Below are 72,089 nucleotides of genomic sequence, written 5' to 3' on the forward strand. Positions count from 1 at the left end.
CGCATGCGCCGATATGTTTTGGATTCAAGGGTCCCCCTATAGTAATACATACTTAGTTGTATATATAGTAGTCTTTTTGTAACAATTTCCTGAAGAAGGTATGCCAAAATTTGCATATTGAAATTCAGGGGAGATAATCTGATAAGGCTTATAGGCAAACTTTGAAAAAATCGTATCTCTGTTGTTGACCGTCAGATTTTAAAACTGTTTAGCGTTTTGGAAAGGGAATTCAATTGCGCACATTTTGGTGTCTTGATATTGAAAATGTATCGGGGCATTCAAAAGTTATAGGTCGCCGAAGAAAACGTGTCAGAAACTGTGGTACAACGATCCCTAAATGTTAAGAAATGATAGCCTTTCATGAAGGAGTTTAAGTGTCAAGCTGCTATATTTGTTGTATTCATCAATATCTTGGGCCAATATTTACCCTTTTCCTTGAATATTCTCTAACGGCATAATAATTTTATTCTTTATGTACCTCGCGATGAAAATTTTGTCAAAAATTAAGCGCTTCGTAAGTCTACGGTTATACTAAAACTTTTGTCGACAAGAATAAAAAGAGCCAATATTTCTTCTTTTGAATGATATTCTGGTACTAGCCTTATAATTGAGCACTTTTAAATACATCCTGATGGGTTGTTTGACATTAAATGGGAATGAAAACAAGTTTAAATAACAAAATTTGTTGTCGGTATCAACAAAAGGTGCCAATATCTTCCCTTCTTCCTGATTTTTCTGGTCCGGCATCATTATTTGAATCTCAGAATGAATGGTTTGACACACATTGAGAGATTTATAAGTGTACGGTTACTTATATTTATGTCGCGAAACAATTAAAAGCGACACTATTTCATCTTTGTTCTATTATTCTTGTACTGGCCAGGTAATAGAGGCCATTTGATACATTCAAATGGATTGTCAGACATAAAAGTGAAAGAATAAATGTTTTGAAGTGCTATATTTGTTGCATTCAGCAATATAGGGTGCCAATATTGACCATTTTCTTGGTTATTACTTACCGGCATTAACATTTTATCCTTTCGGTACCTGAGGATTGATAGTTTTACACAGGTTTGGAGTCTACGGTTAATAAAACATTTGTCGACAACTATAAGAATGCATAATTTGACAACAATTGAGAGATTTATATGTGTACGGTTACTGATATTTATGTCAATACAAACTAAAAGTGACAATATTTTATATGTTGTATGATATTTATGAGTTTAGGAGGATTTGTATTTGTTGTCTGCATCTATAAATGGTGCCAATATCTATCCTTTTTGATGATACTTGTGTGCCAGCATGAACATTTTATTCTTTTGATGGATAATTTGACACTGTATAAGTCTACGGTTACTTATATTTGTGTCGATAACAATAAAAGGCGACACTATTTCTTTCTTTTTGATGATACTTCTGTGCCGGTATAAACATTTCATTCTTAGGATGGATAATTTGACACTGTATAAGTCTACGGTTACTTATATTTGTGTCGATAACAATAAAAGGCGACAATATTTCTTTCTTTTTGATGATACTTTTGTGCCGGTATAAACATTTCATCATTAGGATGGATAATTTGACACTGTATAAGTCTACGGTTACTTTTATTTGTGTCGATAAAAATAAAAGGCGACAATATTTCTTTCTTTTTATTGATATTCTTGTACCGGCTTGGTAATTGAGTACTTTTTGTACCTCAAAATTGATTGTTAGACATTAGAGTGAAGGATTTTAAGTTTCAAATGCTATATATGTGTTGTACTCATCAATATAGGGTGTCAACATTGACCTTTTTCAAAGTCTGAGTGCGCATGCGCGACATGCCTTGGATACAAGGGTTCCCCCATTAGCATATGTGTACTGAGTGCTTTATATAGTAGGCTTTGTGTAATAATTTCCTCAAACAAGTTGACACAAAATTTGAATTCAGGGAAGATAATCCAATTAGGAATATAGGCAAAGTTTGAAAAATCGTAGCTCCGTTGTTTGCGGTCCGATGTATAAACTGTTTAGTGTTTTGGAAAGGACATTTAACTGCGAAAATTGTGCTGACTTGATAGTGAAAATAAAATGTGTATAGCCGTTAAAGAAGACTTGGGTATTTGTTTACATATCAGACGTAGTAAGGAATACGGGAGGCTATATGGCAAATTTTGAAAAAATCATAGCTCAGTTTTTAACCGTTTGATTTACAAAATGTTTAACGTTTTGGAAAGGACATTCAATTGGGCAAATTGTGCAGTCTAGGTTTGGAAGATCAGTTCAGGCATTCAAAAGTTATAGGTCGATAAAGAACACATGGGTATTTGTTTACATATTAGACGTAGTATGGAACACGGAAGTGTACATGGCAAACTTTGAAAAATCATAGCTCCGTTGTTTACCGTTCGATTTCCAAAATGTTTAACGTTTTATAATGGGCATTCAATTGCACACATTTTGGTGTCTTGATATTGAAAATCTATCGGGGCATTCAAAAGTTATAGATCGCCGAAGAAAACGTGTCAGAAACTGTGGTACAAATATCCAATGTGCTCCACCTAAATGTTAAGAAATGATAGCCTTTCATGAAGGAGTTTAAGTGTCAAGCTGCTATATCTGTTGTATTCATCAATATCTTGGGCCAATATTTACCCTTTTCCTTGAATATTGTCTACCGGCATAATAATTTTATTCTTTATGTACCTCGCGATGAAAATTTTTTCAAAAATTAAGCGCTTCATAAGTCTACGGTTATACTAAAACTTTTGTCGACAAGAATAAAAAGAGCCAATATTTCTTCTTTTGAATGATATTCTGGTACTGGCCTTATAATTGAGCACTTTTAAATACATCCTGATGGGTTGTTTGACATTAAATGGGAATGAAAACAAGTTTAAATAACAAAATTTGTTGTCGGTATCAACAAAAGGTGCCAATATCTTCCCTTCTTCCTGATTTTTCTGGTCCGGCATCATTATTTGAATTTCAGAATGAATGGTTTGACACAAATTGAGAGATTTATAAGTGTACCGTTACTAATATTTATGTCGCGAAACAATTAAAAGCGACACTATTTCATCTTTGTTACAATATTCTTGTACCGGCCTGGTAATAGAGGACATTTGATACATTCAAATGGATTGTCAGACATAAAAGTGAAAGAATAAATGTTTTGAAGTGCTATATTTGTTGCATTCAGCAATATAGGGTGCCAATATTGACCATTTTCTTGGTTATTACTTACCGGCATTAACATTTTATCCTTTCGGTACCTGAGGATTGATAGTTTTACACAGGTTTGGAGTCTACGGTTACTAAAACATTTGTCGACAACTATAAGAATGCATAATTTGACAACAATTGAGAGATTTATAAGTGTACGGTTACTGATATTTATGTCGATACCAACTAAAAGTGACAATACTTCATATGTTGTATAATATTTATGAGTTTAGATGTATTCTCAGACACAAAAGTGAAGAAATGAATGTTTCAGGTTGCTGTATTTGTTGTCTGCATCTATAAATGGTGCCAATATCTATCCTTTTGATGATACTTGTGTGCCAGCATGAACATTTTATTTTTTTGATGGATAATTTGACACTGTATAAGTCTACGGTTACTTTTATTTGTGTCGATAACAATAAAAGGCGACAATATTTCTTTCTTTTTGATGATACTTCTGTGCCGGTATAAACATTTCATTCTTAGGATGGATAATTTGACACTGTATAAGTCTACGGTTACTTTTATTTGTGTCGATAACAATAAAAGGCGACAATATTTCTTTCTTTTTATTGATATTCTTGTACCGGCTTTGTAATTGAGTACTTTTTGTACCTCAAAATTGATTGTTAGACATTAGACTGAAGGATTTTAAGTTTCAAATTGCTATATGTGTTGTACTTATCAATATAGGGTGTCAACATTGACCTTTTTCAAGGTTATTCCATACCGGCATCCTATTTTATTCTTTTTGGTTTATAGTTTTCAGTGTATGGAGACTAAAAACTTTGTCGACAGATATAAAAAGTGCCAATATTTCTTCTTTTATATGATATTTAAGTACTTTTGTGCCTCATGCTGGACTGTTTGAGTTAAATTATATTTATTATTTTTTTTTTTTTTTTTTTTTTTTTTAACTGGTCTGATAAATGCTGGAGTGTTAGAGTTAATTTATAGTTAAAATTTTTATTTATTTATTTATAGGGTTAGGGTTAGGGTTAGGGTTAGGGTTAGGGTTAGGGTTAGGTTAGGGTTAGGGTTAGGGTTAGGGTTAGGGTTAGGGTTAGGGTTAGGGTTGTTGTCACGGTACGAAAATGTAGCCAAATGTAGTCATTTTTATACCGATAACAGTCGGTTAGCGGAATGGGGCTACTTTGGTTAGAAGCACGGTGAAATGGCTACAAATTGGCTACATTTTGCGGTAAACTGACTACAATTTTGGGTAAAATGGCTACACATGGCTACACATGGCTACTCATTTTGAGAAGTGATGCGGTACTAAGGTTGGTATTGGCTACTTGACCTTTTTTTTTCCTTAACTGGGAGTTGGTTTTTTTTTTCATTTTGGATCATTTTGAGTCCATTGAGACGTATGTGTAATGCGGTAAATGGCTACTTAAACCAACATAGAATTTTTGACTGGAATCAAAGTTGTGTTTTTTTCGTGTTTTGAAGTATTTTAACCCCATTCAGACCCCTTTTATGAGACCTTTTTTTTTGTGGTGACACATTTTTAATAGCTCTATACCCATTATCCTTCAAAATACTTTACTCACCTTTGTTGATAAAAATCGATTGTCCTCCAGACTTGATGTAAAAGGTAAATTTTACTTTTTTATCTTTGTCCAAAATACCAAATTTTACCATAAAAAAATACCTTTTATATATAACATCAAAATAACTTTTTTTTTCGATATCTCTGTTATGAGTATAATAATGTGTGTTTATACATGTGTGTTTGTATGTGCATGTATACATGTGTAAGTGTATGTATGTATGAATGCATGTATATATGTATGTATGTATGTATGTATGTTTGTATGTATGTATGTATGTATGTATGTATGTATGTGTAGGTGTTTGTGTAATGTATGTATGTATGTATGTATGTATGTATGCATGTATGTATGCATATATGTATGTATGTATGTATGTATGTATGTATGTATGTATGTTTGTATGTATTTGTATATGTATGTGTATGTGTATGTGTATGTGTTTGTGTTTGTGTGTTGTATGTATGTATGTATGTATGTATGTATGTATGTATGTATGTATGTATGTATGTATGTATGTTTTTGTATATGTATGTGTATGTGTATGTGTATGTGTTTGTGTTCGTGTGTTGTATGTATGTATGTGTATGTATGTATGTATGTATGTATGTATGTATGTATGTTTGTATGTGTATGTATGTAAGTATGTATGTATGTATGTATGTATGTATGTATGTATGTATGTATGTATGTATGTATGTGTGCATGTATGTATGTATGTATTTGTATATGTATGTGTATGTATGTATGTATGTATGTATGTATGTATGTATGTATGTATGTATGTATGTATGTATGTTTGTATGTATGAATGAATGTATGATGTAAGAGTTATTTATTTCGGCTATATCATACGCTGTTTTTTAGAAAAAAATAATACCAATGGAAATTTTTTTTATTTTTAAATGAAATTCTACAATACTGTAAGTCTAATCCGAAAAACATCTCAAATGTTCGTTTGAATCTACCAAATAAATTTTCCACGTGAAAAAAAAGTAGTGGATATTTTTTGCTTACAATCAAAAAATTTAGAAAGCGTAACTCGCTCAGTCTAAAAACAAGTCATATTGCGAAAACCTTTCTACTTTTATCTTTCAAAGTAACTATTTTCCTCACAATAGAAAATATAAACACTAATACAAAAAAATAGCATAACTCGCTCAGTCTAAGAATTCAGATTCAAAAACAAATTTCGAAAAACATTCCAATATCATCCATTTCAGTCTATGATTTAACCCTTTATAATCTAGAAAGTGTAACAAATATTTTCCTCACAATAGAAAATATAAAAACTAATGAAACTAATAGCATAACTCGCTCAGTCTGAAACAAAAAAAAAATCCATTCCAATATCATTCATTTCAGTCTATGATTTTTCCTTTTACTTTCTTCTTTAAAATGTCTTTCTTCGTCTTCTTCGTCTTTCTGCGTGAACCCTGTCGACGATGATTTTCCAATAATCCTTGCCAGCGAATGCATCTTTTAATTTAAGTACTAATAGTCTTCCTTCCTCTGTACTTGTCAATGTCGTCATAATATCATATCTATAGACATTTCCTGACTCTAAATTATTTCTGCATAATCTTAACAAAATCGATGCGTCTTGTTCTGAGAATGTTCTCCTTTTGTGCTGCTTGGATCCTTTCGGTTTCGGATCAGAGATAGGCTTATTCATCGCGTCTTTTGGTTCAATTTTGACTGAACAATCCGGTTTCGGACAAGAGACAAGCTCATTCATCGCGTCTTTTAGTTCATTTTCACCTTCCTCGCCCGAACAAGCCAAATTAGGATCATATATAGGTGATGGTAATGGTGATCTATAGTATTCGTCGGTGTCACTGCCACTTTTCTCCTCACAAGGTGGCAATGGCCAGTGAATAGAGTTGTTAACTTTAAAATGTGTATCGTGCATCACACTTTCAATCAACTGGCCCACGGGCCCCGCCATTTCTCTTTGGTTATGCAGGGCATAATATCTATCAGCCGTTTCCGGGGAATGGCTCATGTGTTTTGCTAATACTTCTCTTGTTCGTGGAGCTGCACTTCTGACAGCCGTGGATGTTGCTTTCCTTATACGTGTGGCATTGATCCTTTTTTCACTTGGCCCTTTTGACCATATTCTTTGCATCGCTTTGTTTATTAATGAGCTGTCCATAGGAACACACGGCCCCTCTTTCGGCCAAGTTATGAAAATTGGGCGACTGCTGTCGTGTTGCAAATTAGGAATTTGATTGACCAACCTTGTGTAGTTTTCCATCATCGTCATAAGTATTTTAGACAGGAAAAGCATGACCGGCCCTGACTCAGCTGTCTTATGATGAGCAACCTGAAGGAAAAAAAATAGATGATAGAAGTTTATATTGTGCATCAATGGTTACTTTCTTGCGGTAATTGGCTACTTTCTTGCGGTAAATGGCTACCAGATTCGCGGTAAATGGCTACTGAGTTGCGGTAAACGGCTACAAGTAGTCTTGTTACCGCTTTCAAGTAGTCATTTTACCGCAAAATGTAACCATTTACCGCAAAAAAGGTAGTCATCTACCGCAAGATGTAGGCATTTACCGCACAAATAGTAGCCGTTTACCGCAGGAAAGTTGCCATTCACCGCAAATATGTAGCCTATTACCGCAAGTATGTAGCCTACTGCCGCAAGTATGTAGTCTACTACCACGGCGGTAAATGGCGACTGAGGTGCAGTAAACGGCTACAAGTAGCCTTGTTACCGCGTTCAAGTAGTCATTTTACCGCAAAATGTAACCATTTACCGCAAAAATTGTAGTCATCTACCGCAAGATGTAGGCATTTACCGCATAAACAGTAGGCGTTTACCGCAAGAAAGTGGCCATTTACCGTAAATATGTAGCCTACTGCCGCAAGTATGTAGCCTACTACCACAAGTATGTAGCCTACTAGGACGGCGGTATATGGATACTCGCTTGCGGTATTTGGCTACTTAGTAACCTTTTACCGCGTTAATGTGGACATTTTACCGTTGCGGAAATGGTGATTTTTTTATCGAAACAGGGTTTAAGTTGACAATTACCGTGCATATGTTATAATTTTCAGAGGTGAATACATCAATTAGTGATTTTTTTTTAGAAATGCATACATATTTTTTGTATAGTTATATTTAGTTTTACTTACAAGGATTACAGCTCCTCCATCCGGAGTTCTCTTTGCTGTTCTAATTGAGTCCTCAGAAATACCCCTGACAGCCATCGGGCGTTGTGCATTAGCTTGCATGATTCTCAGAATTAAGTAGTCTCGTAAGTTATAGAACATGGAGGGATAAACTTCCATTACTGGTCTAGAAGTTAGAGCTTGTTCACAATCTTTTGAAATGTCACTATTCATGAAGTTCTGAAAATCGACTGGTAGAAGCATCGTTTCTGAAAAAGAGGAAAAGCATACAGAACTCATAAATAAACATTCATGCAAATATACTAACGCAAATACATACACACACACAAACAAACACATACATGCATATCTGTTCTTCTGTGTATGTGTGACACAAACACACACATACACACACATACACAGAAACATGTGTACTTGTGCGTATGTGTGACACAAGCACACATGTAAACACACAAACGAACAAAACCATGTGTGTATATGTATGTGTGTATGAGTGTTTGTGTATGGGTAAATGTGTGTGTATGTGTGTGTGTTCTGGTACACGTATGTCAATGAGGACATGTGTAAGTATACACACCAGTAAGTGAGGACTTCACTCACAACTAAGGACGTCCTCAGATGTAAATTGTATGATTATCGCTAAATTGCTTTAATTTTCAATCAAACATAAAATAAAAAGAAAAAATAAGCAAGTCTCACTCGCCGTCTATTATGAGGAAGTGTGAACTATGTGTGTACATCGATATTATTAAACGCCATTTTTGTGGTCGTGCTATAACACAATATCACCAGTGCGCATGCTTCAAAATCGGAACAAGATGGCGGAATCTGGAGGAGCAAGGTACTTGTTTTTTTCAACATTTTATCACGTTTTACTTTTCATTACATTCATGTTTTTTATTTAGGAAGGGCAATGCCTCTAAAATTTAGCATGAGCTGCCGATCGACCATAACTACAGTCCCAGGCAGGGGCGGATGATGGATTCAGCTTTTTTCAAAGGGGCGTAATTCCATGAATTGCCTATAAAATTGGTAGATTTTCACGCCGAGTGGAGTGATGCAAAACAAATTTGGACGATTTTATGATATTTTATGCAAAAAATGATACTGTTTCAGATCAAAAGAGGGGAGGGGAGTATGCCCTCTACCAGAGTTGGTAAATTTACCAGCCTGCCCGAGGATGCACGGCTGGTAACTTTCAAACAGGGCTTGCTATTTTTTCCCAAATTTGTATAGCTATATAAATAGCAGAAATTTTTGTTCAGGATTGGCTTGAAATATGAATGAATTTGCTACCCTTACATAATTTCCCATTCTCAACTCTAGAAGTATGAAAGCGATTTAATGAAAATATGTGGTCAGTCACTGTGGCTCTTTTATTTCAAGAATGCATGGACCTCATTTGATGAGCAGTTTGCAGTTATAGCCTTCTATTTCCATTTTAAGGGTTCATCATAACAAATGGACAAAAATGGCTGTGTTTAGACCTCAAAAACTACTCTGAGTACAGACTAACCTGTGCAGTTGGAAAAGTTTTAAGGTTCATCATAACAAATGGACAAAAATGGCTGTATTTACACCTTAAAAACTACTCTGTGTACAGACTTACCTGTCCAGTTTGGAAAGTTTTAAGGCCTGGCATCCACTAGATATATAAAAGTTAAATGCATTTTTTGTTTCAGAAAGATATAATCACTTTTGGATTTTGATGGGCATTTTTTTTCCTTTCTGCAGAAGGTGTAAAAATAAACAAACACCTGAATTGCTTTGATACTGTCCACTCAGTTAAACCCTTTAACTCACCTATAGTTGTGTAGATACCTATTGTCTGTCTATTGTCCATGTCAATCAAGGACAATCAATACAATACAATACAGTTTTTACCTGAGAGGGAGCATCTCAAAGTTTTATCCCAACTTAGTTCATTTTTACACCTTCTGCAGAAAGGAAAAAAAATGGCCATCAAAATCCAAAAAAGATTTCATCTTTCTGAAACACAAAATGCATTTAACTTTTATATATCTAGTGGATGCCAGGCCTTAAAACTTTCCAAACTGGACAGGTAAGTCTGTGCACAGAGTAGTTTTTGAGGTGTAAATACAGCCATTTTTGTCCATTTGTTATGATGAACCTTAAGGCCTGGCATCCACTAGATATATAAAAGTTAAATGCTTTTTTTGTTTCAGAAAGATAAAATCTTTTTTGGATTTTGATGTGCATTTTTTTTCGTTCCTGCAGAAGGTGTAAAAATAAACTAAGTTGGGATACAACTTTGAGATGCTCCCTCTCAGGTAAAAACTGTATTGTATTGTATTGATTGGCATGGACAATAGACAGACAATAGATATCTACACTACTATAGGTGAGTTAAAGGGTGTAACTGAGTGGACAGTATCAAAAGCAACTCAGGTGTTTGTTTATTTTTACACCTTCTGCAGGAACGAAAAAAAATGCCCATCAAAATCAAAAAAAGATTTTATCTTTCTGAAACACAAAATGCATTTAACTTTTATATATCTAGTGGATGCCAGGCCTTAAAACTTTTCCAACTGCACAGGTGAGTCTGTACTCAGAGTAGTTTTTGAGATGTAAATACAGCTATTTTTGTCCATTTGTTATGATGAACCTTAATAGTAAAAAAGATTTCTCTGATCACGGAGTATGACCAGTGTTTGATCTATGTTTGAGAAAAGTTTTTTTCATTCAAAGTCCACGATGGATGATTACAATGATAAAAAATGTACATGTAGTTGTAAACAGGATCCGATTATGCATGCATTGTTTTATGTTTGTAGAAATTTTCTGTCCAATTCAAGTAACAAAGACCAACCCTTGTTCGATGCAGGGCTCAGAAAAGACCATAAATAACTCTTTCATGCACGTTATAATATACGACTATATTGTCTTACATTGTATACAGTTCTTTTACTAATTTTGTTTTCACTTTGAGAATATTATTTTATAAATATAACGGGAAAAAAAATTCGCTGAACTATTGTACATTATTGTTTAGGGGCCAGCTGAAGCCCGCCTCCAGGTGTGGATTCTCTCACTTGTTGAGACCCATTGGTAGGCTTGCAAGGTTGGGTCACAGGTAAATACACATACCAGAATATAAACCTGGAATGTGTTTCAAAATACAAGTACCTGGGTTTATATTTAAGCTCATCTGGCTCATTTAGTTATGCTCAAAGTGAACTGTACAAGTATCCTTAAAAGATTATTATCAATTGCGGAAAGATTTTTTATCTCTAAATCCTATCATCAAAACAAGTATTCATGCTTTTGATCACACTGTGAAACCTATTTTATTATATGGTAGTGAAGTATGGGGAATGTTTAATTCTCTTTCCTCTAAATGTAAGAAGGAAGATGTATCTCTTGAAAAATTATATTCAGGTTTACCCGGTGAGAAACTTCACATTAAATTTAACAAATTTATACTTGGTGTGCACAAAAAAACAACAAATGTTGCGTTAGATTTCCAATTTATTTTAATATAATTAAAGCGATGCTATTGTATTGGTATCGATTAGAGAATTTAGGAAGTAATTTTCCTCTATTAAAAGAGGCATATGAACAATTTAAAACACTTCACCAACTGAATAAAACATCATGGTATGGTTCAATAAATGTTATATTGAAGTTACTTGGAATTGATTGTACAAATGCAGTGTGTGAAACCTTTTGTTTTTCTTACTCGCCAAATTGACGAGCAGCTTTTCATTTCAACTCACCAAATTGAAATTCCACTTGCCAGCTTGGAGAGTGACTTACTTTTGGGACTCACCGTCTTTTTCATACATAATTATTAAAAGATATTATTCCAAGTCCACTTACTAAATGTATGTACTTATGTACATTAGTTTTATCCATAACTGGTAACTTGACAATTTAAATTACTATTAACATATAGTAGTCTCAGTTATATAAGGGAGCAGTCAACTTATCTTTTGATTAACTTGGGAGAGGGGTATCAAATAGATTTTTACCACAGCTGACAAGTCAAAAGTTATTTTTATGTCATAACCAGATCTAGACTTCCTTACCTCAATGATTATGGATAAATCTTAGTACAAATGCTGGATTTTGAGCAGCCTCTTCTACTATAATTGTCACTTTTTATACGACCGCAAAAAATTTTTGTGGTCGTATATTGGTATGACGTTGGCGTCGTCGTCGTCCGGCGTCGTCGTCCGAATACATATTGGTTTTCGCACTCTAACTTTAGTTTAAGTGAATGGATCTTTTTGAAATTTGACCATAAGGTTAAATACCACAAAAGGAAGGTTGGGATTGATTTTGGGGGTTATGGTACCAACAGTTAAGGAATTAGGGGCCAAAAAGGGGCCAAAAATGAGCATTTTCTAGTTTCCAGACAATAACTGTGGAACGGTGTATGGATCTCTCTGAAATTATACTACAAGTTTCCATACCACAAAGGGATGGTTAGGATTTGCTTTGGGGGGTTATGGCTCAAACCGTTTAGGAATTAGGGGCAAAAAAGGGGGAAAAACAAGGTTGTCCTGGTTAATGGACAAATACTTTAGTACAAAACATAATTTAAAGCAGTGTAAGGGAGATAAATCAAATACATCATTGAAATTATCTCCCTTACACTGCTTTTAAATTATGTATAAAGTAATGGTTAATGAACAATAAAGATAATCTAAAACAGTGTAAGGGAGGTAATCCAAATACAACGTTTTGGTTACTTCCCTTACACTGCTTTTCAATTATGTTTAAAGAAATGCATATTTATAAAGGAAGACCAGTAAAAAATCTGCAAATGTTTTCATCTTTTTTTTTAACAAAAAAATCCACATGAAAGATTTGACACTATATTTTTATTAATTCTATTATAAAATAGATTAAGTTAGCACTATGGTAAATTTAAATGGGTAATTATGGTTGCCAACTCCATTGGAAATTTGAATTGAGATTATGACCATATCTTGAGGGAAAGAATTTTTTTGGGGGAAAAAGGGGGGGGGGATAAAAAGAAATTGTGGGGGGGCAATTTTTTCTCATTTCAGATTTCAGAAATTAAAAAGAATTATTCTTCAAATATTTTTTTTTTTTCAAATTTCAAATATTGAAAAATTTCAAGAAGTAATCTTTAATTGCACAGTATGGCGCATTAGATTTGTAAAATCTTTGATCACATTTATTTATTTGTTATGCCGAATCTAACAGTGTATTAAGATTTTTAATTTTGGGTCCAGTTTTCAAATTGGTCTACATTAATGTCCAAAGGGTCCAAAATTAAACTTTGTTTGATTTTAGCAAAAATTGAATATATGAGGTTCTTTGATATGCTGAATCTTAACATGTATTTAGATTTTTGATTTTTGGCCCAGTTTTCAAGTTGGTCCAAATTGGGGTCCAAAATTAAACTTTGTTTGATTTCAACAAAAATTGAATATGTGGGGTTCTTTGATATGCTGAATCTAACCATATATTTAGATTTTTTATTTGTGGACCCCGTTATCTAATTGGTTCATATTGAGGTCAAAAGGGTCCAAAATTAAACTTTGTTTGATTTCATCGGAAATTGAATTATTGGGGTTCTTTGATATTCCAAATCTAACCGTGTATTTAGGTTTTTTATTTTGGGTCCTGTTTTTTAAATTGGTCTACATTGAGGTCCAAAGGGTCCAAAATTAAACTTAGTTTGATTTTAACAAAAATTGAATTCTTGGGGTTCTTTGATTTGCTGAATCTAAACATGTGTTTAGATTTTTGATTATGGGCCCAGTTTTCAAGTTGGTCCAAGATAGGGTCCAGTATTTAAACTTTGTTTGATTTCAACAAAAATTGAATATATGGGGTTCTTTGATATGCTGAATCTAAACATGTATTTAGATTTTTGATTATGGGCCCAGTTTTCAAGTTGGTCCAAATTGGGGTCCAAAATTAAACTTTGTTTGATTTCAACAAAAATTGAATATATGAGGTTCTTTGATATGCTGAATCTAACCATGTATTTAGATTTTTTATTTGTAGGCCCCGCTATCAAATTGGTTCATATTGAGGTCAAAAGGGTCCAAAATTAAACTTTGTTTGATTTCATCGGAAATTGAATTATTGGGGTTCTTTGATATGCCAAATCTAACCGTGTTTTTAGATTTTTAATTTGGGTCCCGTTTTTTAAATTGGTCTTCATTGAGGTCCAAAGGGTCCAAAATTAAACTTAGTTTGATTTTAGCAAAAATTGAATTCTTGGGGTTCTTTGATATGCTGAATCTAAACATGTGTTTAGAGTTTTGATTATGGGCCCAGTTTTCAAGTTGGTCCAAGTTGGGGTCCAAAATTAAACTTTTTTTGATTTCAACAAAAATTGAATATATGGGGTTCTTTGATATGCTGAATCTAACCATGAATTTAGATTTTTTATTTGTGGGCCCCGCTATCAAATTGGTTCATATTGAGGTCAAAAGGATCCAAAATTAAACTTTGTTTGATTTCATCAAAAATTGAATTATTGGGGTTCTTTGATATTCCAAATCTAACCGTGTATTTAGATTTTTAATTTTAAGTCCCGTTTTTTTAAATTGGTCTACATTAAGGTCCAAAGGGTCCAAAATTAAACTTAGTTTGATTTTAGCAAAAATTGAATTCTTGGGGTTCTTTGATATGCTGAATCTAAACATGTGTTTAGATTTTTGATTATGGGCCCAGTTTTCAAGTTTGTCCAAGTTGGGGTCCAAAATTAAACTTTGTTTGATTTTAACAAAAATTGAATATATGGGGTTCTTTGATATGCTGAATCTAACCATGTATTTTGATTTTGGACATTGGACCATAATAGATAAATTAAAAAAATTCAAGTTCTTAGACCACATTCTTTCTGTGTCAGAAACCTATGCTGTGTCAAATATTTAATAACAATCCAAATTCAGAGCTGTATCAAGCTTGAATGTTGTGTCCATACTTGCCCCAACTGTTCAGGGTTCGACCTCTGCGGTCGTATCAAGCTGCGCCCCAGCGAAGCATTTTATTTATTTTATAAAAACATGAATATTACACTGTGTGGAAAAGTTCTGCACCAAAGGCTTTTTTATATTCAGTTTCTGGTTTTGCTTTTTTATTTAGTTTCTTTTGTTTTTTTAAATTATTTAGCCTTAAAAACTTTTCCATATTGAAATTACTATTTCATAATTTGCCTCCAGATTGAACTTGTTTAACATTCAGAGAAGTATAAAAAATGGCTTTCAAATCTGGTCAACGAATACAATGTCCATCCTGTATTTTGCTTAGGCAACAACCATTTTCTTATCTGCGGGGGGGGGGGGGGGCTGGGATTTTTTTGAAAAAAATATTTTGATGGCCTAGCTGACCGAAAAAAAATTTAGATTTTGCACTGTAGCTGAAAATTTTTTTATGGTTTTGTGAAAAACATGATAGGGAAAAAAAATTTTGCTTTCCTTCTCATAAGAAAAAAAAAAAATTTATCGGAGGAAGGTTCTGAAAAAAAAATTATGAACACAATGAAAATCCCAGGCCCCCCCCAGATAAGAAAATGGTTGTTGCCTTAAAATAAACATACATGGACCATAGGAAAGTAATAAAATTATAAAATGTTTTATTTGTAACCCACTGATAGTCCCCACTGTATGCAAATTACATTTATTTTAGTCATTTCAAGAAATTAAAATCAGTGAGGTGGGGATCGTATAATAGGTTTTAGCACGCTGATTCAATGAAGTGTCAAGGTTGTCATAATAATGTTTTAGTTTGCCATCACTTCCTGGGTATATGCACAAGGATATGTCTTTTTTACCCTCTTTGCCATGGTATTTGCCTTTTTACCCTTCACACAATGCCTGATCATTTGTGTGTTTTATTAAATACAGTTAGTGAAAGAATTATGGTATAAAATCAAATATTTAACTTAATCATCCATATTGATATGCAGTGTAATTAAACAAATAATGCCCCAAGGGTGACTGCATGGGGAATAGAAATATGGTCACTACAGGTCTTCTTCCGACCGGCAGTAAAACCCTTACCAAAGTGGGGCGGCCATTTGGCTGTGCGGGATGTATCAAGTATGCAGCCACGTCCGGTCAGAAGGGGACGTTAAATCTGATGCCTCGTGGAGAGAGTGCCACGCTCTCTGCACGTTAAGAACCCTTTTAACAACTCTTTGAGGGGTCCGTAGGTGGCCTGCTGCAAGGCAAAATTTCTGTCCCTATCCAATATACCCTCATTTTCCAGTGGCAGCAGGGGTGTGGAAATGCTATGCCCGACTCGCCCGATTCGTCCATTTGAACAACCGGACAAGTAATTTTTGTCGAGCCTAGCTCGACATAGGGATACTGATCCGGCGGCGGCGGCGACGTTAGCTAACTTCTTAAATGCTTTATATTTTAGAAGCTAGAAGACCTGGATGCTTCATACTTTGTATATAGGTGCCTTATGTTACGAAGTTACTGTCTGTCATACGTCAATTGTCCTTGACCTCATTTTCATGGTTCAGTGACTACTTGAAAAAAAAGTCAACATTTTTTGTAATGTTTATTTCTTTCTTATTATGAGTAATAGGATAACTATATTTAGTATGTGCGTACCTTGCAAGGTCCTCATGCCCGTCAGACAATTTCCATTTGACCTCGACCTCATTTCATGGATCAGTGAACAAGGTTAAGTTTTCGTGGTCAAGTCAGATACTATAAGCAGTAGGTCTACTATATTTGGTATATGGAATAATTGTAAGGTGTACATGTCCAACTAGTAGGTGTCATCTGACCTTGACCTCATTTTCATGGTTCAGTGGTCAAAGTTAAGTTTTTGAGTTTTGGTCTTTTTTTCTAATACTATATGCAATAGGTCAACTATATTTGGTGTATGGAAATATTTTATGATGTACATGTCAGTCTCGCAGGTTTTATTTGACCTTGACCTCATTTTCACGGTTCATTTCTCAGTGTTAAGTTTTTGTGTTTTGGTCTGTTTTTCTTCAACTATAAGCAATATATCAACTATATTTGTTGTATGGAAGGATTGTAAGGATTATATGTCTGTCTGGCAGGTATCATCTGACCTTGACCTCATTTTCATGGTTCATTGGTCAATGTTAAGTTTTCATGGTTAAGTTTGTTTCTTAGATACTATAAGCAATAGGTCCACTATATTTAATGCATAAATTGATTGTTAGGTGTACATGTCTGCCTGGCATGGTTCATCTGACCTTGACCTCATTTTCATGGTTCATTGGTCAATGTTAAGTTTTCTTGGTTAAGACTGTTTCTTAGAAACTATAAGCAATAGGTCAACTATGTTTGGTTTATTGAATGATTGTAAGGTGTACATGTATTTCTCGTTTGGTTTATCTGACCTTGACCTCATTTTTTTGGATCATGTTAAGTTTATGTGTTACTTGTACTAAAGCTTTATATTTAGGACTATCAACATAAAATCAATGGTTAGTAAAGAAGGCGAGACATTTCAGTGTGTGCACTCTTGTTTTTGTCTGGGTTGCCCGTGGACAAGTAAAAAATTACAGTTGACAAAATTCATTTAATCAAAAATATAGAATTATTTTCATAATTTATTAAGATGTATTATTTTATGTAAAAGAAACCAATGATCAACAAGTGAAAAACATATATTTAAATCAAAACATCAATGTTCATGATGACAAGTATTAAAAAAAAACGGAAATAGATCAATAACCAAAATTAATAAAAATAAGGCCACATTTAAAAATATTTTGGTTTGCCCAAACCCTACCCAAAGGTAGAGACAGTGGGTAGGTAGGTAGGCATTTTCTTTTTTTTTTTCTGCAAAGAGAAATTGAAGTGTCAGATGTTTGTTAGTCTTCATGCCTATCTGATTAAAAAAAACTTTTTCACATCAGGACAATAAAAGATTTTGAGTAGGCAGCTATTTTCTGGGTAGGTAGGGTTAGGGCAAACAAACATATTCTTTTTTATGGCCTAAGTATGCGAACCCGGGTCTCATAAACATTGCGATATCTTTGTCCATTGACCCGGGATCGTCGATTAGGTTTTATTTGCCATCTCACAGAAGTGTTATTTTAATTTTTCATGATTGCATGGGTCTTATCGAGATGGATAAATACCTGATAAAAACACCAAGACCTGGTGATCAAGACAAAAAGAATGAAAATAATAATGATGAGTCGAGTAAAAAACGGAAAACACAGGTGGAGAAAGACAAGGAATATGAAAAAAATAAAAAAAAAAACAGAAGCGAGAATTCCAGACCTCGTGGCTCTTCAGTGAGAAACTTCTGAAAATAAATTAAATTTTTGCACAATTTGTAGGAAACGCCTTCATCTTGCTGATCAAAAGTCTTACTTATTTGTTGGCAAATTAATAGATAGAAGGGACACCAAAATCAATGTTCTGCAAAACACCAAGCTTGTCTGATGAAAGAAAACAGTAAAATTAAACAGGTGTCTGGGGAAATGGACAAAACATTGCCCTCTACTTGTCTTGTGGTTGTTTTGCTTTTGGGTTTCTATCTGATTGATGTTAACCCCATACCACCTTTTATTTATTCACAAACAATATCACAAACATCATTTATATTGTAATACAAAACAGTTTTACGGTGACCTATAGTTGTTAAATTCTACGTCATGTGGTCTCTGGTAGAGCAGCTCAGACATAAACAAGTCGTTTTTTGTTTTTGACTTACAGAAGTCAAAAAATGTATTTATTATAAAAATGTGTTTTCATTTTCAGACTTATTTAAGTCAGAAAATGACAGACTTGTTTAGGTCTATTTATGTTTATGAAAAGACTTAATTTTAATTGGTGGCCAAAGTGCACCACCTATGACATCATAAACCTGTCTGAGAGTTCACAAGGACCTGAGCTATCTGTATATAATCATGTAATTGAACATTTTTACTTAACATAAGATTATTTCCTCATTTTGTGTGGTTATAGATGGTTGAATTGTAAAGTAAATAAACATTATCTCCGTTTTTTTAGGCTCTCATGCATATTTTTCTTTAGAAGACAAAGCATTGTCTTTCAATGTTGTCATAATTTCATGTAGATGCATGACCTTTTTATAAATATGCTTGGGTCTTGAAGTTGACCAATTTTGGTAACTTATCGACTTGTAGGAATCAATATTTGCAACTTTATAATTCAGGTCAAATATTTCTTGCTTAACACTAATTGACTTATTGAAGTCATAATTTATCTTAAATTAAAGGGAGACAAATCTTGAAACCTACAAATATAGACCTCTATGAGTCAAAAGCAGATTTAGACTTATTTATGTCTGAGCTCTGACTGTAGAGAGTTGTCTCATTGCATGCAATCATACCACATCATTCTATTTTTCTAGTAAGAATCATACATGCTCATAGTAAAATACTTTTATATTTATAGGGAAATTCAGGGCAATTAACTTTTTTTCTGGACAAGTAAAATTTACAGTTTAACTTGCCCAGGGACAAGTGCTCACAACAAATATTTCCACACCCCTGGGCAGTCTAAATTTCCCTGACCTTCATCCCGGACAGCCTCTATTACAGGACCTACTTATTATATTTATCGTTAATTAATTTGTTCTCGTCCTGAACATGCATGAAATATTTGCCACTGGACATAAGGCAACCAACAATCAATCAATTAAACAAGTAAAAAATATGTGAACATGATATATATCTGTTCAATTATATGGTTAGAATTTTATATATGTATTAGATACACCTATGACAACATGTATGAGCGCGTAAGCCCGATTGGGTGAATCTAATTTACACCAAGATATTATTGTGAATGCAGAATGATAGTTTTCCATAATTTAGGAGGGGGGTCTTTCAGCGATTTGACCATATGTTATAGAAAAGCATGATAAATGCAGGATATCCAATTTCATTTAACGACATCTTGGTGTAAATATATATCTATATCTTTTAAACCTACCAATATTGTTTGGTTTCTATTGCAATGACTGTAGGTAAAATAACATTCATTGCTGAAATATATCCAAATTAGAAATGTGAATACATAAGCAACACAACAGGTGCCACTAGTGCCGCAGGAACTGCTTACACTCCCAGAGTACCTGTCCACCCCTACTTTTTTTTATAAAAGGGTTTATGCTGCTCAATCTTAGTTTTCTGTGAAGTGTTTTATTAAGTTGTCTGTATTTCTGTTGCTTTTCTTATTCACTATGGTGTTGTCTGTTTTTTTTATTGCCCTATGGTATCTACTTTCTCTTTTTAGACCGGTCATTTTTTGTTACATGTATGTATTAGATGTAAGCTTCTCGTATCTGAGGGTCGTCAGACCCGAAGATATGAGACGATTACATCTGATTTACATAGAAGTAATAAATAAATATTTCATCTTTTCTCTTGTTCTAAAAAAGAGCAATTAGTTTTTTTTATAAAACAGGAAAAGTGTCATTATCTCAAATTTTCCAGATGCAGTAACACTTTCAGAAGATGTTTTTTTTTTATATGGATTTGGAATGAAATCTTGATTGCGTCTATTTTTCTGTCATCAAATTGATACCTTATCACTGCTTTTGTATGGCAACATGAATCGCTGTACTATCTTGTCTTTTTTCTGGTTTAGTTGCCAAAACCGGAACTTTTTGCTGATAAATGATAACACTTCTATGAAATATAAATACCCTAATAAAAGCTATAATTACCAAAGTCCTCCTTTCCATACATCTTCTCTTTTTTAACTGTGATATACATGTATTTAGTTGATTTTGACAACTCATGTTCACGGATAGCTTGGTGAACTTCCTCCAAGGAATGTACACATAGAACCGCATATGTATGCAGATGTATCTGGGGTAGTAAGTCAGCAATCAGGCAAAAGTAGGTCACTTGGACCCCCATTTCATGCTTCAATGACTGGTTCAGTTTAATGTTCATATCTCAGCAACTATAATGTACAGGGGTAGTAAGTCAGCATCCAGCAAAGTAAGTCGCTGTGACCTATATTTAACTCTTTATTGACTTTATTGACTTTAGTCAGTATTTCTTAATGAAATTCAATGAAACTTTCACAGATTATTGTCATGGTGGATAACCTACGTCATTGTCACATGATTTGACCCCACGAAAAAGGTAAACAAAGCCCACTTTAAGACACGATATCTCAAGTTCTCCTGAAGCAAATAAAAAACTAATAAATGGCAAGACCCCTTTTTATGCCATATTAATCATTTGGAACAGAAATCAGATTTTGCAAACACTTCGAAAACATGACGTAGGTTATCCACCATGATTGTGCACCTTCTATTTTAAATTTTAATTCAAATGAATTTTGGGGTTTCCCATAGCAAAACATCACATAGGGGGGAGCAGGGGGTATCATTTAGTGAGCTTTGCTCACAGTATTTCTGGTTATATTACATATTAAATGCTGTTTTGTTCATAAAAAGACAAAGTGTTAACTTTGAAGAATGTCGTACATGTATTAGAATTTGGATTTTAGCATGATACTTATTATATCATAGGTTGAGGAAAAGGAAGAAAGATATCGATGGACATGGTGGATTGGAATACAGATCAGACCAGACGGCGGACAGTCAAATAGGTATATCATGGTGATTATGGAAGTTGCTGTTTTTGCCTTGTTGCTATTGTAGTCTTGCCCATTTGTGTACAGATCATTGTGTCTTCTATCCATGTAATATTGTATACACAATTTCTAGTGTTATCCCCTGCAGGCCTTTAGGGTTTTCGACTCATTCTTGTTAGAGAACTAATTAACAGAATTTGACCAAACTTGGTAGAGATTATCCCCATGAGGTCCCTTCCAATTTGTGTGACTTTGGTGCTGTTTCGTCAAAAAGCATGGCTGCCAGGACTAATCATGCTAATTGAATTTTCTTATTGGCCGATTTTTCTAAGATCTTCTTGAGAACGCATGCTGGATTGAACTGAAATTTGGTAGATATGTTCCCATTGAGATGTATTAATCAAGTTAATAAGTGTTGTTACTTTAGTAGTTGTTTGAAGATTGTAAATACATATAGCCACCAACCGAGGTCAAAGTTTACCATGTTACCCTGAAATCCTATTGGGAATGACATTTTTGTCTCGCCTGCAAGCATTAGGTCAACAATATTTGGTGTATGGAATGATTGTAAGGTGTACATGTCAGTCTTGCAGGTTTTATCTGACCTTGACCTCATTTTCACGGTTCATTGGTCAATGCTAAAATTTTGTGTTTTGGTCTTTTTTTTTCTAATGCTATAAGTAATAGGTCAACTATAGTTGGTGTATGGAATGATTATAAGGTGTTCATGTCTGTCTGGCAGAGTTCATCTGACCTTGACCTCATTTTCATGGTTCATTGGTCAATGTTAAGTTTTCCTGGTTATGTCTGTTTCTCAGTTACTATAATTTAGCAATAAGGCCAACTATAATTGATATATGGGATGATTGCAAGATGTACGTGTTTGTCTGGCAGGGTTCATCTGACCTTGACCTCATTTTCATGGTTCATTGATTAATATTAAGTTTTGGTTTGGTATGTTTCTTGTATACTATAAGCAATAGGTTAACTATATTTGGTGTATACATGTAATGATTGTAAGGTGTACATGTCTGTTTAGCTTGGTTTATCTGACCTTAACCTTTACCTTATTTTAATGGATCATTGATAATGTTAAGTTTATGTTATACTTGTTGTAAAACTTTATCTTTAGGACTTACAACATAGAATAAATCATATAAAGCAGGCGAGACATTTCAGCATGTGCACTCTTGTTGTCTTCTGTTTGAGAATTACTAATCAGAATTTGTCATTATTTGACCAAACTTAGTAGAGATCCTTCCTATGAGGTCCTCAACAAATGTTGTTACTTTGGTGCCAATTTGTCAATAAATATAGTTGACAATCATTATCTTAAGTGGGGGAATGCTTTAGTGGGTGGGACATATTATTTTTTTTCGTGACAAATACACTTTTTCTGCTTTATTCTATTAGATGGATGGATGGATGGTTGCTTAACGTCCAGTGGTAGGTCAGATGCATATTCAGGACGAGAGCATGATAATGAGAAATGAATACTAACCCTGCTTTGTACTAGACCGACACGCTGAGCCGGATTTTTTACGTGCTAGCTCACAAGGTAACAGTTCGCAGGAAGACATGTCACCCTACCCGGACACATTATTCTGACTCCGGGCCGACCAGTCTTTGCTCTTACTCCTTAATGCTGCGTGCTTAGCAGAGAAGCAGCAAATACCAATTTTCAAGTCTTTGGTTTGACCCGGCCGCATTTCGAACCTACGACCTCCCGCACTCGAGGCGAGCACGCTAACCGTTACACCACCGAGGCGGTCTATTCTATTAGAAAAAAACAAGTTATTTTTATACGACCGCAAAAGTTAAAAATGTTTTGGTCGTATATTGGTATGACGTCGTCGTCGTCTGGCGTCGTCCGGCGTCGTCCGAAGACACATTGGTTTTCGCACTCTAACTTTAGTTTAAGTGAATGGATCTCCATGAAATTTTACCATAAGGTTCAATACCACGAAAGGAAGGTTGGGATTGATTTTGGGGGTTATGGTACCAACAGTTAAGGAATTAGGGGCCAAAAAGGGGCCAAAATAAGCATTTTTGTAACTTTCAGCTAATAACTTGTGTGTAAGTGTATGGATCTCTCTGACATTGTACCACAAGGTTCCATATCACAAAGGGAAGGCTGTAATTGATTTTGGGGGTAATTGCCTCAAAATTTTAGGAATTAGGGGCCAAAAAAGGGGCAAAAAACAAGCATTTTTCTAGTTTCATGACAATAACTTGTGTGTAAGTGTTTGGATATTTCTGAAATTGTACTACAAGGTTTCATATCACAAAGGGAAAGCTGGAAATGAGTTCGGGGGTAATTGCCTGAAACGTTTAGGAATTGGGGGCCAAAAAGGGGCCAAAAATAAGCATTTTTCTAGTTTCAAGACAATAACTTGTGTTCAAGTGTATGGATCTCTCTGAAATTGTACTGCAAGGTACCATACCACAAAGGGAAGGCTGGGATTGAGTTTGGGGTGATGAATCATAAGGGGGTTCAAAAAAAATTTGGGGGGGGGGGATTTTTTCTTTTTCTTTTTTTTTTTCTTTTTTTCCTTTTTTTTTTCTTTTAAAATTTTCCATTTTAAGTTGGTTATTTCTGATTTATATTTAAAAGCAAATAGTAATGATATGGTAGGAGATACACACCAAACAGGATGTGTAAATTTTTATATAATAAGTATTGTGCAATAGCAAGAAATTTTCAATTGCACAGTATTGCACAATAGCAAGAAATCTTCAATTGCACATGTGCAATAGCAAGAAATCTTCAATTGCACAGTATTGTGCAATAGCAAGAAATATCCAAAAGAGCAATATTGCGCAATAGCAAGAAATTGTCAATTGTACAGTATTGTGCAATAGCAAGAAATATTCAAATGCACAGTATTGTGCAAAAGAAGATACTTCTTATAAATTGCTTATTTCTTGATCAATTTCAATGGGGTTTTATTCTTGAATTCTTGGGGTTCTTTAATATGCTGAATATAACCGTGTATTGAGTTTTTGGATTTTGGGCCCCGTTTTTAAATTGGTCCACATTGAGGTCCAAAGGGTCCAAAATTTAACTTTGTTTGATTTCATCAAAATTGAATTATTGGGGTTCTTTGATATGCCGAATCTAAACGTGTATTTAGATTCTTAATTTTTGGTTTCGTTTTCAAATTGGTCTACATTAAGGTCCAAAGGGTCCAAAATTAAACTTAGTTTGATTTTAACAAAAATTGAATTTTTAGTGTTCTTTGATATGCTGAATCTAAACATGTATTTAGATTTTTGATTATGGGCCCAGTTTTCAAGTTGGTCCAAATCGGGGTCCAAAATTAAACTTTGTTTGATTTCAACAAAAATTGAATATATGGGGTTCTTTGATATGCTGAATCTAACCATGTATTTAGATTTTTGGGCCCCGTTATCAACTTTGTCCACATTGAGGTCAAAAGGGTCCAAAATTAAACTTTGTTTGATTTCATCAAAAATTGAATTCTTGGGGTTCTTTGATATGCTGAATCTAACCATGTATTTAGATTTTGGATATTGGACCATAATAGGTGAATGTCCAATTTAAAATTTTTAAGTTCTTAGACCACATTCATTCTGTGTCAGAAACCTATGCTGTGTCAAATATTTAATCACAATCCAAATTCAGAGCTGTATCAAGCTTGAATGTTGTGTCCATACTTGCCCCAACTGTTCAGGGTTCGACCTCTGCGGTCGTATCAAGCTGTGCCCTGCGGAGCATTTTATTATTACATACTCTAATATCAAAAAAATTATTTATTGGCTCTTCGCGGTTAGAAGTGACAATGCATGCTGGGAATAATTGGTAGCTAATTTCATACCTAATATAGACTAAATTAAGACATGTGATTGGTTTAATTAAGCACATGGAAACTTTAATAGTTTTGATTAAATAAATAAAAGGTACGAAATGGTCAGGGTACGAAATGGTTTTTGACAAGGTACGAAACTGAGGGTACAAAATGATTAGGGTACGAAATGGTTTTTGACAAGGTACGAAATTGAGGGAACAAAATGATTAGGGTACGAAATGACTATAATTCCAAAATGGGTCACCCATTCACAATTCCAAAATGGGTCACCCATTCACAAGTTAATTTTAACAACTTGAACACTAACGTCTTGGTGAGCAAATATTTTCCTTACAATTCTGAAGTGATATACACATATATTTCTATAAATAGACTGAAAGCTGGTTATCGATCGATTTGAGATCAGAATCTAGTGTCACAAATTACCTCCCTTGCAAGCAAAACATTATTATGTAATCGTCGTCTTGAGTTGATAGATTTGATAGTAATAACTGAATTACAGGCTCCTGACTTTGGACAGGCGCAAAGTAAATCATGTACCCTGTAATCACATCCGGTCCTCAGTTTTTGGTTTGTGACCTTATCTTCTAAATTCGATTTATGATTACCCTTTCAAGTATAAGCCCCTCCCTCCCCCCCCCCCCCCCCCCCCCCCCCCCCCCCCCTTTTCAACATATAGGCTAACGACACAGATTAACAGTTCTGTCATCAACTGACCAATTCTTATAAGTTTATCCCTTTTCCCACCTTCCATCAAAAATCAAAACCAATTTTGTAAATATTTCTTTTCCTTGAAAATAATCCCATAATTTTTCTGTGCAGATTTAATTCCACATTGTTGCATAAGTAGAAACATTACAAATAACCTATAACCATGGAATGGGGATTGTTCGCCAAACATAACATTTTTGCCCTACAACCATTCGCCCACAGAGTCTGTTAACCCTGGGTTCATTTGCCCTCTTTTTAAATTAATACATTTTTATTAGTAAATACAAGTGATATTTGGTTTTTGAATTCATATATCAGGAACGTGCGGTCAGAAAGGGGATGTTAAATCTGATGCTTCGTGCAGAGAGAGTGCAACAAACTCTACATATTAAAGAATCATTGCAACAACTGTTTGAGGTTCTGTAGGTTGCCAGTTGCAAGGCTAAATTTCTGTCCCATTTCAAACATTGATCGCTAATTTCCAGTGGCAGTCCAAATCCACCCCTCCTTTCCTGGTAGGCCTACCTTGCACAGAATCTTCCTATTGTATTTATTGCTAATTTGTTCTCTCCCTGAGCATGCATGAGGTATTTTCCACTGGACATAAAGCATACAACAATCGATCAATCATATACATGTATCATTATAACAATACATGTATATATACAACACAACAAAATTAAGGACCATTTTACTTTGGGGAAGGGTTTAATATGGTTTTTTTTCCATTTTGAAAATTTATTATGAAACCATGCAAGCATCAAATTATTTGGGTTTTTTTCATACAAAGTGAGAATTTTTTTAAAGAACTAAACATTTTGAAAATTTAATGACAAATACTCTGAGTATGAAACAGAATTTTTTTTTCCCTTCTCCCCTATCAAAATATTTTTTTCTTCGATGTTGGGAATCAGATTATTTTTTCATTACAAAAAAACAGGAGAAAAAAGCCATCGGTCAGAAAGAAATAGTAACTTTTATATGCGTGATCCACAAAGTGCTAATATAAAAATAAGGAATTGCGGTATGATTGCCTTTTTTCCTTCAAAGATTTTTATAGAGGTTAAAAAGAGGGGGGTGCACTTACTATGTATGGGTTGTAGGGAAACAACTGATGAGTCCCATCGAATATAATAACATTTTAACCAGTGTAAAAGGGAGAAAACTCCCAAGGCCAAACAGACGCTAAATCTGTTTATTGCACTTTTGGTATCATATATATGATTACCAAAAATTTCTCTAATATTCTGATGTATTAAAGTATTGCTTTTTATATCTTGCATTAAAATAAAATTTAAAAAGATTTGATCAGCTTTTATTTTTACTTAAATCCTTTAAATTTAAGTTTGGCCTTACATGCCTTAGGAGTCCAGGCATGATGAAAACAAATACCAAATGCAGAGCCAACTAATGCGTTCCATGACAAATGATTACATTTTTAACAATGTAAATTAGATGAAACTCACAAGGCTAAACAGATGCTAAATTTATTCATTGCATTTTTATTATCATTATCAAACTTTTTCACTGAAATTCTGAAGTATTGACCCTTTTTATCTTGCATTAAATTCATATTTCAAAGTTTCGATCAAATTTTATTTTTATTTAAATATTTTAAATTTCAGTTTGGTCTTGGGAGTCTAGGCATGACAAAATCAAATATGCAACATATTTGTAGAACCACATCAGTCATAGTAATTTTCAAGTGTTTCTCCTGAGAGTTGTCCTTCATTGTTCATGTTTTGTGACTTCCTGATGTGTCTGCAGTATTACTATTTCAATGTGAAACAGTGTCCACATTCGCCCACCAGACAACACAACAGAATTTTAGATTTTGGAGTGCAAATGCGCCTGCTGGCACCCACAAGAATCCACCCCTGCACAAGTCATTATCAAAATTCGCCATCAGACAACACAAGTCTGTGTCCACATTTGTAACATATAAGAAGAAATATTTTTGAAACAAGATGTTAAAAGGCCACACCAAATTAATTTCTAGTTCTTCGGACCCCTACTGTAGAATAAGAGGAGTGAACATGAATAATTTTATTTTACTCGCATGACATAATTATTGTTGTTTTGTAGACAGTGACACAGAAGATGACTACATTGATGTTAGAAAAGCAAAGCACAAAATAGGTGAGAACAAAGAATTAATTAAAATATGTTAAAGGCATGAAACTTGGATAGAAGCTTAACAGTATTCAGAGGAAAATTTGAAAAGTATTTATTCTCATTTTCCGTGTTTTATTGATAAATGGACATATTTTTTCTGCATCTAACATTGATATACAGTCTAAGATTAAAGTTTTTCAAATACCAATAACCATTATAAAATTTATGAAACTTTGACACATGCTTCTTATGATCAAAAGACAGTATCAAGAACAATATTTTGAAATTATTTTTTTCATTTTCCCTAATAAACATGATAAACTGAATAATAGAAATTTACAAATGGACTTAAAGTCTTGGGTTAAATTTTTATGACATCAATAACTTTGTTTATCCTTCATGGAATGTTACGAAACTTAGACAAGTATCTCCATGATTAAGAAATAGCATCTGAAAAAACATTAGATTTACAAAAGAAAATTCAGATATAACTGATAAATGGACAAGTTTGGTTGTTGGCAACCTCACACTTTAACATCAACAGCAGCAATAGCAGGCGAGACACATGATTATGCCAAACCCATTAAAAATTTATATTTATCCAACATATACACTTATGTTGAAAAAGACTTATCTGACTTTACATCAATACTATCTACTGTTCACTAATGTTGAAATTAGAGTTATCTGAGTAAATTTATAACTTTTCAAGTTTTCTTTTTTCTCAAAAAAGGAAAGTTTGTTATATTGTCACTGAATAAAAGATTTGGCATATGTATCAATGAGACTTCGAATCATGTCTTTCCATTTAAGACCAGGCGATATTTAAAAAAAGTCTGTTCCCCAAACCTTGGTCATGGTTTTTAGATAGAATAGACTGGCAAGTATTTTTTTAGAATTGCAAGGCTCTGATATTTCTCCAAACAACTTTATCTTTTATTCTTTTTAATTTTAGCCAGGAAACATGAAAAAAACATCAAAGGTATTAAAAGACAAGGAGACTGACTTCAATGTTATAAACAGCCTTGTGAGAAAAAATGTTTAAGTACCAGTAACATTCAGACAATACAGACCTGTCAAGCTATGTTGTATAAAAAGACCCATGAGGAACAGTCAGATTTCATTGAGTGAAACATAAGGTATACTCAATATATATATATATATGAATAGAATTTATTTGATTGTTTGATATGCAACAATACTTGGATTTATACAATTTCATAATGCTATATAACATGCTATAATTTGGTTGAGAAAACCATATTAAACCACCAAACCAATAACTGGCAAGTACATGTACTTTCACATACTGATATACTGAGTGTACATGCTGCCTTCTGCTTATAGCTACCTTAACTTATTAAGAAGTCTAATAGAACTTAATTTAAAGTAAGTTTTATTTAGATATTTTTTTGTTTTGTCTGCAACAAAGATAGCAGACTTCTGGTAGAAAAATAAAAAGATGTGGTATGATTGCCAATGAGACAACTCTCTACCAGAGACCACATGACGTAGAATTTAACAACTATAGGTCACCGTACGGCCTTCAACAATGAGCAAAACCCATACCGCATAGTAAGCTATAAAAGACCCCGAAATGAAAAATGTAAAACAATTCATACGAGATAACTAATGGCCTGATTTATGTACAAAACAATAAACGAAAAACAAATATGATATACAGCAACAAACAACAACCACTGAATTACAGGCTCCTGACTTGGGACAGGCACATACATAATGTGGCGGGGTTAAACATGTTTGAAGGCGCCAACCCTCCCCTAACCTGGGACAATGGTGCAACGACACAACACAAGAACAAACTATGGTGTTTATTTTCTAAAAAATAATATGTCTCATGATACATACAAATAATGTAGGGATATCCTTTATAAATTTTACTCATTTCTTTCAGATCAGATGAAAACATGTGTTCTTGAGATCTATTTACATTTTTCCAAGTGTTTTTTTATTTTTGTACACAGGTGCAATGATGCCAGTTTAGAAGACAAACAGTTGACTTTTGTGCTGACTGGTAGGAGAGTATGTGAATATGCATGGAGGATTGTGTATGGCATAAAAAGAAGGAGGTATAATACCATTTTAGTATGAATAAAATAGTTAATAGGCTACACATCCATAAGACAGCAACCCAACATCAAAAGTAGCGATTCAACATTCTGTTGTAGTTTGCTTGGTTAATTTTTAATATATACAACATTTGTATTTAAAAAGGAGATGTGGTATAATTGCCAATGAAACAACTATCCATGACGAGGATGCAAACAACTACATGTCACTGTAAGGCCTTTAACAAAGAAAAACCCATTTTGTATAGTAAGCTATAAAAGCTCACAGAATGTGAATCAATTCAAACAAGAAATCCAACAGCCTAATTTATGCTAAAGCAATAAACAAAAACAAAATATGACAGACAGCAATCAACAACCATTGATTTACAGGGTCCTGACTTGGGACAGGCACATACAGAATGTGGCAGGGTTAAACATATTCGAGCTGGCTGAACCCTCCCCCTAGTATGCTCAGTCTGTGGCTCCATTTTTTAGACATAAATAACTTTTGTCAAACACTCATGTAATTTATACCAAGGGTGCCACATGTGGAGCAGGATCTGCTTACCCTTCCGGAGCACCTGAGATCACCCCCGGTTTTTGATGGGGTTCGTGTTGCTCAGTCTTTAGTTTTCTATGTTGTGTTTTGTATACTGTTGTTTGTCTTTTGGTCTTTTTGCATTTTTAAGTAAAAGTTAAGGTACAGTCTGGAGGTTTTTTTTTAACAATTTACTTGAACGGTGTTCAATTTCCACAGTTAAAACAAATTGAAAAATGTTTGTTATGACAAAAGACAAAATTTCAATAAAAGGATTGGTCAAATGGATCCCAAATAACCGAAGAAAAAAACACATGAATTAGGAGTGGTATAAGCCCTGTAATATTTTTTACATTTATATCATTCAGGTATTACTACATGAAAAAGAAATGTTTGTCTACTAACGAAGATTTAGACAGTTCTGATAAAAGATGTAGCCAACAATACAAGAGTCGCCAGTACCTTGAAGCAAAGAGTTTTGTGTCTGGTCTATGCAAGAGATATGGTGATGATCAGCCTGACATACTAGAAATACATTTTCCATCATGTCTCTCTATTCTACAAGTTTGGACGGATTATAAATCTTCCTGTGAGAATTTAGAATCCCCTATTTGTCTTACCCAAGGTTCTATGGAATGTGGAGTGAAGAGTTTCCTCATGTTAAAATTCCAAAGGTTTGTATGGAATAATATTCAGAACAAAGGTGTTGGATTATGAACATGATGAAGGGTCAATAATGGCTCTTAAATTCATTGAAATTCATTTCAAGGTATAATCAGTAAAAATTTGATAACAAAATATGCAGATGTCTAAATCATATCTGAAAAATAGGAAATCATCAAGGTCTGACACATCTCAACAGTAATTATGCCAATGCTTTACCTAAAAACATATGCTATCAAATGTATTTTACAAAGATGTTAATGTGTATAAAATATATTTTTGGGTAAAGTCATGACAGACATCAATTTTGTCCAAAAACTATGTGTTAAATGGTCAAATATGTTAATGTCAACATGTTTATGAAAAAAAATTTCCTTTCTGCACTCAAGTATAAAATAAGTAATGTGGTATGATTGCCAATGAGACAACTATCCTATAGAGTCCAAATGACATGGATTTAAGCAACTAAAGGTCACCTTAGGCCTTCAAAAATTAGAATAATTACTATATTTCAACCTTTTTATTTATAAAAAAAAATGAACTTAATGTTGAAAGTCTTGAATAACTTAACTTTTTTTGAAATTTCATTGGCCTGATAAAGGCTATTTATATCATACCTCCTGCTTTATGGCAGATAGTTAACACTTCCGTCATATAAAAAAAATGTCCATTCATGCATAAATTAATAATTGTACATAGAATTAAATAGATGTCCTTTTTGTTGAGCCTGCGACATTTATGTCGCGAAAGCGAGACATAGCGATCCTAGATTCCTTCGTCGGCGGCGTCAATATTTAGGTTCAGTCTGTGGTTAAAGTTTTTTTAGACATCAATAACTTTGTCAAACCTTCATGGAATTTTAGGAAATTTGGACAGAAGCTTGTTTATGACCAAAATACAGTATCCAGAGCAAAATTTTGAAAATATTTATTTTCATTTTTCCGTATTTTACTGATAAATGGACTTAGTTTTTTTTTACAGTTAACATTCAGATTTAGTCTGAGGTTAAAGTTTTTCAGTCATCAATAATTTTGTCAAACCTTCATGGAATATTAGGAAATTTGGACAGAAGCTTGTTTATGACCAAAAGACAGTATCCAGGGCAAAATTTTGAAAATATTTATTTTCATTTTTCCGTATTTTACTGATAAATGGACTTAGTTTTTTTTACAGTTAACATTCAGATTTAGTCTGAGGTTAAAGTTTTTCAGTCATCAATAACTTTGTCAAACCTTCATGGAATTTTAGGAAATTGGGACAGAAGCTTGTTTATGACCAAAATACAGTATCCAGAGCAAAATTTTGAAAATATTTATTTTCATTTTTCCGTATTTTACTGATAATGGACTTGTGTATTTTACTGATAAATAGACTTAGTTATTTTTACATTTAACAAATAGATACAGACTGGGGTTAAAGTTTGTTACACATCAATTACTTTATCAAACCTTCATAGAATTTTATGAAACTTTGGCAGAAGCTTTTTTATGATTAAGAGATAATGTCTGAAGCAAACTTTTGAAAATATATTTTTTTCATTTTCAGTATTTTTCTGATAGATGGACTTAGTTTTTTACAGTTAACATTTACAGACAGTTTGGGATTCAACTTTTTTGACATGATAAATTTGTAAACCTTCATAGATTGTTATGTAACTTGGACAGAAGCTAATCTTCAAGACCATGAAAAAAGCATCTAAAGAAAAATTTGATTTTTTTTTTAAATTCTGTATTTTACTGATAAATGGACTCACTTTTTAAGTCAACATTACACTTTTACACTGACAGCAGCAATAGCAGGCGAGACACAGGGTTCCGCAGAACCTCTTATGAATTTTTTATTTGTAGTATCAGAAGCTCAGCAAATGTAACGAGTGTGTAATCTTTAAAGAGACCATCAGCGAAAAACTGACAAAGATTGATTTGGGGTGCTGAAGGACATGTACAAGAGAAGATCTAGAGCACATATGCTTCTTCAATAGTAAGAATTCTTTCCACACTTGAATATGAATTTCTTGTATTTTTCATGTTTAATGCAGATACATCCCCATTTTTAGCTCACCTGACCCAAAGGGCAAAGTGAGCTTTTCTCATCACTTGTCGTCTGTCGTTTTTCATTAAAATGTTCTCCTCTGAAAGTACTGGGCCAAATTTAACCAAACTTAGCCACAATCATCATTGGGGTATTTAGTATAAAAAAGGTGGTCAATGACCATGCCTGCCAACCAAAATGGCTGACAGGGCTAAAAATAGAACATAGGGGTAAAATGCAAGTTTTGTCTATTATCTTGAAAACTGCTATTAATAGAGATAAATCTGACAGGGCAGAAATGTTCAGAATGTTGTGATCTACCTTCTGTCCATTTACATCAAAACCGTCAGTTGACTCTTTATTGGAGTTATTGGTCTTAAATGGCGATATTTACCAATTTTTAGTGTTTTTGCCTATTATCTTGAAAACTATAAAAGATAGATACACTTTAAAAAGCAAAAATGATTAGCAAGACAAGATCTACAAACAAGTTAAATTTTGCTGAAATCTTTAGTAGACACTTTATATGAGTGATTGCCCTTAAATTACTGTTTTTTTTTACACTTTTTTGTGTTTTGGGCAAAAACTAAAGAAGATGGAGAGAAACTATCAACAGAAAAATGATCAGCAATACATAATCAACAAAAAAGAGATTATTGTCATAAATTCTATTTTAGTCTACAATGTTGGAGAATGTCCATTGTTGAAGATGCACATAGACCTAGGTGAGCGACACAGGCTCTTTAGTTTGTCACCCCCATGCATAGGTATAAAGATAGTTTACGCTTCCTAACATCACTACACCTTGATGTTGGGTAATGAAACCTGGCATGATTAATCACCACTTCTAGAAGGTGTGTTGGGTATAAGGAAGTCATGGTCATAGAATTAGCGCAACTTAGTCGTGCATCCATGTGCGTATTTATTTTTTTTAAATACATTTTTTTTCTCTAACTTTAAAACCCATTTGAGTTTTGGGGTGTATTGATAGTGGTGCATCAGTGAAATTCTGCCATTTGTGGGTATATTGTATATATTTTGATTTTTTTTTCAGTCTCTGCAGAGAAAAATATTTTAAACACATCAAGAAATCCAAAGAACATCCAAGCATGTATACATCTGTTATCAGTGACAATATGGATCAGTCCAAAACAAATCTGCCAAGATTTACGTTACATTTTAAGGTGAGTTTATTTTGGAAGTGTGTATAAAATTGCAAAGTCCATTATGTCTATACAACTAGATTTAGGTTATCTGGTCTGACCACTGGGATGATACATCACTACATACTTCTTACATAATACATTTCATGGTAGTTACTTTTATGTATATTTCTGAAAAGAACATGATATTTCACTGCAATAATCAATTTCAATATTGAAAACGGGTTGACAGTGTTAGATTAATCATATTTGTACTTTATAAAATCACTTTTACAAATATTTGGTATATCATTCGAATGGTCTCTTTTAATTTTGCTACGAATGTCAGGCAAATGTAAGAATTTGTGATAAGGTCACACATGGGAAACCTATCTCTGTGTTGACATTTTATTTAGTACTATATTTACTTGTTATTAAATGATTGATTAACTTAAGGCGAAGCAGCAATCATATGAACTAACTGGATGTGTAGCTAAAATAAACATTCTGACAGGAAAAAAACTTCTAGCAGTATTTATTTTCTTTTAGGCATTTTGTATGAGACAAATATTATACCATTCTAGAAGGGGGGGCTATATTGGTATCACCTTGTCTATCTGTTTGTACAACAAATATTTCGTTAAACTTTTCTAGAAACTACTAAACAGAATGACTTCATATTTGGTCAGCAGCTTGACAGTGATGACTTGTGATATGTGAAGCATCTGAAGATCTGTCAGATACCTACTTCCTGTTTGCTAATACTTTGAATTTTTCAATATTTGAATGAACTTTTTTGTCACATTTTTCTCAGAAACGACTGAACACATTGACTTTTTATTTGGTCAGCAGCTCAACAGAGATGAGTTGTTAAGTGTGCACCTTTCAGATATGTCAGATAACTACTTCCTGTTTGCCAGTATTTTGAATTGTGAGTGCATTCTGGTTTGAGTTATGAGTACATGTTTTTCAACAAATTTTTTTTCAGAATGAAACAACACTTGAAAAAATGCACCACCATGTCACAGGTGTTTTATGTCACGGATTAAATAAGGCATACACATTTACATGGACAGATCAGTTTTCCTCTGATTGTAATATCACCTTGAATTGTTTGATGTCTGTGTTAGGCGATGTAACAAAAGTAAGTATTAATTATCAAGTTCAAAGTGAAACAATTGACTAAAGTTCACATGCAGGAGAAAAACACATTTTTATTAACTTTACAATTTATGCATCTACAAGAAAGTCAAAGTGTATGGAAGCCACTTTTAGTCCATTAATTTTAAACATCAAAGAACCATCTACAATATAAAAATTAAGAGATGTGGTATGATTGCCAATGAGACAACTATCCAAAGAGTTCACATGATAAAGTCATGAAAAATAACAGATGAGTCCAATCTAGCATATCATATTAAATTGGAAATAATAATTTGACAAGGTTGCTTTAAAACCCTTAAAGTTAGATACATCGATATCACTAACAGTTATAAACTTATATGAACTTTTCATTATTGGACTGTGTGGTGCCAAGTTTGCAACAAGTATGGAAATCAGTATGAAATTTTGGTGGCTTCATTTTCATGACTATGATAAACATCATAAGAGGATAGGCCTATAATTGCTTTTCTTTTATGAATACAATTATAGTATTGTTCTTAACCCTGCTTTGTAGGCTTTTCTCAAAATCAATACTTAAAAGTCATTGACAGATGTGGTGGGTGTAATGTTGCTATATATTTCATATAAAAATAAGGATAGGTATGATTGCCAATGAAACAATTATGCATAAAGACTAACGGACAATGATGTTGACTATTGGAGGTCAAAGTATGGCCTTCTGCAGTGAGCAAAACCCATACCCTATACTTAGCTAAAATGCCATGTGATGACAAAATGGAAAACAAATTCAAAAAAGAAAACCAACAGCATGCTTGTGTCAATCTCTTGCTGACCCTGATAGTTTTAAAAAACAATTCTGAAAGTCTATTTTGTTTACTTTTGCACTTGAACACTATGTAAATCTCATTTGATGGAGGATTATTTTCACATTCACATTTCTGAATTATATATATATCTAAATGCATGAACATCTATATTCATGAACATTATTAATAATATAGTCTATAAATTTCAATTGCATTTTTATTTTCTGTGGTATTTAATGGTTTTCTTTATACCAAAAATTAAGTAAAATATTATGGAAATATAAGCAAAATTTTTGGCCGGGAAACCGGATTATAGTATGGTGATGATGGGCAGGCAGGCGGGCGGGGAAAAGTGGGTACCTAATTTGTGTAATCAACTCCACCTATAGTTTTCAACCCAGATCCCTGAAACTTCACAGGAAGATTGCACATATGTGAAAGTTGTGCACCTGCTATTATGGAATTGTTTGAGGAATTTTTTCTCATTTTTCCAGACTTGGAAACTTAGTCATTTTTCAGCAAAATTTATGAAAGAGGGTACAAGTTTTTGTGTAATCAACTCCTACAGTTTTCAACCCAGATAACCATAGACCATTCTCCATTGTTTAAGAAACAATGTGTGCAACCCGGTCATTTTAGTCTTTGATCTATTTTTTTTCGAAGAAATATGATAAATTCACTGAAAAAGTGGAGAACAAATTGCCTATCTCATGATAAGAGGTGAAATGAAACAATTTATTCATGCAGTTTCACCATAAATTAACATTGTTGAAAATACATCTTTTCTTAAAATTCAGCTGTGTTACTTTAACTTTGGCATACTTTATATGCTAGGTAATATGTCTTGTTCAGTATTAAAGGATTGGAAAACTTTTTATTGTAAAGATATCATGAATATATAATATATATAGCTGTTTCACTTTTTTTCTTTTAGGAAAATGGTGGTTTACCTCCTACACTTTATATTCAAACTGATGACAACAAAAATAAATTTGTGATAATGTTCCTAGCAATATTGGTGAAAATGGAAATTGTAAAAAAGGTAATTATTTATTTTATTCTTTTGCATTTTTTTACTGATAGATGGACTTACCATGGTAATAAAATTTGGTATTTGAATATTATTATAGAAGTTCTTTTGCATACATGTATGATTTTTTGTTATCCTTACTTCCAGTTACTGTTAAATTAAGACATTACATCATGCAAAACATTTTTAGTTCCAATATTCGTTTATTGCAAATTTAAACACTTTATCACTATATCATGTATATGTTTGTCATTACAAAATTTCACAAAATTTCCTTTAAAATTATATCATCAAAAGAGAAAATGTTTCACATAACAAAGCAAAAGTGCTAGTCGTATGACCTTATAGTAGGTCAGATGTCACAGAATCTAAAAATCACAATTGATTCAATTGCTTAAAATGTACTGAAATTCTAAAGTTCATTTAAAAACACAGATTAAGAGTTCAACTTGATCATTTGATCAGTGACACTGCCTTGAGCAGCTTGTCAAGTTTGTAAATTGTCAGTAAAATGTATAGATGCCAAAAATTACGATTTTCAGTAATTGGAATTATTTCCCGACCATAGACCATAACGTGCTATAGTCCATATTTTCCTTGTTTTTGTTCTGTTGATTATTTGTGTTGAACAGAACAGTCCCCACTAGATATTGTGGTGATCATTTTGAGACTTGATTTTCTGTTATTATCCTGCACCAAAAAAGGGTTGGCATCTATGTAATTTTAGTTGAACTATATGAGAATTGGAATTGAAGCATTAGTTACTTATTTCAAATCTATATCTATTTATGTTTTTTTTGACAGATCAAGCTGACATTCCTCATGGTTGGTAGAACCATATGGAAAAAATTAGTGGTATCATTCTGTTGATGAGAACAGATCTACCAAAATGGGTAAAGAATGGTAAACTAAATAGAGAAGATGAACTTTGGTGGATCAACTACTTATCAGCCTTGGAGAAGAGAAGACGTCCTGCGCCAAAGACTCCCTTGCCACAAAATATGGGAAGATACAAGAAACCACAACATCCACAACCAGCTATGGAGGATTATATGTTGGCGGCAATTAACAACCACATACAGACATTTGATAGGAACACCAATGTCAGGATTGTCACACATCGACCACGGGTTTAAGACCTCAAAACTGATTTTTATTACTGAATTGTATTTTTTATATTTTGTCTGTAATGAACCTCATAGGAACATTTGATAGATAAACCATCTTCTAATGAGCACTGTGCTGCCAAATTTTTGTTGCTATTAATGAAATGACTACAGCATGTTTTGTGTCAAGTTTAATTCCCAGAAACTTGTAGCTATGTATAATATTTCACTCTCTTATTAAGTTGCTATACAGCAAAATTTCAGTCACTATCACAAAGTGTTGTTCTTGAGTGACTTTAGAAATATCTGTAGTAATAAATCATTCTACTGCTGCCCTTTTGTAAAGACAGCTCTGCAATATGAGTTAAAGCTGTAGTGACTTTATCAAATTTTACTTCAAGAGTTTATTTTTTAAAGCAAAATGGAATATGTATATCAATGAACATGTTAGTAATGTATCATTTCAAACCGTTTTATCTTGGCCAATATCTTAGAAACTAATGTTGTTGAAATGGTATGAATGTATAATCTGACACAAAGGTGAAAAGGCATTTCTAAATTTAAAATCTGAATCGATTGAATGCAAGGCCACCCTTAAAAAATTCTTTGTTACATGTTTTAGACAAGAAAACGACGTTAGAGCAGGAAAAAATCTTTTAAAAAAAAATTGGAAACAGTTTGTGTCATAAAATTTTTTGGGTAGGTAGGCAACATCAAACAATTTAAATTTTATTTTTGGCCCAATGGATATAAAGTTTTAAAAGCTTTGAAGCTGATACTTAGTTTGGCTTATTGTTGTAATGGATATGTTATGGTGTTATTAGACATTCCAATTAAACATGGAAGGAAGACATACTGACACCACTTCTATGTCTTGACTTCCTTATGAATTGAGGGTTTCAGCAGATGTCTGTATGAAGCAAAATATCATCTGCATTGATGTACTATAGTTTGCCTCTGTTGCATGGAATTCTGTTTTTAACTTTAACACACAAAAAAATCATGATTATTTTGAAAACTAAGTGTTTATGTATAGCAGTGCAATATATATAATGTTCACAATTGTATAAATGTAAATATAAAACAAAATATTTGTAAATAATATTTTAATTGCTTCAGTCAGTGTTTTGACAAATTAATTCTGTGATTATTTTAAAAATGGTGAAATTGCTATTTCTATTCTGAAAGGAGTAGATGTGGTAAGTGCCCTATTATGTCCCAATTTGAAGTAAATTATTTCAGGCTGAAAAGCTTTTGAAGATGATGCATAAAACCTATTGAAATTAGCCTGTTTTAATTGGTAGGAAATGAAAGTTATACTTATTTTTATTTCATGAAAAAAATGCCGATACATTAATAGATAAAAAAAAACAGCATTTCTCCTATCTATTCATTGTTTTAACTATGATGCATTGTAATAAAGGCCATTCAATAATAATTTGTAATTATAGGTAGTAGTAGGGGTCATATTGGGGCCTTATTGAACCTTCTCTTTTGTACAAGATGAGAAATAGAAAGCTTTACTTAGCCTTAAAATTCAAATGTATGCATGTATGATTATTAGACAATAGAACTTATTTTTTTTACTTGTATTTTTTTTATTAGTCAGGCTTTATGCTTTGAAGTATTGACATTTAATGAAAAAGATGTATATCTTAGATAGAATTCACCAGTGTAAATAACAACTTTCATTTGGAAAGAAATGTGTTGATGTATCAATTTTCCATAGTTCTTTTTTAAATACAAAATAAATATTTTATGTCAGAAATAATTGTCTTTTTTTTTAATTTGTTTGTCCTAATACAATAGTAGAGGTTTTAATTTATAATTTTGTTTGTAAAAGGTTCTGGGTTGTCCTTTCATCAACTTACTGGTCCTTCATTTTCAATTCAAGGCCAAGAAACCTCATTACACTGTAGTTAATGTATTATTCAAGAAAAAAAGAGAATGTGTGAAATATTTGTAAGGTTTCTAAATGTAATCATTTAATGGTCAAAGTACCAGAATCAAAGGCCAAGGCAGAAAACATTTCAAATTTTTAATTATTCTGAAAAGTGAAATATTAAAAAAAAAGAAGACTTTTTTGATGGTCATGCAAGCATGAGAAATAGTTTGAATATTCTAGATGTTTATTTGGATTGTCAAAGTAATAAATTGCCATTTATTTCATGAGAAATGTGGTCCTTGCTATTGGATAAGAAAGAATGTTGGGTAGAAAACATTTTCATGAAATATTACGAAACAACTACACATAAAAGTAATTGCACTATCATCAGTGTTCCCAGCTTCACATGTATTTGGTCTTCAAAATGAGCTAATATGTGCACATCCAACTTCAAGACTCTCCTGAGCAGCACCCTTTGAACCTATTCAATGATACAAACAGGTTTTGTCCTGGCTGGACAAAGTAGAAAACGCCAGACTTAAACGTGATTTTTTTTCTGGCAGTGTCGGCGTCAACAATGTACTAGTTTGTGATTAGGTTAGTTAAAGGGGCACCACTGGTGGTAGGTCAATGATATTTAGTATGCAGCTGTATTGACATTGGCACATCTCATTTCCATGGATATTGTTAGTCCCTGCCCCCTCAGTCATGGTCTTTTGGTTTTGAAACTTTTGCATAGTCTACATGTTAAAGTTTGTGTTTAGGTCAGTTTTAAGGAAGGGAAACACTTGTGAAATTTGGTATGCAATTGTATTAGTATTGGCATTTCTCATTTCCAAGATGGTTATTTGTCCCTGCACCTTCAGTTATGGTTCATTGACTTTTATTGTTTTGCACAATTTTAATTTCAAACAATTGCATCATACTATCAAAATTGAATAAAGACGAAATATATCACTGCGTCAACAATTTATTAGATACAAAGCGTAATCTATTTACCACATAAATACTGGTGCAGTCTCTTCGAATTGATTTTTTTGTCATTTCAAGCTTAACTAGTAAGTGTAAATGAAAATTATTCACAGTATCTGTTTCTTGGTATTTTTAAACATTGTTAAATTGCTTCTTTGTGGTAAAATATTTATTTGAAAGGTAAAAATCATGAGGACATTTGTTGAGTTGTTTTGTTTTTATTGTCTTGCCTGTGATGAAAGTCGCAGAGTGAGACAGGTATTACTATCCGGTGGCAGCGGCGGTGGCGTAAACTATTTCTATAAAGCTTTATATTTCAGAAGGTAGATTACCTGGATGCTTCATACTTTGTATGCAGATACCTTATGTTACGAAGTTTCTGTCAGTCTTATGTCCATTGTCCTTGACCTCATTTTCATGGTTCAGCGACTGCTTGAAAATTTTTTTTAGTTTTTTTGTTATGTGAATTTCTCACTTATTATGAGTAATAGGATAACTATATTTGGTATATGGGTTCCTTGCAACGTCTACATGTCCGTCAGACAGGGTTCACCTGACCTCACCCTCATTTCATGGATCAGTGATAAAGGTTAAAGTTACGTGATAAGGTCCGTTTCTCAGATACTATAAGCAGTAGGTCAGCTATATGTGGTGTATGGAATGATTGTAAGGGGTATATGTCAGTCTGGCAGGTTTCATCTGACCTTGACCTCATTTTTACGGTTCATTGGTCTATGTTAAGTTTTTGTGTTTTGGTCTGTTTTTCTAATACTATAAGCAATAGGTCAACTATATTTGGTGTATGGAATGATTGTAAGGTGTACATGTCTGTCTGGGAGGTGTCATTTGTCCTTGACCTCATTTTCATGGTTCATTGGTCAGTGTTAAGTTTTTGTTTTTTGGTATGTTTTTCTAATACTATAAGCAATAGGTCAACTATATTTGGTGTATGGAATGATTGTAAGTTGTACATGTCTGTCTGGCAGGTGTCATTTGTCCTTGACCTCATTTTCATGGTTCATTGGTCAGTGTTAAGTTTTTGTGTTTTGTTCTGTTTTTCTAATACTATAAGCCATAGGTCAACTATGTTTGGTGTATGGAATGATTGTAAGGTGTACATGTCTGTCTGGCAGGGTTCATCTGACCTTGACCTCATTTTCATGGTTCATTGGCCAGATTTAAGTTTTCCTGTTTAAGTCTGCTTCTTAGATACTATAAGCAATAAGGTCAACTATATTTGATGCATGGAATGATTGTAAGGGGTACATGTCTGTCTGGCTTGGTCTATATGACCTTGACCTCATTTTCATGGATCATTGATAATTTTAAGTTTATGTGATACTTGTAGTAAAACTTTATCTTTAGGACTATCAACATAAAACCAATCATGGTTAGTAAGGCAGGCGAGACATTACAACGTGTGCACTCTTGTTCTATTTAAGAAGGACAATTAAGCATTGATCCTTTTGCATATTCTGAGGTAAAGTTTACAACTCTGGTTTGGAATTATATAGATCTATGAGACTGTAAGCCAACAATACAAGTTAAATCAAAGTACTGAAGTACTGAACATCGGATGACCGCAAGTTATGTTGGATGATGAATAAATGACAGGCGGTAATATGATACCTGCCAGACAGGGTTCGCCTCTCAATTTCTTTCAAGCCCGCTGTTGTTGGAATGCGTTTTCGAGATATTCATCCACAAACACAATTTTTCGGTACGTGTGCATAGATATTATTGATTGTTTTACTTATATATATATGTTTCTCACGACAACACATTTTCATATTATTTATTTATGTTCTTAAAAATTATTTTCATGAGTATTCATTGAAGAAATGAATTTATAACAAGCGATAAGGAATGTTATTTTGCACTCGATAATATCCGCGTATTTATACGAAATACGTTCGCTTATCAGTCAAAAGCGCAAGGGACATGTGCAGAATTTCTGCGGCAACATAACACCGGTATGACCTCTCAAGGTCACATCCGATGTAAAAAGTTTTTATTGTTGCAAGGTCTAAATATACCTTTCCTATTGATGTTTGATACTCCATGTTCTGGACCACGCAGACTATTCGCATTGACGAGCATAAAAGTATTGGAATGTTTGAAGTGCATGATGTATTATTTTGAGGTTTTATTTTTAATCAAATATGGAAACACTGATACAAACAACACCATAAATATATTGTGTAAAAAAACAGCAAACCTGATAAAACTGTCCTACAGGACAAAATGAACATGTATCCAATAGAAAAAAAATCCTACAGGACAAAATTTATCCTAAGGGGAAAAAAAAAACCTACGGGACAAAATTAATCCTAAGGGAGAGAAGAAAATCCTATGGGAGAAAACAAAATCCTATAGGAGAAAAGAAATCCCATAGGACAAATAAAATCCCTTAGGAGAAAAAATAATCCTATGCGACATTTTTAATGGGAAATAGTCTTTCATGATAATCCTGTAGGATAGCCAAGGCGGGAAACATTTCAATTTTTTAACTATTCTGACAAGTGAAATATTAAAAAAAAGAAGACTTTTTTTATCGTCATGCAAGCATGAGAAATAGTTTTGAAGATACAAAGTTCATATAACTTGATAACGTTCATACAAGACTTATATTGTGTTTAACGTTGTGTATATCGTTAAGTGGTTAAATCGGGCAACTATATGGCTAACAATAACAAAGGCGTCTAGCATGTATGGATCTCTATTCAAACTCTAATATCAATACGTCACACTAAGGTGACGTTACAATGAATAGCGGCAGCGAGAACGTTATGTTTATGCATTACTTCCAACAGTGTATGACCCTTCGGGTAACGTTCATATTAAACTGGTACAGAGTTGTTCAAGGCGTGTGACTTTACCAGATATCATTCATATAGCAGAAATACTTACAATTTAGTTCCAATAGGTCTATGACCCCTGGGTCACGTTCATATAACACTGGTACACAGTTGCTCGAGCAATATCACCACTTGATTTATGGATTATAACATTGAATTTTCCATACCGGCAGAGTATCAACTCGAGACTCCTATATATAGCCCCAGAGCTGTGCGCGAGGGCTGATATGGGTCAAGGTGTGATGCGAGGGACGATATGGTCTTTTTCATTTTGCCCTTGTTATCAGCCCTCAACTGATATCGTCCCTCGGACTAAAGCCCTCGGTTCCGAATTCAATGTCTTGGGCTGATAACAAGGGCAATTTGAAAAAGGCCATGTATATATGTTTCAAACAGCAAAAATACTTACAATTTAGTTCCAAGAGGTCTATGACCCCTGGGTCACGTTCATATAACACTGGTACACAGTTGCTCGAGCAATATCACCACTTGATTTATGGATTATAACATTGAATTTTCCATACCGGCCAGAGTATCAACTCGAGACTCCCATATATAGCCCGAGATCTGTGCGCAAGGGCTGATATGGGTCAAGGTGTGATGCGAGGGACGATATGGCCTTTTTCAAATTGCACTTGTTATCAGCCCTCAACTGATATCGTCCCTCGGACTAAAGCCCTCAGGACCGAATTCAATGTCTTGGGCTGGTAACAAGGGCAATATGAAAAAGGCCATGTATTAATGTATTAATGCAAAGTCATTACTTTTTTATCAAATATTTTCAATGAAAATGCAGTCTCATACGGACTACGTCAAAGCGTTTTTGATTCGAATTCATTCATTTATATACACTTTTTTCAGATTTCTAGTAAGAACGTTGCTTTCTTTAACCGATGACATTACAATTGACGATGGGCTGATATCGATAACGTGGCTATTATCGACGGACCGATAACCGGTTATCAACCCGGGGTGATATCGGCATGCAATTTCTGGTCTATAACATGGGCAATACATCCATTTTAAATAAACTGATATAACATGCTGATAAAAACGTTTTTTAACACTGATACTGAGTTCCTATAGACGTATAACCCTTCATAACATTCATATAACACTGGCACTATAATGTTCGACTCGCCTGACCCCTAGATAAGGTTTTTATACCTGTTATACGGTGTTTCTCGAGGTGTTTGAACCACAGACATCCTTCATATAAAACTGGTACTGAGACCTTTGTGGTGCCAGACTCTAGATAACGTTCATATAACAGAAATATTGTGTTCCTGGAGATGATTGATCCCCCGATAACGTCCATATAAGACTGATAAAGAATGTCTTGAGGCGTATTACCTCAGATGACGATCATATAACAGTGATACGGAGTCTTCGAGGTGATTGACCTCATGACAGCATTCATACGATCGACGCTCGTACTGAGATATTCGAGTTAAAAGACCCCTTGATAACGTTAATGTAAGTTATCCTGGCCTCCTCGAGGTGTATGACTCTTTGATAACGCACATACAACAGTGGTACTGTGTTCCTTTGGGTCTATGATCTGCAGAAAACGTTCATATTACACTGATAGAATGATGCCCGAGGTTGCAGACCCCTTTTCTACAACAGATATACTTAGTTACTCGAGGTGTATGATCATTTAATAACGTTCATATAACACTTATACTAAGATGTTTGATCCCTAGATAACGTTCATATAACACTAGGACTGAGTTGTTCGATGTGTACGGCCCCTAGATAAAGTTCTGTAAACAGTTATATGGAGTTACTTAAGGCATTCGACGGTTAGATAACAATAATATAACATTACTACATAGTTATTCGACCCCTTCAGTGTACCATTCACATATATTAACCATGATACTAAAATGTTCGAGAAGTAGGATCCCTAGATATAAACATGTTACGTTCAGCTAACAGTGGCACTGAGGGCAACACGCACATACGGTTAATTGGAGACTTTTTTTCAAACTGAGGACATTTTACACACTGAGGACATCGGTCACAATCGGAAAAAAATATACATTGGTTGAGCAAATTTGGTAAGACGACTCGAACGACCCCTGTTTTATAAGCAATGAAATTTATGGCTCAAATATAGGTCCAATGCACTGACAAAATATGTCATAAAAACCATATCAGTATTCCGAAGGTCCGATAGACAATGTTCATATAACACAGGTACAGAGTTCCTCGAGGTGTATGACTCCTAGATAACGTTCATACAAGACTTATATTGTGTTCAAAGTGATGTATGACCCCTCGGTAACGTATATATTAAACTGCTACACAGTTGTTCAAGGCGTGTGACTTTACCAGATATCTTTCATACAGCAAAAATACTTACAATTTAGTTCCAACAGGTCTATGACCCCTGGGTCACGTTCATATAACACTGGTACACAGTTGTTGCTCGAGCAATATCACCACTAGATTTATGGATTATAACATTGAATTTTCCATACCGGCCAGAGTATCAACTCGAGACTCCCATATATAGCCCGAGAGCTGTGCGCAAGGGCTAATATGGGTCATGGTGTGATGCGAGGGACGATATGGCCTTTTTCATATTGCCCTTGTTATCAGCCCTCAACTGATATCGTCCCTCGGACTAAAGCCCTCGGGTCCGAATTCAATGTCTTGGGCTGATAACAAGGGCAATATGAAAAAGGCCATGTATCAATCTATTAATGCAAAGTCATTACTTTTTTATCACATGTTTTCAATGAAAATGCAGTCTCATTCGGTCTACGTCAAAGCGATTTTGTTTCGAATTCATTCATTTATATACACTTTTTTCAGATTTCTAGTAAGAACGTTGCTTTTCTTAACCGATGACATTATAATTGACGATGGGCTGATATCGATAACGTGGCTATTATCGACGGACCGATAACCAGTTATCAACCCGGGGTGATATCGGCATGCAATTTCTGGTCTATAACATGGGCAATAGATCCATTTTAAATTATACAATTATAGCCTTTGTATGAGTTCGATACGAGGTTATATCGACGTAAGAGAAGCATATTGACTGATGACGAAGTCCGAGGTCGATAGGCTTCTGTAGGTCGATATAACATCGTATTGACCTCAACCAAAGTCTACAATTGTTATATTATTAATCAACAAACAACTATTGCATGAACAATGTAAAGTTGGGCATTTCTAGAATGTATTTTTAGTTACATGCTGTATGCCCTGTGCAATATGCTGTTTTTGACCTACGAAAAGCTAAACACAACAGTATTGGCGTGCAAACTAAGTAAACACAAATGTACATGTGATCAAGTTTTAACGAATCACAAATCCTTAAAAATATTCGATTAATAATATAAACTGATATTACATGCTGATAAAAACGTTTTTTAACACTGATACTGAGTTCCTAATGACGTATAACCCTTCATAACATTCATATAACACTGGCACTATAATGTTCGACTCGCCTGACCCCTAGATAAGGTTTTTATACCTGTTATACGGTGTTTCTCGAGGTGTTTGAATCACAGACATCCTTCATATAAAACTGGTACTGAGACCTTTGTGGTGCCAGACTCTAGATAACGTTCATATAACAGAAATATTGTGTTCCTGGAGATGATTGATCCCCCGATAACGTCCATATAAGAGAGATAAAGAATGTCTTGAGGCGTACTACCTCAGATTACGATCATATAACAGTGATACGGAGTCTTCGAGGTGATTGACCTCATGACAGCGTTCATACGATCGACACTCGTACTGAGATATTCGAGTTAAAAGACCCCTAAATAACGTTCATGTAAGTTATCATGACCTCCTCGAGGTGTACGACTCTTTGATAACGCACATACAACAGTGGTACTGTGTTCCTTTGGGTCCATGATCTAAAGAAAACGTTCATATTACACTGATAGAATGATGCCCGAGGTTGCAAACCCCTTTTCTACAACAGATATACTTAGTTGCTCGAGGTGTATGATCATTTAATAACGTTCGTTAAAACACTTATACTAAGATGTTTGATCCCTAGATAACGTTCATATAACACTAGGACTGAGTTGTTCGATGTGTACGGCCCCTAGATAAAGTTCTGTAAACAGTTATATGGAGTTACTTAAGGCATTCGACGGTTAGATAACAATAATATAACATTACTACATAGTTATTCGACCCCTTCAGTGTACCATTCACATATATTAACCATGATACTAAAATGTTCGAGAAGTAGGATCCCTAGATATAAATATGTTACGTTCAGCTAACAGTGGCACTGAGGACAATACGCATAATTGGAGACTTTTTTTTCAAACTGAGGACATTTTACACACTGAGGACATCGGTCACAATCGGAAAAAAATATACATTGGTTGAGCAAATTTGGTAAGACGACTCGAACGACCCCTGCTTCTTAAGCAATGAAATTTATGGCTCAAATATAGGTCCAAAGCACTGACAAAATATGTCATAAAAACCATATCAGTATTCCGAAGGTCCGATAGACAATGTTCATATAACACAGGTACAGAGTTCCTCGAGGTGTATGACTCCTAGATAACGTTCATACAAGACTTATATTGTGTTCAAAGTGGTGTATGACCTCTCGGTAACGTATATAGTAAACTGCTACACAGTTGTTCAAGGCGTGTGACTTTACCAGATATCTTTCATACAGCAAAAATACTTACAATTTAGTTCCAACAGGTCTATGACCCCTGGGTCACGTTCATATAACACTGGTACACAGTTGCTCGAGCAATATCACCACTAGATTTATAGATTATAACATTGAATTTTCCATACCGGCCAGAGTATCAACTCGAGACTCCCATATATAGCCCGAGAGTTGTGGTCAAGGGCTGATCATGGTCATGGTGTGATGCGAGGGACGATATGGCCTTTTTCATATTGCCCTTGTTATCAGCCCTCAACTGATATCGTCCCTCGGACTAAAGCCCTTGGGTCCAAATTCAATGTCTTGGGCTGATAACAAGGGCAATATGAAAAAGGCCATGTATCAATCTATTAATGCAAAGTCAATACTTTTTTATCACATGTTTTAATGAAAATGCAGTCTCATACGGTCTACGTCAAAGCGATTTCTAGTAAGAATGTCCTAAACCGATGACATTATAATTGACGATGGGCTGATATCGATAACGTGACTATTATCGACGGACCGATAACCGGTTATCAACCTGGGTTGATATCGGCATGCAATTTCTGGTCTATAACATGGGCAATAGATCCATTTTAAATTATACAATTATAGCCTTTGTATGAGGTCAATACGAGGTTACATCGACGTAAGAGAAGCATATTGACTGAGGACGAAGTCCGAGGTCGATATGCTTCTGGAGGTCGATATAACATCGTATTGACCTCAACCAAAGGCTACAATTGTTATATTATTAATCAACAAACAACTATTGCATGAACAATGTAAAATTGGGGATTTCTAGAATGTATTTTTAGTGACATGCTGTATGCCCTGTGCAATATGCTGTTTTTGACCTACGAAAAGCTAAACACAACAGTATTGGCGTGCAAACTGTGTAAACACAAATGTACATGTGGTCAAGTTTTAACGAATCACAAATCCTTAAAAATATTCGATTAATAATATAAACTGATATTACATGCTGATAAAAACGTTTTTTAACACTGATACTGACTTCCTATTGACGTATAACCCTTCATAACATTCATATCACAATGGCACTATAATGTTCGACTCGCCTGACCCCTAGATAAGGTTTTTATACCTGTTATACGGTGTTTCTTGAGATGTTTGAACCACAGACATCATTCATATAAAACTGGTACTGAGACCTTTGTGGTGCCAGACTCTAAATAACGTTCATATAACAGAAATATTGTGTTCCTGGAGATGATTGATCCCCCGATAACGTCCATATAAGACTGATAAAGAATGTCTTGAGGCGTACTACCTCAGATGACGATCATATAACAGTGATACGGAGTCTTCGAGGTGATTGACCTCATGACAGCGTTCGTACGATTGACACTCGTACTGAGATATTCGGGTTAAAAGACCCCTAAATAACGTTCATGTAAGTTATCCTGACCTCCTCGAGGTGTACGACTCTTTGATAACGCACATACAACAGTGGTACTGTGTTCCTTTGGGTCCATGATCTACAGAAAACGTTCATATTACACTGATAGAATGATGCCCGAGGTTGCAGACCCCTTTTCTACAACAGATATACTTAGTTACTCGAGGTGTATGATCATTTAATAATGTTCACTATGATGTTTGATCCCTAGATAACGTTCATATAACACTAGGACTGAGTTGTTCGATGTGTACGGCCCCTAGATAAAGTTCTGTAAACAGTTATATGGAGTTAGTTAAGGCATTCGACGGTTAGATAACAATAATACCGTATAACATTACTACATAGTTATTAGACCCCTTCAGTGTACCATTCACATATATTAACCCTGATACTTAAATGTTCGAGAAGTATGATCCCTAGATATAAACATGTTACGTTCAGCTAACAGTGGCACTGAGGGCAACACGCACATACGGTTAATTGGAGACTTTTTTTTCAAACTGAGGACATTTTACACACTGAGGACATCGGTCACAATCGGAAAAAAATATACATTGGTTGAGCAAATTTGGTAAGACGACTCGAACGACCCCTGTTTTATAAGCAATGAAATTTATGGCTCAAATATAGGTCCAATGCACTGACAAAATATGTCATAAAAACCATATCAGTATTCCGAAGATCCGATAGACAATGTTCATATAACACAGGTACAGAGTTCCTCGAGGTGTATGACTCCTAGATAACGTTCATACAAGACTTATATTGTGTTCAAAGTGGTGTATAACCCCTCGGTAACGTATATATTAAACTGCTACACAGTTGTTCAAGGCGTGTGACTTTACCAGATATCTTTCATACAGCAAAAATACTTACAATTTAGTTCCAACAGGTCTATGACCCCTGGGTCACGTTCATATAACACTGGTACACAGTTGTTGGTCGAGCAATATCACCACTAGATTTATGAAATATAACATTGAATTTTCCATACAGGCCAGAGTATCAACTCGAGACTCCCATATATAGCCCGAGAGCTGTGCGCAAGGGCTGATATGGGTCATGGTGTGATGCGAGGGGCGATATGGCCTTTTTCATATTGCCCTTGTTATCAGCCCCCAACTGATATCGTCCCTTGGACTAAAGCCCTCGTGTCCGAATTCAATGTCTTGGGCTGATAACAAGGGTAATATGAAAAAGGTCATGTATTAATCTATTAATGCAGTCATTACTTTTTTATCACATATTTTCAATGAAAATGCAGTCTCATACGGACTACCTCAAAGAGTTTTTGATTCGAATTCATTCATTTATATACACTTTTTTCAGATTTCTAGTAAGAACGTTGCTTTTCTTAACCGATGACATTACAATTGACGATGGGCTGATATCGATAACATGGCTATTGTCGACGGACCGATAACCGGTTATCAACCCGGGGTGATATCGGCATGCAATTTCTGGTCTATAACATGGGCAATACGTCCATTTTAAATAAACTGATATATCATGCTGATAAAAACGTTTTTTAACACTGATACTGAGTTCCTATAGACGTATAACCCTTCATAACATTCATATAACACTGGCACTATAATGTTCGACTCGCCTGACCCCTAGATAAGATTTTTATACCTGTTATACGGTGTTTCTCGAGGTGTTTGAACCACAGACATTCTTCATATAAAACTGGTACTGAGACCTTTGTGGTGCCAGACTCTAGATAACGTTCATATAACAGAAATATTGTGTTCCTGAAGATGATTGATCCCCCAATAACGTCCATATAAGACTGATAAAGAATGTCTTGAGGCGTATTACCTCAGATGACGATCATATAACAGTGATACGGAGTCTTCGAGGTGATTGACCACATGACAGCGTTCATACGATCGACAGTCGTACTGAGATATTCGAGTTAAAAGACCCCTAGATAACGTTCATGTAAGTTATCCTGGCCTCCTCGAGGTGTATGACTCTTTGATAACGCACACACAACAGTGGTACTGTGTTCCTTTTGGTCTATGATCTGCAGAAAACGTTCATATTACACTGATAGAATGATGCCCGAGGTTGCAGACCCCTTTTCTACAACAGATATACTTAGTTCCTCGAGGTGTATGATCATTTAATAACGTTCATATAACACTTATACTAAGATGTTTGATCCCTAGATAACGTTCATATAACACTAGGACTGAGTTGTTCGATGTGTACGGCCACTAGATAAAGTTCTGTAAACAGTTATATGGAGTTACTTAAGGCATTCGACGGTTAGATAATAGTTATTCGACCCCTTCAGTGTACCATTCACATATATTAACCATGATACTAAAATGTTCGAGAAGTAGGATCCCTAGATATAAACATGTTACGTTCAGCTAACAGTGGCACTGAGGGCAACACGCACATACGGTTAATTGGAGACTTTTTTTTCAAACTGAGGACATTTTACACACTGAGGACATCGGTCACAATCGGAAAAAAATATACATTGGGTGAGCAAATTTGGTAAGACGACTCGAAAGACCCCTGTTTTATAAGTAATGAAATTTATGGCTCAAATATAGGTCCAATGCACTGACAAAATATGTCATAAAAACCATATCAGTATTCCGAAGGTCCGATAGACAATGTTCATATAACACAGATACAGACTTCCTCGAGGTGTATGACTCCTAGATAACGTTCATACAAGACTTATATTGTGTTCAAAGTGGTGTATGACCCCTCGGTAACGTATATATTAAACTGCTACACAGTTGTTCAAGGCGTGTGACTTTACCAGATATCTTTCATACAGCAAAAATACTTACAATTTAGTTCCAACAGGTCTATGACCACTGGGTCACGTTCATATAACAGTGGTACACAGTTGTTGGTCGAGCAATATCACCACTAGATTTATGGAATATAACATTGAATTTTCCATACCGGCCAGAGTATCAACTCGAGACTCCCATATATAGCCCGAGAGCTGTGCGCAAGGGCTGATATGGGTCATGGTGTGATGCGAGGGGCGATATGGCCTTTTTCATATTGCCCTTGTTATCAGCCCCCAACTGATATCGTCCCTTGGACTAAAGACCCCGTGTCCGAATTCAATATCTTGGGCTGATAACAAGGGCAATATGAAAAAGGTCATGTATTAATCTATTAATGCAGTCATTACTTTTTTATCACATATTTTCAATGAAAATGCAGTCTCATACGGACTACGTCAAAGCGTTTTTGATTCGAATTCATTCATTTATATACACTTTTTCAGATTTCTAGTAAGAACGTTGCTTTCCTTAACCGATGACATTACAATTGACGATGGGCTGATATCGATAACATGGCTATTATCGACGGACCGATAACCGGTTATCAACCCGGGGTGATATCGGCATGCAATTTCTGGTCTATAACATGGGCAATACATCCATTTTAAATAAACTAATATTACATGCTGATAAAAACGTTTTTTAACACTGATACTGAGTTCCTATAGACGTATAACCCTTCATAGCATTCATATAACACTGGCACTATAATGTTCGACTCGCCTGACCCCTAGATAAGATTTTTATACCTGTTATACGGTGTTTCTCGAGGTGTTTGAACCACAGACATCCTTCATATAAAACTGGTACTGAGACCTTTGTGGTGCCAGACTCTAGATAACGTTCATATAACAGAAATATTGTGTTCCTGAAGATGATTGATCCCCCGATAACGTCCATATAAGACTGATAAAGAATGTCTTGAGGCGTATTACCTCAGATGACGATCATATAACAGTGATACGGAGTCTTCGAGGTGATTGACCTCATGACAGCGTTCATGCGATCGACAGTCGTACTGAGATATTCGAGTTAAAAGACCCCTAGATAACGTTCATGTAAGTTATCCTGGCCTCCTCGAGGTGTATGACTCTTTGATAACGCACACACAACAGTGGTACTGTGTTCCTTTTGGTCTATGATCTGCAAAAAACGTTCATATTACACTGATAGAATGATGCCCGAGGTTGCAGACCCCTATTCTACAACAGATATACTTAGTTCCTCGAGGTGTATGATAATTTAATAACGTTCATATAACACTTATACTAAGATGTTTGATCCCTAGATAACGTTCATATAACACTAGGACTGAGTTGTTCGATGTGTACGGCCCCTAGATAAAGTTCTGTAAACAGTTATATGGAGTTACTTAAGGCATTCGACGGTTAGATAACAATAATACCGTATAACATTACTACATAGTTATTCGACCCCTTCAGTGTACCATTCACATATATTAACCATGATACTAAAATGTTCGAGAAGTAGGATCCCTAGATACTAGTATAAACATGTTACGTTCAGCTAACAGTGGCACTGAGGGCAACACGCACATACGGTTAATTGGAGACTTTTTTTTCAAACTGAGGACGTTTTACACACTGAGGACATCGGTCACAATCGGAAAAAAAATATACATTGGTTGAGCAAATTTGGTAAGACGACTCGAACGACCCCTGTTTTATAAGCAATGAAATTTATGGCTCAAATATAGGTCCAATGCACTGACAAAATATGTCATAAAAACCATATCAGTATTCCGAAGGTCCGATAGACAATGTTCATATAACACAGGTACAGAGTTCCTCGAGGTGTATGACTCCTAGATTACGTTCATACAAGACTTATATTGTGTTCAAAGTGGTGTATGACCCCTCGGTAACGTATATATTAAACTGCTACACAGTTGTTCAAGGCGTTTGACTTTACCAGATATCTTTCATACAGCAAAAATACTTACAATTTAGTTCCAACAGGTCTATGACCCCTGGGTCACGTTCATATAACACTGGTACACAGTTGTTGGTCGAGCAATATCACCACTAGATTTATGGAATATAACATTGAATTTTCGATACAGGCCAGAGTATCAACTCGAGACTCCCATATATAGCCCGAGAGCTGTGCGCAATGGCTGATATGGGTCATGGTGTGATGCGAGGGGCGATATGGCCTTTTTCATATTGCCCTTGTTATCAGCCTCCAACTGATATCTTTTCTCGGACTAAAGCGCTCGTGTCCGAATTCAAAGTCTTGGGCTGATAACAAGGGCAATATGAAAAAGGCCATGTATTAATCTATTAATGCAGTCATTACTTTTTTATCACATATTTTCAATGAAAATGCAGTCTCATACGGACTACGTCAAAGCGTTTTTGATTCGAATGCATTCATTTATATACACTTTTTCAGATTTCTAGTAAGAACGTTGCTTTCCTTAACCGATGACATTACAATTGACGATAGGCTGATATCGATAACATGGCTATTATCGACGGACCGATAACCGGTTATCAACCCGGGGTGATATCGGCATGCAATTTCTGGTCTATAACATGGGCAATGCATCCATTTTAAATAAACTGATATTACATGCTGATAAAAACGTTTTTTGACACTGATACTGAGTTCCTATAGACGTATAACCCTTCATAAGATTCATATAACACTAGCACTATAATGTTCGACTCGCCTGATCCCTAGATAAGGTTTTTATACCTGTTATACGGTGTTTCTCGAAGTGTTTGAACCACAGACATCCTTCATATAAAACTGGTACTGAGACCTTTGTGGTGCCAGACTCTAGATAACGTTCATATAACAGAAATATTGTTTTCCTGAAGATGATTGATTCCCCGATAACGTCCATATAAGACTGATAAAGAATGTCTTGAGGCGTATTACCTCAGATGACGATCATATAACAGTGGTACGGAGTCTTCAAGGTGATTGACCTCATGACAGCGTTCATACGATCGACACTCGTACTGAGATATTCGAGTTAAAAGACCCCTAGATAACGTTCATGTAAGTTATCCTGGCCTCCTCGAGGTGTATGACTCTTTGATAACGCACACACAACAGTGGTTCTGTGTTCCTTTTGGTCTATGATCTGCAGAAAAAGTTCATATTACACTGATAGAATGATGCCCGAGGTTGCAGACCCCTTTTCTACAACAGATATACTTAGTTCCTCGAGGTGTATGATCATTTAATAACGTTCATATAACACTTATACTAAGATGTTTGATCCCTAGATAACGTTCATATAACACTAGGACTGAGTTGTTCGATGTGTACGGCCCCTAGATAAAGTTCTGTAAACAGTTATATGGAGTTACTTAAGGCATTCGACAGTTAGATAACAATAATACCGTATAACATTACTACATAGTTATTCGACCCCTTCAGTGTACCATTCACATATATTAACCATGATACTAAAATGTTGGAGAAGTAGGATCCCTAGATATAAACATGTTACGTTGAGCTAACAGTAGCACTGAGGGCAACAGGCACATACGGTTAAATGGAGACTTTTTTTCAAACTGAGGACATTTTACACACTGAGGACATCTGTCACAATCGGAAAAAAAATATACATTGGTTGAGCGAATTTGGTAAGACGACTCGAACGACCCCTGCTTTTTAAGCAATGAAATTTATGGCTCAAATATAGGTCCAATGCACTGACAAAATATGTCAGAAAAATCATATCAGTATTCCGAAGGTCCGATAGACAATGTTCATATAACACAGGTACATAGTTCCTCGAGGTGTATGACCCCTAGATAACGTTCATACAAGACTTATATTGTGTTCAAAGTGGTGTATGACCCCTCGGTAACGTATATATTAAACTGCTACACAGTTGTTCAAGGCGTGTGACTTTACCAGATATCTTTCATACAGCAAAAATACTTACAATTTAGTTCCAACAGGTCTATGACCCCTGGGTCACGTTCATATAACACTGGTACACAGTTGCTCGAGCAATATCACCACTAGATTTAAGGATTATAACATTGAATTTTCCATACCGGCCAGAGTATCAACTCGAGACTCCAATATATAGCCCGAGAGCTGTGCGCGAGGGCTGATATGGGTCAAGGTGTGATGCGAGGGACGATATGGCCTTTTTCATTTTCCATACCGGCCAGGGTATCAACTCGAGACTCCCATATATAGCCCGAGAGCTGTGCGCGAGGGCTGATATGGGTCAAGGTGTGATGCGAGGGACGATATGGCCTTTTTCATTTTCCATACCGGCCAGGGTATCAACTCGAGACTCCAATATATAGCCCGAGAGCTGTGCGCGAGGGCTGATATGGGTCAAGGTGTGATGCGAGGGACGATATGGCCTTTTTCATTTTCCATACCGGCCAGGGTATCAACTCGAGACTCCCATATATAGCCCGAGAGCTGTGCGCGAGGACTGATATGGGTCAAGGTGTGATGCGAGGGACGATATGGCCTTTTCATATTGCCCTTGTTATCAGCCCTCAACTGATATCGTCCCTTGGACTAAAGCCCTCGTGTCCGAATTCAATGTCTTGGGCTGATAACAAGGGCAATATAAAAAAGGCCATGTATATATTTTTCATACAGCAAAAATATCTACAATTTAGTTCCAACAGGTCTATGACCCCTGGGTCACGTTCATATAACACTGGTACACAGTTGCTCGAGCAATATCACCACTAGACTTATGGATTATAACATTGAATTTTCCATACCGACCAGAGTATCAACTCGAGACTCCCATATATAGCCCGAGAGCTGTGCGCAAGGGCTGATATGGGTCAAGGTGTGATGCGAGGGACGATATGGCCTTTTTCATTTTCCATACCGGCCAGAGCATCAACTCAAGACTCCCATATATAGCCCGAGAGCTGTGCGCGAGGGCTGATATGGGTCAAGGTGTGATGCGAGGGACGATATGGCCTTTTTCATATTGCCCTTGTTATCAGCCCTCAACTGATATCGTCCCTCGGACTAAAGCCCTCGGGTCCGAATTGGGCTGGTAACAAGGGCATTATGAAAAAGGCCATGTATTAATCTATTAATGCAAAGTCATTACTTTTTTATCACATATTTTCAATGAAAATGCAGTCTCATACGGACTACGTTAAAGCGTTTTTGATTCGAATTCATTCATTTATATACACTTTTTCAGATTTCTAGTAAGAAAGTTGCTTTCCTTAACCGATGACATTACAATTGACGATGGGCTGATATCGATAACGTGGCTATTTTCGACGGACCGATAACCGGTTATCAACCCGGGGTGATATCGGCATGCAATTTGTGGTCTATAACATGGGCAATACATCCATTTTAAATAAACTGATATAACAACAGTGATACGGAGTCTTTGAGGTGATTGACCTCATGACAGCGTTCATACGATCGACACTCGTACTGAGATGCTCGAGTTAAAAGACCCCTAGATAACGTTTATGTAAGTTATCCTGACCTCCTCGAGGTGTATGACTCTTTGATAACGCACATACAACAGTGGTACTGTGTTCCTTTTGGTCTATGATCTGCAGAAAACGTTCATATTACACTGATAAAATGATGCCCGGGTTGCAACTCCTTTTCTACAACAGATATACTTAGTTCCTCGAGGTGTATGATCATTTAATAACGTTCATATAACACTTATACTAAGATGTTTGATCCCTATATAACGTTCATATAACACTAGGACTGAGTTGTTCGATGTGTACGGCCCCTAGATAAAGTTCTGTAAACAGTTATATGGAGTTACTTAAGGCATTCGACGGTTAGATAACAATAATATAACATTACTACATAGTTATTCGACCCCTTCAGTGTACCATTCACATATATTAACCATGATACTAAAATGTTCGAGAAGTAGGATCCCTAGATATAAACATCACGGGTAGTTACCTCGTCATATCGAGAAGCGTTTAGTACAGTGATTTTGTCATAGTTTGGTTAAGATGAACATGGTTGTGTTAAGTTACTTCCCCGAACGATTGCCTCAGTTCTATTCAAACGAGCAAATAAAAAGCAAAAAAGATGTTTTAACTTGCATTGTTAGTCAAACGATCTACATTGGAATTGTTGTTTTCAAGAAACTAACGCAGAATAAACAAACTATCGAAACTGCTATGGTTTGGTTAAGTTATGACATGGTTCGGTTAAGTGTCGAGAAATTTGTCATGGTTTTGATCAAGTTTCTCATGGTTTAGATTCAAATTAATATATATGTGTTTCAGCTCAATATTGATAGTTTTTTTAAAAACGCTTGTAATAAAACGAAGTTACACAATTTACCAACTGACTAAGAAGAAATAAAGCCTTTAAAACCAAAATTAGATTAGTTTAAACATATTTTATTTGCTTAAATATGCAAAAGGGATGAGACACAAGTTAATCAAACTTATGAAGTCTTCTCCCATGAACAATTTATAACAATAGAATTTTTTACAAAGCATGCATGCAAACAATACATTATATATATTGGATATGTAAAAAGATGTTGTGTGATGATGTGAATGGTTGTACACAATATACATGTATATGCACTTTAGTGTGCTGTATTACACAATTAGAAACCTCTTTGACTCTTTAATAAATTCATATACATTCTTTAAAATTCTTTCATTTTCATTATTAGTTAATGACGAATCACCGGAGGTTAAGATGTTCAAATTTAGTAGAGAGTTCTCTGGTAACCAGTTCAGATTATTAGATAGTTTGATTCTTATATTCGTATAATTAGGACATTCAAAAAAGAAGTGAAATGAATCTTCACGCTTAGCACCACAGTTACAAGACGGATCTGAAATTATATTGACTCTGTTAAGATCATAATTCAAAAAAGAGGCTGAGCATCTAAGTTGAGTCAAAATGATGTTGAGTTTACGATTGCCAAATTTATAACGTTAAGGTACTTGGGCTTTTGAATTCAGTTTAAGATTGTTTAATTCGGTTTTAAATTTACCCAAAGAGTCAATGTTGCGGGTCACCACATTAAGGTTATTCCACAGTCGTATAGTTGAAGGTATGAAGGATTCTTGGGTCAATGAAAGTCTACAAAAAGGGTATATTATATCATTCCCATTACGTAAGGGGTAAACAGCTGTACTTTGAATTGTTGGTGGAATTAAATTACAAAGATAGGCTGGTGCATTATTATGTTGAATATTATAAAATAATTGTAACTTCCTCCTTTCTCTTCGTTCAGCTAGAGTTTCCCAACCAATCTCATTATAAATAATTCTACTACTAATAAAAATAGGAAGATCTGTAACAATTCTGGCTGCCTCAAGCTGCAGCTGCTCTAATTTGTTACAATAACCCACACCCATATTATCCCAAACTTCACAGGCGTATTCGAGTAACGGTCTTATAAAAGTCAAGTATTGCTTTTCTAAGTTATTCCTACTTAATCTGTACTTTAGTTTTCTATGTACATTCAAATGTTTCGATACATTTTTTATGATACTTTCCACATGAGTGTTCCATTTAGAATCTCTACTAAATGTAACACCCAAGTGTTTATGAAAATCTGTAACTTTAATATTCTTACCATTGAATATGAAATTCATTTCCGGAGTTTCAATGTATGAAAACAACATAATTTCTGTTTTTTTCTGGGTTAAAGGACATCAGCCATTTCTTAGACCAATCGCTCAGCTCACTCAGGTCGTGACTGATCACCGATTTTATTTGTGACGTGTCGCGACTAGAGTAGCTGAGAGATGTGTCATCTGCAAATAATCTACATAAAGATATCAAATTTTTAGCAATATCATTAATATAAATAATGAATAAGAGCGGTCCCAAATCAGAACAAAGTGGGACACCAGCTGAAATACTGCAAAGCTCTGACGACGATTGTTTAATAACAACTCGCTATTGTCTGTTGTTCAGGTAACTTTTAAACCAATTCAATAATTTCCCGTCCACACCGTATGACTTCATTTTATATAGCAATCCTTGATGCCAAACTTTATCAAAAGCTTTAGAAAAGTCACAGAAAACAAAACAGCTAATTTCTTTATTTTCTAGTGAATTTAAAATACAGTTGTAAATTTCTAAAAGCTGGTGAACTGTTGAACATTTTGGAAGAAAACACGACTGGTATTCATATATTAACTTATTTCTATGTAGGTGATTGAAGACATGTTTATAAACAACTCGCTCCATTATTTTCCCTACACAACTTATAAGCGATATGGGCCTATAGTTAGATGGTAATGAACTATCTCCCTTTTTAAAAAAAGCAATTACATTTGCAGTCTTCCAGCTGGTGGGATATTTACATTGTTGTAAGGACTTATCAAATATTATTTTTAAAGGAATTGCTATTTTTTCAGGACACATTTTCAGCATTTTATGACTTATGACATCTGGACCAGATGCCTTATTAGGATCTAAAATTTTAATTATATCAACTATTTCATATTTTCCAATTATTAAAATTACTAAATCATTTAAAATAATATTGGTTCTTGGTTCAACTTCAGGGAACACCTTCCTCCTCTAGGGAAGAAATCAGACTAAAATATTTATTCAACAGATTACATTTCTCGTCGTCTCCGTACACTACATCTTCCATACTGTCATCGTGAATAATATTATTAAGTGGTGGTAAATCACCAGAACCCTTATTGTATTTTATAAGCATTTTCATTATCTTCCAATAAGTTTTGGGGTTAGCCACGTTATTTAAGATGATATTATCCAAGCTTCTTTCAAATTTTTCTTTTGCAGCTTTTTTCAAATTATTTACTTTATTCCTCTGCTTTTTGTATTTATTAATGTCAGAATCTTTTTTAGTTTTTAAGGCTTTTTTACGAAATCGGTCTCTTCTGCGGATTTCTTTCCTTAGCTCGTTGTCAAACCATGGTCTGTCATTGTTTCGTATATAAACATGTCGAGTTGTGATGCTCTGCCTTGCGATGTCAAGGATTTTTTTAGTAAATGTATTGCACATCTCGTCGACATCCTCAACATCCCAACTGACAGAATCAAGTCCTGAAGAAAATTTATTTAAATCTGCTTTATCGTACAACAATTGTATAACTTCGTTTTATTACAAGCGTTTTAAAAAAAATATATATATATAAATCTCGATATTTCTCTGAAATTAGTTCTATCAAAACGTTTAATTTTTCAGCCCTGTGTACCACCATTCCCTATGTGTAATTGAAAAATCGTCTAAAAGAAATAATTTAAATCTACAATGCTTTTCAACATAAAAATGTTAGCGCACTCAATACATTTATTAGTTTTGGATATCATACGGCATATTTTGTTAATAGTGAACAAAAAAATAAAACATGATACAGAGAGGAGCAAGTGACCAGTATGCTGTAGTTTCTTATTGACAAAATATTTGTTTAATTTGGAGGTAGACTTTGTCACCAAATTGTCGGTATTTCTATGGGAGCGAACTGTGCGGCAGCGACCTCTTCTTATCTTCATATTAGTCGGAGTTCCTTCAGACATTTCTCAAAAACAAGAAGATCAAAGAAGCCAGATCATTTGATTTCATATTTATATATATATATATTGTTCTTTCCATTAACAATCCAGACTTTTCTGATTGAATTCCATTAATATATCCCTCAGAACTAGAAATTAAAAGAACAACAGACACGGCTTCCTCTGCCTCATTTTTAGACTTATACTTCGAATTTGACATGAGCGGTCATCTTAGTACCAGAATCTATGACAAACGAGACGATTTTAATTCCCCCCCCCCCCCCCCTCAAATTGATTCTTTATAGCACATATTGCTGTTTTAACAATAAAACTTGCTGTACAGCATTCCATCAAGTATCCCTGCTAAATTTACGACTAAGTATCCAGGGAGAATATTCAGTAGAATTAACATTAAATAACATTGGTATAAATATCTGAATAAATAAATTACTGTTACAAACAGTCTTTACTAATACACAATTTGTATATTATCTATATTTATAATAATAATATTATTTATAATATATAATTTTAAAATTATTAGTTTCTCCAACCTTAGTAGCAATATACCAACTTCTTGGATATACATTTCCCAACTCATTCGATATTTAAGAGCTTGCAGATGCTACTCAGACTTTGTAAACCGTCACCAGTGTCTGAGCAGAAAGTTGATGAACCAGTGGTATATCAAAGAACGTCTCGTCCTATTTCCAACAAAGTTCATCGGAAGACCTTGTGGGTAAATATTCCTTTTCAACTTCACAAATAATAAACGATGGTCTTTAAGTAAAGATTCTAAGTACTGACGTTGTTTGTCACCTTCATGACGTGTTATGGTACTCTTTTATTTGTCTTTGCAAATTATTACTCTAACTGTTTAGTCTATTTTTGGCCCAATCCATTTGACGTGGCTCGGTACTTATACATCCCGTCATTGTGTTATTGTGCTATGGTAAATTTTTGTATTCTTGTCTTTCGTTTTTGCTTATGTGCTTTGTCTATATGCCTTTTTGTTTTTCTTTGTTGAAATATTTGTTTTGTTTTTATAGTGACTAAGATTATAGCACAATGTTGCCTGCTGTACCCTTATTTTTTGACATTATAAACGATTATGTCTGTTTGTTTTGTTCACACATCGTCGTCATTATAATGGAAGTTTATGCGACTGTCATACATGTGAGAGGTTAAGCTGGCTATAAAACCAGGTTTAATCCACCATTTTCTACAGAAAAATGTCTGTAGCAAGTCAGGAATATGACAGTTGTTATCCATTCGTTTGATGTGTTTCAGTTTTTGATTTTGCCATTTGATTAGGGACTTTCCGTTTAGAATTTTCCTCGAAGTCCCGTATTTTTGTTATTTTGCTTTTATAATTTAAATAGCTCTTTTAAACTAACTTTTAATATAATAATTACAAAACCAGAAAGCGCTGCTTCTGTTTCACATAGATTATTTTCTCCGTATGTCCATGATTGACTCTGTCGATGATATCGTGAGCGGCATCACTTGTAAAATTTGTAAAAACCTCTACTTCAAGTTGCAAAACGTATCAGCTAGTCAAAAAGTAATATTTGTTCTACTTTTTTTTTCTACTAAACTATATATCTGTTGTTTTATTTTGAACCAGTCTATGATGAATAAAAGGAGATATGGGGTTAAACGCCCATGCTATAGTATCCCAACTACAAAACTAACTAAACGATATCAAGAGGACACAATAAATCTTCAACCATCCACGAAACAAATAGTAAACGCGTGACATACATGGACAACAGTTAAAACTTATTTGTTTTATGAACTATTAGTAAAATTAAAAAAAAAAAAAAAAAAAAATACACACAAGTTCAGAATTTAAATATATGAAAAATCACCGAATTAAAATGAAGCCGATTTAATGTCCACTTTTATCAATTATTATTACGAACGAATAAAAATGATTATGTTTTTGTAATATTGTATAATACATTGGTTTTCTCATTTAAATTTTTTTTACATATAATTTTGTCGGAGCCTTTTATAGCTTGCTTAAAGGTATAGATTTTGTTCATTGTTGAAGGCCGTACGACGACATATAGTTGCTTACATCTACGTCATTTTTGTCTCGGGTGGATAGTTATCTTATTGGCAATCAGACCGCATGTACTTAATATATATAATACTACATTGAATGTGCGTATATATGTCCTTTTGTATTCCAAATAAAACGATTTGAAAAAGAGTATCTCAATATATATAATGTCTGTTTATTTTGATTGTTACTCTTCCTTCATTCACGAATAGAATCACATAACTGAACCATGTTCAACATGAAATAAACCATGACACGAATGAACCAAACCATGACACCGAATATTCTGTTATCTCAAATTGTGTGCACTAGGGGATGTTTTTCGGGAAAATTGACGGCAGTTTTATATCATAACAAAATATGTGATGTATCAGACAGTGAGCAAACCACTTTTCTTAATGCACTAGAAACGAATCACAACTTTAAAATTTTGACATACGCAAGCATTATTCTGTGTCAAATTAATAGCTATATGATACAAATTTTGATGTACTAACATATTAGCTATAAACAAAGACACTTACAAGCTTGAATTTGTTGTAATTAGTTCCTTTAACAAACTATTCGAATGTTTATATTTTGACACTGTTTGTCATTAAAAACACTTAACACAACCATGTTCATCTTAACCAAACTATGACAAAACCACTGTACTAAACGCTTCTCGATATGACGAGGTTACTACCCGTGAACATGTTACGTTCAGCTAACAGTGGCACTGAGGGCAACACGCACATACGGTTAATTGGAGACTTTTTTTCAAACTGAGGACATTTTACACACTGAGGACATCGGTCACAATCGGAAAAAAATATACATTGGTTGAGCAAATTTGGTAAGACGACTCGAACGACCCCTGTTTTATAAGCAATGAAATTTATGGCTCAAATATAGGTCCAATGCACTGACAAAATATGTCATAAAAACCATATCAGTATTCCGAAGGTCCGATAGACAATGTTCATATAACACAGGTACAGAGTTCCTCGAGGTGTATGACTCCTAGATAACGTTCATACAAGACTTATATTGTGTTCAAAGTGGTGTATGACCCCTCGGTAACGTATATATTAAACTGCTACACAGTTGTTCAAGGCGTGTGACTTTACCAGATATCTTTCATACAGCAAAAATACTTACAATTTAGTTCCAACAGGTCTATGACCCCTGGGTCACGTTCATATAACACTGGTACACAGTTGTTGCTCGAGCAATATCACCACTAGATTTAAGGACTATAACATTGAATTTTCCATACCGGCCAGAGTATCAACTGGAGACTCCCATATATAGCCCGAGAGCTGTGTGCAAGGGCTGATATGGGTCATGGTGTGATGCGAGGGACGATATGGCCTTTTTCATATTGCCCTTGTTATGAGCCCTCAACTGATATCGTCCCTCGGACTAAAGCCCTCGGGTCCGAATTCAATGTCTTGGGCTGATAACAAGGGCAATATGAAAAAGGCCATGTATCAATCTATTAATGCAAAGTCATTACTTTTTTATCACATGTTTTCAATGAAAATGCAGTCTCATTCGGTCTACGTCAAAGCGATTTTGATTCGAATTCATTCATTTATATACACTTTTTTCAGATTTCTAGTAAGAACGTTGCTTTTCTTAACCGATGACATTATAATTGACGATGGGCTGATATCGATAACGTGGCTATTATCGACGGACCGATAACCAGTTATCAACCCGGGGTGATATCGGCATGCAATTTCTGGTCTATAACATGGGCAATAGATCCATTTTAAATTATACAATTATAGCCTTTGTATGAGTTCGATACGAGGTGATATCGACGTAAGAGAAGCATATTGACTGAGGACGAAGTCCGAGGTCGATATGCTTCTGTAGGTCGATATAACATCGTATTGACCTCAACCAAAGTCTACAATTGTTATATTATTAATCAACAAACAACTATTGCATGAACAATGTAAAATTGGGCATTTCTAGAATGTATTTTTAGTTACATGCTGTATGCCCTGTGCAATATGCTGTTTTTGACCTACGAAAAGCTAAACACAACAGTATTGGCGTGCAAACTGAGTAAACACAAATGTACATGTGATCAAGTTTTAACGAATCACAAATCCTTAAAAAGATTCGATTAATAATATAAACTGATATTACATGCTGATAAAAACGTTTTTTAACACTGATACTGAGTTCCTAATGACGTATAACCCTTCATAACATTCATATAACACTGGCACTATAATGTTCGACTCGCCTGACCCCTAGATAAGGTTTTTATACCTGTTATACGGTGTTTCTCGAGGTGTTTGAATCACAGACATCCTTCATATAAAACTGGTACTGAGACCTTTGTGGTGCCAGACTCTAGATAACGTTCATATAACAGAAATATTGTGTTCCTGGAGATGATGGATCCCCCGATAACGTCCATATAAGAGAGATAAAGAATGTCTTGAGGTGTACTACCTCAGATTACGATCATATAACAGTGATACGGAGTCTTCGAGGTGATTGACCTCATGACAGCGTTCATACAATCGACACTCGTACTGAGATATTCGAGTTAAAAGACCCCTAAATAACGTTCATGTAAGTTATCATGACCTCCTCGAGGTGTACGACTCTTTGATAACGCACATACAACAGTGGTACTGTGTTCCTTTGGGTCCATGATCTAAAGAAAACGTTCATATTACACTGATAAAAGGATGCCCGATATTGCAGATCCCTTTTCTACAACAGATATACTTAGTTCCTCGAGGTGTATGATCATTTAATAACGTTCATATAACACTTATACTAAGATGTTTGATCCCTAGATAACGTTCATATAACACTAGGACTGAGTTGTTCGATGTGTACGGCCCCTAGATAAAGTTCTGTAAACAGTTGTATGGAGTTACTTAAGGCATTCGACGATTAGATAACAATAATATAACATTACTACATAGTTATTCGACCCCTTCAGTGTACCATTCACATATATTAACCATGATACTAAAATGTTCGAGAAGTAGGATCCCTAGATATAAACATGCTACGTTCAGCTAACAATGGCACTGAGATCAACAGTCACATACGGGTAAATAGTGACTGTTTTTCAAAATGAGGACATTTTACACACTGAGGACATCGGTCACAATCGGAACAAAATATACATTGGCTGAGCAAATTTGGTAAGACTACTCGAACGACCCCTGTTTTATAAGCAATGAAATTTATGGCTCAAATATAGGTCCAATGCACTGACAAAATATGTCATAAAAACCATATCAGTATTCCGAAGGTCTCATAGACAATGTTCATATAACACAGGTACAGAGTTCCTAGAGGTGTATGACCCCTAGATAACGTTCATACAAGACTTATATTGTGTTTAAAATGGTGTATGACTCCTCGGTAACGTTCATATCGAACTGCTACACAGTTGTTCAAGGCGTGTGACTTTACCAGATATCTTTCATACAGCAAAAATACTTACAATTTAGTTCCAACAGGTCTATGACCCCTGGGTCACGTTTAAATAACACTGGTACACAGTTGCTCGAGCAATATCACCACTTGATTTATTGATTATAACATTGAATTTTCCATACCGGCCAGAGTATCAACTCGAGACTCCCATATATAGCCCGAGAGCTGTGCGCGAGGGCTGATATTGGTCAAGGTGTGATGCGAGGGACGATATGGCCTTTTACATATTGCCCTTCTTATCAGCCCTTAACTGATATCGTCCCTCGGGTCCGAATTCAATGTCTTGGGCTGATAACAAGGGCAATATGAAAAAGGCCATGTATATTTGTTTCATACAGCAAAAATACTTACAATTTAGTTCCAACAGGTCTATGACTCCTAGGTCACGTTCATATAACACTGGTATACAGTTGCTCGAGCAATATCACCACTTGTTTTATGCATTATAACATTGAATTTTCCATACCGTCCAGAGTATCAACTCGAGACTCCCATATATAGCCCGAGAGCTGCGCGCGAGGGCTGATATGGGTCAAGATGTGATGCGAGGGACGATATGGCCTTTTTCATATTGCCCTTGTTATGAGCCCTCAACTGATATCGTCCCTCGGACTAAAGCCCTCGGTTCCGAATTCAATGTCTAGTGCTGATAACAAGGGCAACATGAAAAAGGCCATGTATAGATGTTTCATACAGCAAAAATATCTACAATTTAGTTCCAACAGTTCTATGACCCCTGGGTCACGTTCATATAACACTGGTACACAGTTGTTCGAGCAATATCACCACTTGATTTATAGATTATAACATTGAATTTTCCATACCGGCCAGAGTATCAACTCGAGACTCCCATATATATCCCGAGAGCTGTGAGCGAGGGCTGATATGGGTCAAGGTGTGATGCGAGGGACGATATGGCCTTTTTCATATTGCCCTTGTTATCAACCCTCAACTGATATCGTCCCTCGGACTAAAGCCCTCGGGTCCGAATTCAATGTCTTGGGCTGATAACAAGGGCAATATGAAAAAGGCCATGTATTAATCTATTAATGCAGTCATTACTTTTTTATCACATATTTTCAATGAAAATGCAGTCTCATACGGACTACGTCAAAGCGTTTTTGATTCGAATTCATTCATTTATATACACTTTTTTTATATTTCTAGTAAGAACGTTGCTTTCCTTAACCGCTGACATTACAATTGACGATGGGCTGATATCGATAACGTGGCTATTATCGACGGACCGATAACCGGTTATCAACCCGGGATGATATCGGCATGCAATTTCTGGTCTATAACATGGGCAATACATTCATTTTAAATAAACTGATATTACATGCTGATAAAAACGTTTTTTAACACTGATACTGAGTTCCTATAGACGTATAACCCTTCATAACATTCATATAACACTGGCACTATAATGTTCGACTCGCCTAACCCTAGATAAGATTTTTATACCTGTCATACGGTGTTTCTCGAGGTGTTTGAACCACAAACATCCCTCATATAAAACTGGTACTGAGACCTTTGTGGTGACAGACTCTAGATAACGTTCATATAACAGAAATATTGTGTTCTTGAAGATGATTGATCCCCCGATAACGTCCATATAAGACTGATAAAGAATGTCTTGAGGCGTATTACCTCAGATGACGATCATATAACAGTGATACGGAGTCTTCGAGGTGATTGACCTCATGACAGCGTTCATACGATCGACTCGTACTGAGATATTCGAGTTAAAAGACCCTAGATAACGTTCATGTAAGTTATCGTGGCCTCCTCGAGGTGTATGACTCTTTGATAACGCACATACAACAGTGGTACTGTGTTCCTTTGGGTCTATGATCTGCAGAAAACGTTCATATTACACTGATAGAAGGATGCCCGAGGTTGCAGACCCCTTTTCTACAACAGATATACTTAGTTGCTCGAGGTGTATGATCATTTAATAACGTTCGTATAACACTTATACTAAGATGTTTGATCCCTAGATAACGTTCATATAACACTAGGACTGAGTTGTTCGATGTGTACGGCCCCTAGATAAAGTTCTGTAAACAGTTATATGGAGTTACTTAAGGCATTCGACGGTTAGATAACAATAATATAACATTACTACATAGTTATTCGACCCCTTCAGTGTACCATTCACATATATTAACCATGATACTAAAATATTCGAGAAGTAGGATCCCTAGATATAAACATGTTACGTTCAGCTAACAGTGGCACTGAGGGCAACACGCACATACGGTTAATTGGAGACTTTTTTTTCAAACTGAGGACATTTTACACACTGAGGACATCGGTCACAATCGGAAAAAAATATACATTGGTTGAGCAAATTTGGTAAGACGACTCGAACGACCCCTGTTTTATAAGCAATGAAATTTATGGCTGAAATATAGGTCCAAAGCACTGACAAAATATGTCATAAAAACCATATCAGTATTCCGAAGGTCCGATAGACAATGTTCATATAACACAGGTACAGAGTTCCTCGAGGTGTATGACTCCTAGATAACGTTCATACAAGACTTATATTGTGTTCAAAGTGGTGTATGACCCCTCGGTAACGTATATATTAAACTGCTACACAGTTGTTCAAGGCGTGTGACTTTACCAGATATCTTTCATACAGCAAAAATACTTACAATTTAGTTCCAACAGGTCAATGACCCCTGGGTCACGTTCATTTAACACTGGTACACAGTTTCTCGAGCAATATCACCACTTGATTTATAGATTATAACATTGAATTTTCCATACCGGCCAGAGTATCAACTCGAGACTCCCATATATATCCCGAGAGCTGTGCTCAATGGCTGATATGGGTCATGGTGTGATGCGAGGGACGATATGGCCTTTTTCATATTGCCCTTGTTATCATCCCCCAACTGATATCGTCCCTCGGACTAAAGCCCTCGGGTCCGAATTCAATGTCTTGGGCTGATAACAAGGGCAATATGGAAAAGGCCATGTATTAATCTATTAATGCAGTCATTACTTTTTTATCACATATTTTCAATGAAAATGCAGTCTCATACGGACTACGTCAAAGCGTTTTTGATTCGAATTCATTCATTTATATACACTTTTTTCAGATTTCTAGTAAGAACGTTGCTTTCCTTAACCGATGACATTACAATTGACGATGGGCTGATATCGATAACATGGCTATTATCGACGGACCGATAACCGGTTATCAACCCGGGGTGATATCGGCATGCAATTTCTGGTCTTTAACATGGGCAATACATCCATTTTAAATAAACTGATATTACATGCTGATAAAAACGTTTTTTAACACTGATACTGAGTTCCTATAGACGTATAACCCTTCATAACATTCATATAACACTGGCACTATAATGTTCGACTCGCCTGACCCCTAGATAAGATTTTTATACCTGTTATACGGTGTTTCTCGAGGTGTTTGAACCACAGACATCCTTCATATAAAACTGGTACTGAGACCTTTGTGGTGCCAGACTCTAGATAACGTTCATATAACAGAAATATTGTGTTCCTTAAGATGATTGATCCCCCGATAACGTCCATATAAGACTGATAAAGAATGTCTTGAGGCGTATTACCTCAGATGACGATCATATAACAGTGATACAGAGTCTTCGAGGTGGTTGACCTCATGACAGCGTTCATGCGATCGACAGTCGTACTGAGATATTCGAGTTAAAAGACCCCTAGATAACGTTCATGTAAGTTATCCTGGCCTCCTCGAGGTGTATGACTCTTTGATAACGCACACACAACAGTGGTACTGTGTTCCTTTTGGTCTATGATCTGCAGAAAACGTTCATATTACACTGATAGAATGA

The 72,089-nt window shown here is 34.9% G+C and overlaps 1 long non-coding RNA gene across 6 annotated transcripts; it reads left to right on the plus strand.

Moving 5' to 3' along the window:
- The first annotated feature begins 8,438 nt into the window (after nucleotides 1–8,438).
- Nucleotides 8,439–40,385, plus strand: LOC127737786 (uncharacterized). 6 transcript variants are annotated; one of them, XR_007999818.1, is made up of 11 exons: nucleotides 8,439–8,473; nucleotides 21,381–21,460; nucleotides 28,072–28,125; nucleotides 29,057–29,240; nucleotides 30,087–30,191; nucleotides 31,080–31,385; nucleotides 33,222–33,354; nucleotides 34,460–34,589; nucleotides 35,536–35,691; nucleotides 37,413–37,520; nucleotides 38,313–40,385. It is a non-coding gene; the product is annotated as an uncharacterized LOC127737786 (long non-coding RNA). The 6 variants fall into 6 exon arrangements; XR_007999813.1 differs by lacking the exon at nucleotides 8,439–8,473 and adding an exon at nucleotides 8,577–8,751; XR_007999814.1 differs by lacking the exon at nucleotides 8,439–8,473 and adding an exon at nucleotides 10,914–11,004.
- The last annotated feature ends 31,704 nt before the right edge of the window (nucleotides 40,386–72,089 follow it).

This window comes from Mytilus californianus, unplaced genomic scaffold (assembly GCF_021869535.1).
Source record: "Mytilus californianus isolate M0D057914Y unplaced genomic scaffold, xbMytCali1.0.p SCAF_1, whole genome shotgun sequence".
NCBI classification, from domain to species: Eukaryota; Metazoa; Mollusca; class Bivalvia; order Mytilida; family Mytilidae; genus Mytilus; species Mytilus californianus.